The sequence below is a fragment of the Tauraco erythrolophus genome, chromosome 4, assembly GCF_009769465.1.
Source record: "Tauraco erythrolophus isolate bTauEry1 chromosome 4, bTauEry1.pri, whole genome shotgun sequence".
NCBI lineage: Eukaryota > Metazoa > Chordata > Aves > Musophagiformes > Musophagidae > Tauraco > Tauraco erythrolophus.
The window spans coordinates 50749524-50821612 of record NC_141468.1 but is presented as its reverse complement, the minus strand read 5'-3'; the positions used below and the strand labels follow the sequence as shown (position 1 = coordinate 50821612).

Sequence of the window (72089 nt, the reverse complement as noted above, 5' to 3'; positions counted from 1 at the left end):
TTTTGAATGGTAAGGTTGAAATTTACACATTTCCCAAGGTAATATTGGGGCAGACCTTCTGGTTAGCTAACTACTGTATCAAAAAATGCTATGTAAATGAACAAAAAACAATAAGATTTTTATTGTGACAAATAAGTTCAAAATGCTCAAAGTCCTCAGGGGTTTTCCTGCGTCTCTTGATAAAGGAACATGAAAACTTAGCACCAAAGCTAGGAGATGCAGGTTTCATTTTTCAATTTTGGTTTTTTTTCTTTTAGTGTGCTGGCTTTTAAACAGTTTGCCTGTAGGTGCTTTTAACCTTTTCCCCTGAAAAACTCTCCTCCAGAAACCTCCTGCAGTTTTTGTAAAAATTGACTATAAATCATTGTTAAAACGTCTGCAGTGGCTGTTTATGGGGCCAGAAGCCGACTTCATTGCCTAACAGCATGGGTTTTGTTGGAAACAGAACATGATGTGGAAGGGGTTATGTATTTGTTTTAAAACTCAAACTGTTCCTAACAAACTGGGCACTGTTCTGTCAAATTTTCCTCTGAATATTAACTTTGGGCCTGTACTAGGTCTTCTGTTGACTTAACCTAGGGTTTTATACACAAGATGTTTGTGAAACACTGTGTTAAATCTGTAAGGCCACATTTCTAAATCGTGAATGGTATACAGACACATCATTAATAGACATTGTCCAATACAGTGAATTTCTTGATGACATGAAAAAGAGAGAGAAGGAACAGAAACTCAAAGCAGCCGAAGTGCAGAATGACCTTCTTTCATCATTGTTGTAGTTGGTCTCAAAAACTTCGAGGACAGACTTGGCTAGATATCTGGTTGTTTTATTTGTTTGTTTTTTTTAATTTCTTCAACATACAAAATCACTTTCCAACTTCACCAACATTTTACAAGAGAAAAATATGTATTACATCAAAATTGAAAAAATTATCAACTGAGCTTTGGGGGATCAAAGTGAAAACTTCTCGGTTTCAGTGCATTGTGATCTCCTGTTCCAAGCCTTTTAAGTTGATGCAGGTGCTACTGTCTGGAATATATCCAGAGAGCCGGCTTTTGTGTGTGTAAATTGGGAATCACTTCTATGTCGGCTGTTATTTATCAATGGAAGAAACTGCTCTGACTAATGAGGAGCTATCCCTTTTAAAAGTTGCGTGACTTCCAGTGTTGATTTTAAGTTGTTCACTCCACTTCAGAAGCAACCACCTGGCTGGATACTGTATCCATTGTAATGGCCAAAACAATGCTCAGTAAGAGGTAGGGTAATCCTCTGTTTACATTTGCTGGAGAGGAGAGCCTGTGAAACTAAGGTACTATACAGAGTAAATAAATACAATTTCTAGTCTAAAAAAAGGTAGGATCATAGAATGGTTAGAGTTGGAAGGGACCTCAAAGATCATGTAGTTCCAACCCCCCTGCCATGGGCAGGGAAACTCTCCACTACACCAGATTGCCCAAAGCCTCATCCAACCTGGCCTTGAACACTTCCAGGGATGGCGCATCTACAACTATTCTGGGCAACCTGTTCCAGTGCCTCACCACCCTCAGAGTGAAAAATTCCTTCCTTATATCTAATCTAAATCTGCCCTCTTTCAGTTTAAATCCATTGCTCCTTGTCCTGTCACTGCATGCCCTCGTAAAAAGTCCCTCTCCAGCTTTCCTGTAGGCCTCCTTTAGGTACTGGAAGGCTGCTATGAGATCACCCCAGAGCCTTCTCTTCTCCAGGCTGAACAGCCCCAACTCTCTCAGCCTGTCTTCATAGCAGAGGTGTTCCAGCCCTTGGATCATCTTCGTGGCCCTCCTCTGGACTCACTCCAGCAGCTCCATGTCCTTCTTGTGTTGGGGACTCCAGAGCTGAACACAGTGTTCCAGGTGGGGTCTCACGAGAGCAGAGTAAAGGGGAAGAATCACCTTCCTCGACCTGCTGGCCACGCTCCTTTTGATGCAGCCCAGGACACGGTTGGCTCTCTGGGCTGCCAGTGCACATTGCCGGCTTATGTTGAGCTTCTCATCCACCAGCACTCCCAAGTCCTTTTCCTCAGGGCTGCTCTCAATCCATTCTCCACCCAGTGTGTACTTGTGCTTGGGATTGCCACGACCCACGTGCAGGACCTTGCACTTGGCTTTGTTGAACTTATGATGTTCTCACAGGCCCACCTCTCCAGCCTGTCAAGGTCCCTCTGGATAGCATCCCTTCCCTCCAGCGTGTCCACAACACCACACAGCTTGGTGTCATCTGCAAACTTGCTGAGGGTGCACTCGATCCCACTGTCCATGTTGCTGACAAAGATGTTAAATAGCACTGGCCCCCGTACTGACCCCTGAGGATCACCACTCGTCACTGTCTTCCACATAGCCATTGAACTGTTGACCACAACTCTTTGAGTGCAACCATCCAGACAATTCCTTATCCATCAAGTGGTCCATCCATCAAAACCATGTCTTTCCAGTTTAGAGACAAGGATGTTGTGTGGGACAGTATCAAATGCTTTAGATAAGTCCATGTAGGTGATGTCAGTTGCTCTTCCCCTATCCATCAGTGCTGTAACCTCATCATAGAAGGCCACCAAATTAGTCAGGCAGGATTTGCCCTTAGTGAAGCCATGTTAGCTGTCACCAATCACCTCCTGATTTCTATGTGCCTTAGCATAGTCACCTGGAGGATCTGCTCCATGATCTTGCTGGGCACAGAGGTGAGACTGACTGGCCTGTAGTTCCCTGGGTCTTCTTTTTTTCCCTTTTTAAAAATGGGGGCTATGTTTCCCCTTTTCCAGTCAGTGGGAACTTCACCAGACTGCCACAACTTCTGAAATATGATGGATAGTGGCTTAGCAACTTATCTGCCAGTTCCCTCAGGACCCACGGATGTACCTCATCAGGTCCCATGGACTTGTCTGCCTTCAGGTTCTTTACATGGTCTCAAACCTGATCTTCTCCTACAGTGGGTGGTTCTTCATTCTCCCAGTCCCTGCCGTTGCCTTCTGTGGCTTGAGCTGTGCAGCTCTTGCCAGTGAAGACTGACACAAAGAACTCGTGAACCTCAGCCTTCTCCATATCTTGGGTAGCCACGTGCCCCGTTTCCTTCCAGAGAGGGCCTACATTTTCCCTAGATCTCTTTTTGTCACTGACATATGTATAGAAGTTTTTCTTGTTGCCCTTGATGTCCCTGGCCAGATTTAACTCTATCAGGGCTTTAGCTTTCCTAACCTGATCTCTGGTTGCTCGGACCATTTCTCTGTATTCTTCTCAGGCTACTTGTCTTTGCTTCCACCCTCTGTGGGCCTTCTTTTGGTATCTGAGTTGGTCCAGGAGCTCCTTGTTCATCCATGCAGGCCTCCGGCTGTTCCTACCTGATTTTCTCTTTGTTGGGATGCACCGCTCCTGAGCTTGGAGGAGGTGATCCTTGAATATTAACCAGCTTTCTTGGGCCCCTCTTCCCTTCAGGGTTTCATCCCATTGTACTCTACCGAGGAGATCCCTGAAGAGGCCGACGTCTGCTCTCCTGAAATCCAGGGTAGTGAGCCTGCTGTGCACCCTCCTTGCATCCTTAAGAATCTTGAATTCCACCATTTCATGATCACTGCAGCCAAGGCTGTCCTTGAGCGTCACGTTCCCCACCAGCCCTTCTTTGTTGGTGATAACAAGGTCCAGCAAAGCACCTCTCCTCGGTTGGTTCTTCGACCACTTGGAGAAGAAAGTTATCATCCATGCATTCCATGGGTTGCCTATGCCCTGCTGTGTTGTCCTTCCAACAGATATCAGGGTGGTTGAAGTCCCCCATGAGGACCAGGGCTCGTGAATGTGAGGCAGCTCTTATCTGTCTGTAGAGGGCCTCATCCATCCAGTCCTCCTGGTCAGGTGGTCTGTAGCAGACCCCTACTACTATGTCCTCTTCCCTGCTCTCCCTTTAATCCTAACCCATAAACTTTCAGTTGGCACCTCATCCATCCCCAGGTGCAGCTCCATGCCCTGCAGCTGGTCTTTGACATAGAGGGCAACCCCTCCTCCTCTTTTCCCCTGCCTATCCTTCCTAAAGAACCTGTACCCTTCTATTCTGACACTCCAGTCATAGGATTCATCCCACCACGTCTCTGTGATGCCAATAAGATCATATCCCAACAGGCGCGCACACACTTCTAACTCCTCTTGCTTATTCCCCATGCTGTGCCCATTGGCATAAAGACATTTAAATTGGGCCCCAGATGAATCTGACTTCCTGGCTGGAGCAGCTGGAATTCTTTTCTTCTGTTCTTCAGGTACATCTTCAGGTAAGAGAAAGGGAATACTTCATTTATTTTCCATGAGTTTTGGGGGTTTGATGTTGCTTCTGTGTCATGGAACACTGGAAGTCAGATGGGCTTTTTAATTAGACATAATGAAGACTCAGATAGTAGGATCAGTCTCCATAAATACATGAAGAGAACAAACTGGCAAGATGAGAGTATAACTACATAAGCAGAGGAGCAGTGTTGCCATGAGAACACGTTGATATAAGCTGCGGTCAGTACACTTAAACTGGACAGTACGAGAAGGCTTTTAACCATCAGAACAGTGAAGATCTGGAAGAATTTTCCAACATTCACCTTGAATACTATCTTCTTTTTTGGGCCCCTCACGACACGAAAGACGTTGAGGTGCTGGAGCGTGTTCCAAGAAGAGCAGGGACGATGGTGAAGGGTCTAGAGAAAAAGTGCTGTGAGGAGCAGCTGAGGGGACCAGGGTTGAGACTGGAGAAAGGAGACTCAGGGGAGACCTGAACACACTCTACACCTACTTGAAAGGAGGTTGTAGCGAAATCAGTGTCAGTCTCTTCTCCCAAGTAGCAAGTGTGAGGACAATAGGAAATGGCCACAAGTTGCACCAGGGCAGGTTTCGATTAGAAAGGGTTGTCAAGCATTGGAACAGGCTGCCTCTGGAAGTGGTTGAGTCACCATCCCTGGAGGTAATTACAAGACATGTAAATGTGGTGCTTAGGGACATGATTTAGTAGTGGACTTGGTAGTGTTAGGTTTGCAGTTAGACGCAATGATCTTAAGGGTCTTTTCCAACCTAAATGATTCTGTGATTCTTCCCTCTACTCCCACTTTACTCTTCCACTCTTTGTATTTGGTTTTATCTAGTCCTATTACCAATGTAAGCTGTCTGTGGCATCAAAGGAGTGGGCTGTAACAGAACTGTTACCAGAAGTCTGCCTATCTGAAGTCCACAGGGACTTTGAAAACTGATACCTCTGTTGAATGGGGCAAATAAAGTCAGTTAAGAGATTTATGCTCCAGGAATACCATTTTTTTAATTACCTGTTGAGGAGGTAATTAAATCATATCCCTGTATATTGAAGTTCAGGTTACTGGTATCATTTGCCTTAGTAGCATATGATGCCAGAGCTTTTCTGGATGGACTGCAGAGTACCACATTTGCCTGATGTTGGTTGTGACATCTTCACAATGGCAGAGGGACTGAGGAAAACTGCTGGAGCTCAACTCCATCATCTTTCTCATGATGCAAACCATATCACTTATGCAACCTCTGTTTCTCACCTATCCTGAGTGCTTTTGTAGATTGCCCCTGTAGACAGTAGCTGTAAAAACTCAGGAGATTAATAGTCTCATGATATATAGCACAATATTGATGTGAAAAAATATCATCCTTCAGTGCTGTCAAAGTTTATACTGATGCTGGCATATCCGAGAGATCCAAACAGCATTCTTTAATCACATCTAAGCCTGTAATTGTAAGGATGTAATACGATTAAAGTAGGTGAGTGAAACACACTTAATCTCGACTGTACTGGCATCTAGTTTTAGTCTGTGTTCAGCAATTATCCTTTTGTAATGAGGTCTCATATTGAGCAGGTCAAAGAAATTGGTTCTGAATTTATATCCCTATAAAGATACAGGGCCTATCACAGATGTTATCAAAGAAATTCAGAGTTCAGAAACAGAAAGTATCTTTCTGAGTACGTCTTTGATTTAAGACCAAGTTGACCAGTCTGTGATTTATATTTCAGAAATTATCCTCTGCTTTTACAAGAAAATATAAAAGGATTTAAAAAAAATGCCTAAAAAACTTTTAATTTTGTATAAGAATATTTTTTTCCTGATTTGCTCTTTCCACAGGCTCAAGCATGAACTGAAACCTCTTCAGATTTATAATACAGTTTACTTTCTAGCAAAGTTTATATGCATGAAAGAATAAGAATACACTTAACCTGGTTTACTTCATACTATGAATGAAATACTAGGGAGGACAGAGACATTTTCATCATGCACATGAGTTTCGTCATATACCAAGTATCAGAATAGCTGATATTTTCACTGTTCTTGATTTTTTTTTTTTTTTTAATGTTATCAGTGTAATAGTTCTCCCAACCCAAATTCCCTGTACGTTGTAGCAGATGGTAAGAATTAAAGATCAAGTACAGAATTTCTGTAACAACTCTAATTCAATTTCCTTTACTGGTGCTTGAAGGTCTAAGATTAAAAAGGGTGGCTCTGTATACATTTTCATTTTAATTCAAAAGATTATTCAAGATAGTGGATTTTTTTTTTTTGCACAAACTTGGCAAACAAGCAACGCATCTGAAATAAATCTTTAAAAATAATCTTTAATTAAGTGTTTTACTTAAGAGAGTGTCTTTTCCCTGAGGAAGTCAGATCATTCACCTCCATATAGTGTGAGAATCTTGTCCTCCCTGCCAAGGTAATCTTGTATCTTACTTTGCCTTTTCCTTTCAACTAGCTAAAAATGCCTTTGGATTTATGCTAGAAAACTCTTTCGTAAATTCCCAGCAGGGGGAGGGGAAAAAGACAACTTCCTCTTTGGAGTTTCTGGGAGGTTTTGTTGAGTCAACTGAAGTCTGGTCTTCTGTTTATTTCTATTTTGATTGTGTAGCTGTTTCAGATCACAATGTCTTTGTTAACAGAACAAGTAAATATTGGTCTTTATCACCCTAAAGTGAGATATATAAATGTAAAATTTCAGTATCAATCTGGATGATTGTAGTGGAACTTTATAAGGAGGGGAAAAAATCTCTTGCCAGTACATGTGTCTTAAAAAGACTGTACTAAGTGCAGGACCTCTGAAGGTCCTCATAATCTCTGATTATGATTTAATAGGAAGACTTCTTTCAAAATGTATGTTGTGGGGTTTTTTATTTTATTTTTAACCTTTCTTCCAGTTGAAATGTTTTGGCCATAAAACTCCTAGTTCTTTGCAGAACTAGAATGCCACCTGATGGAAGATTATCAGTAAATATTTATTTGGACACTGTTAACACAAACTGCAGAGGGAACATCCATATATAATTACCTGTCTCTTGGTAACTTCATGTCCCAGTGTTTGGGAACTAAACAAACTGGCTGTCATCCAGGACAGATTTAGGATGCGTGGAAACTGCCTGAATACCTATTTGTCAAGTGAGATTAAAGAGTGGACAAGATTTATTATGGAACAGATAACATTTTTAAGAGACAAAGCTAACGTTTTTGGGACAAGCAGGTATTTTACATTGATATCCTTACAGGGATGGAAAAGAAATACATTAATTTCCACATTAAAAACACTGTTTTGTAGTTATAATTACAAAATAGCTGAATTACAAATTTGCAAGGCAAACTCTGTATCAATTTACACTTCCTCTTGCTTATCATGTTCCTGTTGGTTCCAGCAGAAACACACACGAAACACAGCAGGAGTTTGCTTGCACCTTATGGGTGCAACCGTAGCACGTTGGCTGGAGCAGCCTGCTGCTTCTGCATCTGTCGGAGAGCTGGAAGGAGTAGTGAATGATAGCAATTGGCCTGAGGTTGCATGAAATGAGATTGGCATATAGTCTAAGCAGCTTCCTACTTTTCCCAAGATCTGGATGGTGGGAAAGAATAGTGTGATTCATCATTTTCTCAGAACAGTAAGACCATATATCTTAAATTTGTCTGTCTCAGGAAAAAGATGTGCATAACTTGGCAGAACTAGAGAATGGTTTCTCCTTCCAAAGTAGTGAAGAAAAAGTAGCTCTGCATTATCATTTAACAAGTATGAAACTATTTTTATCCATTGACCTGAATAGAGTTGGTTTTGATTCGTTAACAGTGTACCTTAGAAGGGAAGAAGGTCTGTAAGCATCTGGAAACAGCAGTTGGCTTTTCTTTTCCACATGTGGCTGGTGGAGTCCAGCAAGTGCCACTTTGGCATTCTGCCACCAAATGGACATTTAGCTGAAGAATCCTGCTCTTGTCACTTGTCATTAGGCATTCCAGAAGTCCCTCATGGGAAAGCAAGTGAGTGTGCAAAGGCTGAGGGGGAGAGGTTTCATGGTTGGGAATATCACGGAAAGGCAAGTACAGAATGTCACAGAAAGATTAAACAGCTGTGAAAGCAGTTTGCCTGTTGAACTCATTTGAATATAGGGGGCAACAGCACCTTTCCCTGCTTATGTCTGGAACAATAACTCATTAATTTCCTTCCCCTTCACCCCACAAAATACCCTCATATTATGTATTTTAGATGTTAGATGCAGAACTGGGTAGAAGAGTATTTTGCATTTTGTAAATAACTGTTCAAATAATTCACATCTAAAGCACTCCAAAACTCACTCCGGAAAAGAGTGACCAGCATTTCTGTAGTCTGTGTTTATATCGGAATCCAAATAAATCGTTCTGATACTCCCTGATGAATTTTGTTTACTTTTATCATCATTCTCTCTACTACACATTGTTAAAAAAATGAAGAATAGTGTCAGTCACTAGAAAAGTATGCATCTGTTTTTGTAATCATAACAAAACATGTGGGGTGTGATCCAGAGATTTTTAGGTGTCTCACCCTGGCAGGGTGACTCACTGAGCTGGAGTTAGCCTCTGTTTTGTTCAATGAACTGCCAAAAGGTTATTCAAGAAAACTCACATGTTGACTGAGGAGCTTCCCAGAAGTCAGGGTGCCCAGATGGAGGAGCATGTGCAAGACGAGGATACACATAAACGTTCTGATGCCTGCGCAGTGAACATGTCTTTTTTTTTTTTGCTAGTGTATAATGCATAAATGTTCTGAAAAATAAGGGTCAAGAATAGCAGTGTACCCACATTTTGCCTCTTCTTCCCATCATAGCTGGGAACGTGCCTCCGGTGGTAATTAAGAGGTGAAGGTATCAGAGGGAAATAGATATCTGTGAGTTGGAATTACCTTGGTTAGAGGAAATTTAACCCAGGTCTGTCACTCGTTAGTGAGCACCCTAGTTGTGAGGCTATTATATTTGGTTAGACTAGTGCCAGTCTTTGGAAGGACAGTGATGGGTGTACACTGGACTTAATGCTTCCACTATGTGTTATTCAGGGATTGCAGTGTGTTTCCTTCAACTGCACCGAAGTCCTCTCCAGGGTTCCTGAGAGCGTGCAGGGACCTTTCCAGTTCCAAATGTGGTTGTTAAAATACTTCACTGCTTCCAGAACTAGGTGGTCGTGGGTGGGTGATGGGGATTTTTTCCGTACTTAACTCGCTTTTTGGGGGACTTGAGCAATATTTAGCATTTAAGCAGTACTGAGGCACAGCTGTTTAGAGTACTAAGTTAGTGCTGTCATTTGCACAGGTGAAGGCATTGCTGAATACCATGAAAATGGATTACGTTCTGTATAAACGCACTTCTTTAACTCTAAGATTTTTCCACACTGATGGCAAATTTTTTAATTGGTTAAAGACAATTCCTGCATGACTTTCATTATCTCCATCAGCTAAATAACTGAATAGACTAATAGACATATGAAATAATCATTGTGCTTTTATGCTTCTGGATGCTTTGTGGTTAAAACAAAAATTAAGGCAAGAAAGATCTCTTCTTGCTATTTTATTTTTTTCTGAATCTTCATACAAAAAGCATTTTAAGGAATAAATATGAACATTAAGTTAGCTATCCGTGACTGATCAACCAATGTTGTCTATGGCAGAAGTTCACTAGCTGTGCCTCTGCAAAGCAGCATGCATACACTGCCTGAGGAGCCAATATTGAGAGATGTTCCTACTCCAGCATTAGCAGAAGTGAAAAATAAATTTGGGAAGCCTGGCCAAGGATGAATATTGTTCCATATATTCAGCTAACCCTACTGCAGCCGTGGCTTGGTTGTGGTTAATTGGATGATTTGCTCAAGAAACTGGGCTGACAAATTCCATGGCTAACATGATTTGAAGGCAAGAAATTTTATAATGAATAACCCATTCATCTGTGTAGTTACTACCTCTTTTTGAGCTTAATGTTTTTTCGAGTTTTATTATTTGCTTTTTTAATTATTTCTCCCTACTTATGATTACAATTGTTATCGGAACAAACTGGATATTTGGAAGTGTCCAGACTTTCCAATGTTTGGCTTGTGTAGCAATGTGGTATTCCCCTTGCTGCTTTCCGCTTAAGAAATTAGCTGAACATTAACCAGCCTGTCTGAGTATCTTTGATGATAACATACTGTGAAAAAGAGGCCAAAGCACTCATTCAGCAGCCTTTGTCAACACTCCAATTGTAAATGAAGAACATAAATGAAAAAGTTGTTAATTTACAGCTGAAAGGATGGCCTTCAACGCATTGAATCGCTAGCTGAGCCTCTAAAATGCTGTTAACTGAAATTATAGATTGTGGCTTATAAGCAATAATAAAAATTATTTGCAGAATGATCGGAAGTGGGTATTTGAAATCTTTAATTTGAATTATCCTTTTCAATCTCATCACTATTTTTTCGCTTTCACGAAAGCAACTTAAATATTCAGTATTTAAGAGATTTCAGAATATAAAATCAATTGAAAAATTTTTGAGCTAAAAATAGTAAGAGGCCCTTTGGTAAACAGGTCTGTCTCCTGTCTGCCATATATTTTCAATTTAATGCTGGTAGATGATGTGTGATTAAATCCTGTGGCCAGCTTTGAAAATCTCATTTTAGCTTAGATGCATATGCTTAGTATAAGTGCAAAACTGGAATCTCTATTTATAAAGCTGTTGTTTAAACTTCCCTTTTGTTCCGTCCTTGATTTAATTCAGCCTATTCAAGTTTTGCTCAAACAGCAGGTTTGGTCATTAGTACATAACACAAAAATAGCATAGCTCTTTGATCTATACAGTCCCTACATACAATGTGCCTGTAGGCATGTGCAATATAAATATTTTGTAACTGCAAATAATTACAAGATTTTAGATAATAAGCATGTTGAAACTAGCAGTATTTTGCAGATTTTCAGTTCCTGTTGGATGACACAGGGAACAAATATGCAAGAAAAAATCTCAAGTCATCTCAAAATTTGCAAAGCATTTGTTTTCGGTAGCACTTATAAAAATTACTATGCTTTTAAATTCCATTATTTACATAGGAAAAAAGTGTATTATTGATTTGCATGATCATAAAATGTGTAGTGATTTTAAGATTCATGTCTGGTTGTCTTTAGATCCATAAGTATGAAAATGGACAAGATGAATCAGAGTTCTGGTTTTAATTAGAGTGTGCTGCTGCTTTTATATATTGGCATCACGGAGACATGGTGGGATGAATCCTATGACTGGAGTGTCAGAATAAAAGGGTACAGGTTCTTTAGGAAGGATAGGCAGGGGAAAAGAGGAGGAGGGGTTGCCCTCTATGTCAAAGACCAGCTGCAGGGCATGGAGCTGCACCTGGATGATGGATGAGGTCCCAACTGAGAGTTTATGGGTTAGGATTAAAGGGAGAGCAGGGACAGGGGACATAGTAGCGGGGGTCTGCTACAGACCACCTAACCTCTACGGACAGATAGGAGCTGCCTCACGTTCACTAGCCCTGGTCCTCATGGGGGACTTCAACCACCCTGATATCTGTTGGAAGGACAACACAGCAGGGCATAGGCAATCCATGGAATGCATGGATGATAACTTTCTTCTCCAAGTGGTCGAAGAACCAACCGAGGAGAGGTGCTTTGCTGGACCTTGTTCTCACCAACAAAGAAGGGCTGGTGGGGAACGTGACGCTCAAGGACAGCCTTGGCTGCAGTGATCATGAAATGGTGGAATTCAAGATTCTTAAGGATGCAAGGAGGGTGCACAGCAGGCTCACTACCCTGGATTTCAGGAGAGCAGACATCGGCCTCTTCAGGGATCTCCTCGGTAGAGTACAATGGGATGAAACCCTGAAGGGAAGAGGGGCCCAAGAAAGCTGGTTAATATTCAAGGATCACCTCCTCCAAGCTCAGAGCGGTGCATCCCAACAAAGAGAAAGTCAGGTAGGAACAGCCGGAGGCCTGCATGGATGAACAAGGAGCTCCTGGACCAACTCAGATACCAAAAGAAGGCCCACAGAGGGTGGAAGCAAGGACAAGTAGCCTGAGAAGAATACAGAGAAATGGTCCGAGCAACCAGAGATCAGGTTAGGAAAGCTAAAGCCCTGATAGAGTTAAATCTGGCCAGGCACATCAAGGACAACAAGAAAAACTTCTATACATATGTCAGTGACAAAAAGAGATCTAGGGAAAATGTAGGCCCTCTCTGGAAGGAAATGGGGCACCTGGCTACCCAAGATATGGAGAAGGCTGAGGTTCACAATGAGTTCTTTGCGTCAGTCTTCACTGGCAAGAGCTCCAGCTGCACAGCCCAAGTAATAAAAGGCAAAGTCAGGGACTGGGAGAATGAAGGACCACCCACTGTAGGAGAAGATCTGGTTCGAGACCATGTAAAGAACCTGAATGCGGACAAGTCCATGGGACCTGATGAGGTGCATCCGCGGGTCCTGAGGGAACTGGCAGATGAAGTTGCTAAGCCACTATCCATCATATGTCAGAAGTCGTGGCAGTCTGGTGAAGTTCCCTACTGACTGGAATAGGGGAAACATAGCCCCCATTTTTAAAAAGGGAAAAAAAGAAGACCCAGGGAACTACAGGCCAGTCAGTCTCACCTCTGTGCCCGGCAAGATCATGGAGCAGATCCTCCTGGCAACTATGCTAAGGCACATAGAAAATCAGGAGGTGATTGGTGACAGCCAACATGGCTTCACTAAGGGCAAATCCTGCCTGACTAATTTGGTGACCTTCTATGATGAGGTTACAGGATTGATGGATAGGGGAAGAGCAACTGACGTCATCTACCTGGACTTATCTAAAGCATTTGATACTGTCCCACATGACATCCTTGTCTCTAAACTGGAAAGACATGGTTTTGATGGATGGACCACTCGATGGATAAGGAATTGTCTGGATGGTTGCACTCAAAGAGTTGTGGTCAACGGTTCAATGGCCATGTGGAAGACAGTGACGAGTGGTGTTCCTCAGGGGTCAGTACAGGGGCCAGTGCTATTTAACATCTTTGTCAGCAACATGGACAGTGGGATCGAGTGCACCCTCAGCAAGTTTGCAGATGACACCAAGCTGTGTGGTGTTGTGGACACGCTGGAGGGAAGGAACGCCATCCAGAGGGACCTTGACAGGCTGGAGAGGTGGGCCTGTGAGAACCTCATGAAGTTCAACAGGGCCAAGTGCAAGGTCCTGCACATGGATCGGAGCAATCCCAAGAGTAAGTGCAGGCTGGACGGAGAATGAATTGAGAGCAGCCCTGAGGAGAAGGCCTTGGGGTGCTGGTTGAGGAGAAGCTCAACATGAGCCGGCAATGTGCGCTGGCAGCCCAGAAAGCCAACTGTATCCTGGGCTGCATCCAAAGAAGCGTGGCCAGCAGGTCGAGGGAGGTGATTCTGCCCCTTTACTCTGCTCTGGTGAGACCCCGCCTGGAATACTGCGTTTAGCTCTGGAGTCCGCAACACAAGAAGGGCATGGAGCTGCTGGAGTGAGTCCAGAGGAGGGCCGCGAAGATGACCTGAGGGCTGGAGCACCTCTGCTATGAAGACAGGCTGAGAGAGTTGGGTTTGTTCAGCCTGGAGAAGAGAAGGCTCCAGGGTGATCTCATAGCAGCCTTCCAGTACTTAAAGGGGGCCTACAGGAAAGCTGGAGAGTGACTTTTTTCAAGGGCATGTAGTGGTAAGACAAGGGACAATGGTTTTAAAATGAAAGTTGGGAGATTTAGATTAGATCTAAGGAAGAAATTTTTCACTCTGAGGGTGGTGAGGCACTGGAACAGGTTGCTCAGAGAAGTTGTAGATGCCCCATCCCTGGAAGTGTTCAAGGCCAGGTGGGATGAGGCTTTGAGTAACCTGGTGTAGTGGCGGTTGTCCCTGCTCATGGCAGGTGGGTTGGAACTAAATGATCTTTGAGGTCCCTTCCAACCCTAACCATTCTATGATTCTATATTACTCAGTTGAGCTGGCAAAAAAGTATTTCAAGTTAAAGAGTTGTGTTACTTTTTTGATTATTAGACTGTTAGGTTAAACATTGTCCAATGACAGTGACACAAGTCAGTGAGTAAGTCCCATCTTCCTTTAGATATTACTCAGTATTGAGGAACTCAGTAAAGAAATTAGCAATTTGTAGCGTGGATGCCATCTCCAAAGAACTCATCAGGGAAACATTCCTGAAGCCCAGTGAATGTAGCTGCTGGTGTACTGTTTAACTCTGAAGGTAGAACTACTTTTTTTTTTACTTCTTGAAAGCAGTATAGTTAGTCCATTTTGGAGCTGGTTGTCATTAATATCTTGCCTTTTTTATAACAGTTTTGTTTGAAAAATTGTAGTGGGGAAGTAGTCTGTTAACTTGAGGTCCCCTTTGGTTTCCTCTGTGATTCTGGAGTTTGTGTGAGGAGTGAGAGATGTGTCTTTGATCACTTAAAGGTCACTCTTAAACAACTTTGAGCTCTTGTACACTGCAAGGAGCTCTCAAAGTTCCTTTCAGAGACTAGCAGCATCCCTGTCACTCCTATATGCAAAAGACAGAAGCTGAGGTACAAACACACCGAGGTTGGCCAAATTACTGAAGAGGAGGAACGTTGGCAGAAACGGGTTCCTGTGTTCCAGGTCTCACTACCATTGGAAAGCAGGGAATAGACACAGGGTTGTTGTTTCTGGTGTCTTGAGTGTGGCTCTGAGCCTGACAGCTTCATTGCATCTTCCCAGAGCTTCACTTGTTCGTATATATATATAACTAGAAAGCTTTGTATATCATAAAATACAGAGGTTTTGTAAGACTTATTTTCAATTCTTCGTATAGGTAATTGTTCTCAATGATTATATGTACAAATAGTAAATGAAAAGTGTTTCTAAATGCTAGTTGTGTTGAAGCAAGAGACATTCTCAAAAGACATGCTGCATATTGAACGTGTGTTTTGCTTAGAATATTTCTGATTTCTTTGTGTGTAAGTCTAACCATCATCGTGATCCTGTGGTGTTGGAAGGTGCAGTTTAGGGAAAGCCAAGTACAGGCTCCACCAAAACGGGTAGTCCTGGCTTATCCCATCTGTAAGAGACCATTTCTGCTGTCTCAGTTATCTGGATCAGAAAGCTGGTTTGCCTGAAAAATAGCACAGGAAAACAGAAATGGAAGTTGTCTGCCTGGTACAGCTGGCTAAGCCATCTCCTCAGTACCAGTGCAAGAGGCAGGGGGAGGACGCTAGATTGTCGTTTTCAGCAGCAGCCCACACTGGTTTTGCCTAAATGAGTCAGGAAGCCGTATTCTAAGAAAGCAAATGACCAGTTTTACTTGAGATGTAAGATGCATATAAGATTTAAGAGATATAAAACAGAGAGAGATTTAATTGTCATTTAACAGCTCTAGGGAGAAGTGCCTGGCACTGTTCCGTCATGTTTATGTAGCTCCCAAGTGATCTTTATCATCGTGCTTTCTTTTTTACAACTGTGGTTTTCTCTCTCTGCTTTCCTAGAGAGCTTCATGTATGTTGTTTGATTTGCTTTGGTCTTAAATGGAAAGGTTGGGTAGCGTTTGAAGGCAAGGCTGGAGACGAGAGCTCTCTACCTGTCACAGAGAACAGACGGGCCCGAGATGTGTCCTAGTTCGTGCAAAAACAAATTCTGGTCTCGGTCCTGGCCTCGTGGAGGCTCAGGAGCCTGCACAGGCAAATTCCATACTTGCAGTAAATGTACACCATCACGGGCTCTTGCTGACAGCTTCAGTCAGCTGGCACAGGAAGCTTCACAACCCCAGGCAACTTCTGATCATCCATAGCTTAAGTGCTTTAACATTCTGGAAATAAAGATCTGCAGCTTAAACTTGGCACAGGGCGCTGTGAGAAACCAGCGAAGCACAAGGAAGAGCAGAAGGCGAGGAAGTTCAGGCAGTGTAGCCAAGCAGACACCTGGGTGCATGGCAGCTAGTTATCTGGTGCTTTTCTGGTGGAGCCTGGCGAGCCTGCCGGAGTGCATCGCACTGCTGCTCCGCGTAGGGTTTAGGAGGGGGACATAGTGCCAAAGCCAAGCTACCCCTCCTGAGAGGCCAGGGCACCTCACTAAGAGAAAATGTGTTGTGTTACTGCTTGAGATTTCAGTATTTGGGCAGAGTCCAATGCGGTTTTGCTTGCAGTTTGGGTACTCAGATGTAATGGCTGTGATTATGAACTTTCTTCTTTTATCTTGCGGTGGTCTGGTGTCATTTTGTTCCTTATCATCCACTATCACATTAGAGGCATAGGTTTATCAAATACCTTATCAGGTGAATGACAAGTATTTAGTTAGTTTTATGTTGATGAAGAAGAATATTATGAAGTTTGTCTCTTTTTCTTCTTTGGTATCTGAAAACTTTGCGGAAAACTCACCTAAGCAGTATCCTGTGCAAGTAATCTGATGGCTCAATACCAGGTTTTCCATTATTACTGTAAAGGTACTTGCTTCCAGGAAAGATCAATCAAGTGCATTTCTGTGGATTCCTGCCATGAAGATTATACTATAGTGATACGAGTATGTCCTCATGAAAGATGAAGAGTATTGCTACATCTAGGCTTCATATCTGAAAAACGTTACTACAATCTCTTTTTCACGTTTGGAGATTGCTTACTTGAGGTTTCTTGTTTCTTTTTTCTTTTACTGAATAGACTTGGATTATCACTTGCTTTTGTCTTCAACTACTCCTACTTAATCCTCTTGTCAAAGCCCAGAGTTCCTGCGGGAATCCAGTGACAGATGATGTGAATGACATTGCAAAACTGGTAAGTAGCTTTTATTGTAAATTATTCTTTATGTTAAGCAATAATCAGTGGCTCATGACACTTACATTTTTAAGCAAAATTAGCAAATCTATATTAGGACTAGGGTAATATATATATTAAAGAAAAAAATCTATCAACGTCTGTCACTTGATCAAAACCAAAACCTTTATTGCAGAGACTGGAGAATAGTTTCAGAGTTCACTGAAGAGATGTCCTTCTTGACCAAGCTGGAGTGTATGTACATATGTGTTTTCCTCCCTCCAAACTTCCATAAAAATTGTCAGGGAACAGATTGCTTCCCATGCAGATGAAAGATTATTGCCTTTGTTACTGGTTTGTGTGGAGCAGACTGGCAGCAAACACAACTGCAGTGAACCAGGAGTCTTTACCTTAGGTATGTGGGAAACTTATGCCATATGTAAAAGTAATATGATGTTAGATGTCATTGTAGCAATGAAGGCAATAACGATTGAACAGCTCTTACAGTCTTTAGGTGTGAGTGGGCTACACTCATTACATGTTTCTCTCTACTTACTGTACATAGAAGTTTAAGTCTGAAGGACTCACAGCTTCATATAAGAACTGAATTCATTTATGTACATTTTAACTGTTACTTAATTGAACACTGCATTAACCTGAAAAACTGCATCTCCTTGTGTGAAGTCAGTTGGTATTTAGCTCCACTAAAGTCAGTGATTATGCTAACTTGCAGTAGTGCAGGATCTAACACCGAAGGTAAGAAATAATATATACTGAATATTTAACAAGTATGCCTTCATCTACGTATTTTTCAGCTGAAAATTATGGCTTCATTATGGAAAAACGGTTGCAATACCAGCTTTAATATTATCAAACACTTCATTTGGAGTCCCTTGCATTTGCTGCCAGTGCAGTGTTCTTAACTTGTTTTCTTTTGGCATTATAATCTACATTGGCACACAGTGTAAATCTCTGGGGGTGCTCTATAGTCCTACTCAAACGCTTAGTGCTTCATGTTAGTCCCTTTAGGCAGAATTCTGAAGTATTGGCATGTTTATTCAATATAATATTTCATCTCTTGAAAGAGTATTAATCTTTGATTTAATCCTGTTGAAAACATAACAGAACAACAGAACTCCTGTGGGGGCAGGTGAAATTGTCTAGTACAGGATTAGCAATAACTTTTTGTCAGTTGTATATCCTCAGAACAAACGCTTTAACTTCCCCTGTAGTACAACTTGGACTTCAAGAATGTATAAATACAGATTACAAAAGTTTACATGCAGCTTGAGCAATCAAACTTTGCTTTTGAGATAAATAGTGAAAGAAACCTAATATCATAAAAATTAGATTAGTCTTTAATTTGACTGTGACTTTCCGTATCATGTTCCTACATCTTCCTCCAGACTAGTCTAACAACTGCAGTTCTTCTACATATCCCTGCAGCACTATGTTTCCATACCCCCACTATCCTCCACATCCCCTCTTAGCTCTCTACATGCGCCGTGGTTGCTAGTTCCCTCCTATGATCCCTAGACATGTTGCCTATCTGAGATAGCCTAGCTGTTTTGAGCTCTTGCTGGATTTATATCCCTTTTCACTTGGGCTGCTGACTTTGCAGGAAGGTCTTCATGTGGCAACTGTTCTGATGTATGCGCTCCTTGTCCAGGAAGAAAACTTCAGTCCAGCTTGCACTGCGCTTCTGCTGCTGCCAAGCTTGGACAGAGCAGGGTAGGGCTGAGCTCCTCCAGCCACTCCTCAATGTGGATGCTGAACAGTCCTTCTCCTGACTTATGCCTTTACCCTTCAGATCTCTCTACCAAATGCAAAATTGGGGTGAAGTTGGCTAACAAGTTTAAAGATATTTTGGTTTGGAGAAATAACAGAGAGATGCAGAAAATACAAAGCCCAGATACCTGGATTCTCTTTGTTTTGAGTTGTGCTTCTGAGAATGTTTTGAGAAAAGTCTGTATCCCTGTTCTGTTTGTGTTAATATATGCATAGATTTTTCATAGAATCATAGAATGGTTAGGGTTGGAAGGGACCTCAAAGATCACCTAGTTCCAACTCCCCTGCCATGAGCAGGGACACCCTCCACTACACCAGGTTGCCCAAAGCCTCATCCAACCTGGCCTTGAACACTTCCAGGGATGGGGCATCTACAACTTCTCTGAGCAACCTGTTCCAGTGCCTCACCACCCTCAATGTAAAAAATTTCTTCCTTATATCTAATCTAAATCTGTCCTCTTTCAGTGTAAATCCATTGTCCCTTGTCTTATCACTACATGCCCTTGTAAAAAGTCCCTCTCCAGCTTTCCTGTAGGCCCCCTTTAAGCACTGGAAGACTGCTATAAGGTCACCCCGGAGCCTTCTCTTCTCCAGGCTGAACAAACCCAACTCTCTCAGCCTGTCTTCACAAGAGAGATGCTCCAGCCCTCTGATCATCTTTGTGGCCCTCCTCTGGACTCGCTCCAGCAGCTCCATGTCCTTCTTGTGTTGGGGACTCCAGAGTTGAATGCAGTATTCCAGGTGGGATCTCACAAGAGCAGAGTAGAGGGGCAGAATCGCCTCCCTCGACCTGCTGGCCACACTTCTTTGGATGCAGCCCAGGATACGGTTGGCTTTCTGGGCTGCAAGTGCACATTCATGTGGAAATAATTGCTATAAAGCCACTTGAGAATTGAAACGATAACATGGAAATAAGTTTAGTATCTTAAATTAGAACTCTTGGTTTCAGTTAAACTGACTGTCTTAAAAGTTGGTTATTCTCTTTTGAACTGCTGCACCATGACTATTTGACATGGAGAACAAAATGAAAAAACCTATATATAATAAGATTTAAAGTACTTTAAAAAAAATTATCATTAGCTGACAGTTTGCTGTTAGAAGAGAGTTTGCTGTTATTCACAAAGACATTCACTGACAGATGAGAAGGGAGAAATTCACAGATCATACTGATTGATCGCATTTTTTTGGCTAAAAGTATGATGGTTTTTGCGCTATGTGAATGTTGTGGTTTAACTTCAGCCAGCAACTAAGCACTATGCAGCCACTTACTCACTCTCCCCCCACAGCGAGGTATGGGAGAAAATCAGAGAAAAATGGTAAGAAAACTCCTTGGTTGAGATAAGAACAGTTTAATTAATGAAATAAAATGTAATAATAATAATAATAATAGTAATAAATTGTAATGAAAAGGAAAACAACAATAAAAAGAGATAAAACCCAAGAAAAGCAAACGATGCGGCCGCTTACCACACGCCAACCGACACAGCCAGTCTCCAAGCCGTGATCACCACCCCCAGCGAACTCCCCCTAGCTTATATACTGAGCATGATGTCTTATAGTATGGAATATCCCTTTGGCCAGTTTGGGCCAGCCGTCTTGGCTGTGTCCCCTCCCAGCTCCTCCAGAAGAAGCTGGGAGGGCAGGGGCAGTATGTGAAGCTGAAAAAGTTCTTGGCCTAATGTAAGCATTGCTTGGCAACAACTAAAACATCAATGTGTTATCAACATTATTCTCAGCACAAATCCAAAACATAGCCTTACATTAGCTACCATGAAGAAAATTAACTCTATCCCAGCCAAAACCAGCACAATGGAGTATATCCTTAGTACATATAGAATCATAGAATGGTTTGGGTTGGAAGGGACCTCAAAGATCATGTAGTTCCAACCCCCCTGCCATGGGCAGAGAAATCCTCCACTACACCAGGTTGCCCAAAGCCTCATCCAACCTGGCCTTGAACACCTCCAGGGATGGGGCATCCACAGCTTCTCTGGGCAACCTGTTCCAGTGCCTCACCACCCTCAATGTAAAGAATTTCTTTCTTATATCTAACCTAAATCTGCCCTCTTTAGTTTAAATCCATTGCCCCTTGTCCTATCACTACACGCCCTTGTAAAATGTCCCTCTCCAGCTTTCCTATAGGCCCCCTTTAGGTACTGGAAGGCTGCAATAAGATCACCCCGGAACCTTCTCTTCTCCAGGCTGAACAGCCCCAACTCTCTCAGCCTGTCTTCATAGCAGAGGTGCTCCAGCCCTCGAATCATCTTTGTGGCCCTCCTCTGGACTCACTCCAGCAGCTCCATGTCCTTCTTGTGTTAGAGACTCCAGAGCTGAATGCAGTATTCTAGGTTTGGTCTCACGAGAGCTGAGTAGAGGGGCAGAATCACTTCCCTCGACCTGCTGGCCACACTCCTTTTGATACAGCCCAGGATATGTTTGGCTTTCTGGGCTGCCAGCGCACATTGCCGGCTCATGTTGAGCTTCTCATCCACCAGCACTCCCAAGTCCTTTTCCTCAGGGCTGCTCTCAACCCATTCTCCGCCCAGCCTGTACTTGTGCTTGGGATTGCCCCGACCCACGTGCAGGACCTTGCACTTGGCCTTGTTGAACTTCGTGAGGTTCTCACAGGCCCACCTCTCCAGCCATATAATATGGACTCCAACATGATATTGCTTAAAAATCTAGTTCAGGCAGAACCGACTCTTTTAAACTCCTGTAAATGTTTTTGTACCACTTCTCCTTTTTGGAACAAAATATACTAACTGAATTTAGAAATAGTATTCTGATGACTTACATCTTCAAAATTAGACATAGCACCCATAGGTGATTGGGTTCTTTATTGATCCTATTGTCCTTTAAAAGTCTCATTTCACCACTCTTCCACAGTTTGTGCCTATAGAACACAGTGTCTTTAATAAACATGCTCCCCTTTCACACTGAGAATAAATTGTAGCCCTGAGGATTTCAGAGAAACTAATGTTATGTGTACAGTTATTGTCCATAGTTATTGTGATGTTATTTTCCAAAAGCTCTGTTGCACTTGCTGAGAGTGGTATGACGGTTGTTTCCAAAGGTTTTATTCTTGGCTACACAGTCATGTTCTTTAAACCCTTTTGTCCACAGTCATGAGTATAGTCCTATATCTGTGCATGATAAACTTGTCATTCAGCAGTAATACACAAGTTGTATCATTTAGCTTAGGGTATTGACTTGTCTTCCTCCTATCTCATCACAAATGCTCAGCCATCAGATGGGATTCAGTATGGCCTGAATCCTCCTCTGAGGTGTATTATGATCCCTTCATCTCCCCAAAATGTTATTCTTCCCTGGGCCTTTTCTGCTCATTATAAAGATACGTCACCATCTCTCCCCAGACATTCAGGTGTATAACAAAGGTGTCCATTTTGGCTCTTGCCACTTCACAGACCCTTGTAAGTCCACTTTTAAAACCTCTGTTGTTTTCCTGTCGTTACAGGAAGAAATTTTTTTGTAGCTCACTGTCCATGCAAATTCACTTTTCTTCCAAATTCTTGGTGGATAAAAATCCAATCTACTGAAAAGTCTTCTTCTGACTTCAACTTCTATCATTTTGCCCTTCTCTCTCTTAATTTGCTACTCTGACCCTCTACCTTCTACTTATTTCCTTCAAGCTGTTTCTTCTTTTTTTCATTATCAATGGCAAGCTTCTTGGTTTTGTCTTCAAAGGCACTAACTGTTAACACTGTCTGTGATGTCTTAACACATGCTGAGTTTGCCCTCTTGTTCTAGCTTCTCATTATTTCCATGGTATCTGTTACACTGCTCGTAGCTGCAGGAAGAATGCTCCTTGATGAACTCCAGGCAGATTCTCATCCTCTTTATATCTCATGCTAAAATTCTTTGCAGCATGAATCCATGAATTTCCTGCTTTGTTCTTCCTTGCCTCTACTGCAATTCACCTGCAGCCAGTGAAAATGTACCACAGTTCCCTACCAAACTCTTTTGCCTGTAGCTTGATCCAACCTAGTCTTCATTTATTTGGTTCTGGGCTTCTTGTTCCAAGTACTGTAAAACCCCTATATCACTGGTATGCATGGCTGCGGCTGTGTTCTGCTCGACAGTATTTCATTCTAGGAATATGAGAAGAACTTGCCTCAGTTAATGCTTTCTATGAATATAGACCAGGGATGTCTACTAAGCCTAAGCTGTTGGAGAATAAATAAGGCACGCTGTGCAGTGCCTGAAAATGTGGGTCATTTGCCTAATCAACTTTGTCTTGAGTAATAAATTGAGGACAGGTGTACAGTGTAACTTGTTTTCGGTGATGTTAATCTGGATTTTCACTAGCATCATACTAGACTCATACCAGAAGCTGGAATCGGAAAGAAGGAGCAGGTTCAATAGCGATAAGGTTTCTGAGCATTAATCAACCTAAGACCAAACCAGACTGGTATCTGTTCATACAAAAATGACTTATTTTCTGGAAGATTAAATTTATTCAAATCTTTTTATAATATAATTTTGTCATATGAAGAAAGTGTCCTAAGTAAAATGATTTTAAGAAGCGAAGAACAATTGAACAATCATTTTTTGTTTGTTGTTTAATAGTGAGAACTTTAAAACAGTGTTATTTCATACCTATAGAGAATGAAATTATTTACATTCCGCATGACTAATCACTTGCTTCTTTTTTAATGAAGATGTCTGGAAGGAAACACATTACTTGATGAGACAATGTTTCATATTACAAAACTATAATTGCAGCACCTGTCAATAAAGCCTGTCTCCATTGTTCTTATCACCTCAGTAAGTTGGCAGAAAGCTGCATTGCTGTAATTGTGACTCTGATTTTGCATAAGAATTAGGAATCTGTTTTATATATGCTTGTTAAATATGAATATCAACCCTACATATAAGTAGAATTTTCACTGAGCTGTGTAGTATATGTAGAATGTACCTACATATTTTGGTTTCATCCATTAACAAAATCTAAGATATTCACCTCTTCTTCCACAATCTACTTCTCTAAAGCAGTTTTTTTCTTTTGAATGTTAGAAGCTCAAACAATAGTCAGCATTTGCAGACTAGGTTGCTTGTTCGAGACATGCTGTTTCAAACATTTTGCCTTCACATTGCATCTTAGCTGTAAATGTATACTTTACACTCTCTGCAACATTTGATATTTATTTTTAAATGGATCTAACTCTCCTGAGAGAAGAGGTTGTAAAAAATGATCCAGCGTTTTTATCCTGCAAATAATCTGCCACTATGGCTGTAAGAAGTGTGAACAGAAATCATTAGCATGTTGTCTTAAGCCAGATGATGAGGATTTTATTAACTGCTTCATTAGCAAATGAGATGGACAGAAAGTGGAAGCTCCTGCGGGAAAAGAAAAGCAAAGGATGCAAAGAAGGGAGATGCAGAGGTATTCAAGAATAGGAAAAGGGGAATGACAGAGAGAAATGGGAAATAGAAATAATAGTCAAAAGGAAAGTATGTTTTTCTTATCATTATGCCTCAGAGTAAAAAAGAAATCACTAACAATGATAAAGGGTAATTTTTACTTTATTAACTTACTTTATATTTGAGCTGTGTGTAAAAACAAACAAACAAACAAACAAAAAGATATCTATGCTTGTCTCCATAAAATTTTCAGAACAGTCACAATAAAGAGAATTTTCAAGAGAAGTAGCCCTCATTTCAAAGCACTTAACTGCACAGATAAAGCATCTCTCATGTTCTGCCGTTGCGATGAAAGAGTAGTTTATGGAACCCAAATTGTTTTTACAATATCCTTTTTCCATCTCCCCATCTGTGTGACCATGAGCATATTTTAAAAGTATATTTAGGTTATGCAATGTTAACAGTGCTGTATTAAATATTTAGAACTCTGTATGTCAAAAGGAATCTTACATTCCCAATTTGAGATTTTGCTACAACTGGGAATATAGCACTTAAATGTTGGTTTTATATGGATTTAAAGATATAAGTCTATATTCCTTGTTCTTTACCTCTTCTCAGAGCCTAATAGGATTTTTACAGCACACATCCACTCAATCACAGAAACTTTTTGTGGCATTTAAACTGCAATGCAGAGTTCTTTTAGTTCTGTGCCTTACTTTCCAAGATTATTAGTAGACATTCTCTATAATCATCAAAACTGTTACGCTTGTCTAAACCAAGGTAAGTCATGCAGGCAGGTGTTTTGTTGCCCTCAAATTTGTCACTTTACTTAAGGAGTTGAGTACAGAAACCAAAAAAGCCATTCCAGGACTTGGGGAGTTTCAAGGGACAGTCCCTTTCCATCCTCCTTTGCTCAGGCAGCTCAAAAACCTCGTCCTCTGCTCCTTGTTGAGAGCCACAGCAGTCAGGCATCCCACAAAGAGTGGGTATGAAGAGTCCTTTCATTCCTTTCAGGATGATTTCAGCAGTTGAAATTCAACTGGTTGGTTTTGGATCACAGTCTTGGTGGTTAACCTTCAAGAAAATTTCAAGATTCATATCAGGAAAGCAAGAGAGTACAAAATGCACAGATTTAGTACAAACTTACACTTCACTCTTACATCAGGGGCTCTACCGGATTTTCTGTGTGTGAGCTGGGAAGTCCAACTGGGACACAAATATAACTCCCTCACTTTGACTGAGTTCCATCATTTACCATCAGCAGAGCATCTGGCATGTGGAGTTTAATCAATAAAACTTTAACAAGTTGCTTCATCTTGAGGCAGGGCATATATTTTGTGTTTGACACCCTTCCCCCTAGTGATCTCCATTTTTAGTAGTAAATTCAAAAATATCTTTTCTGATTCACAGTCTGTCAAGGAGAAAAATATCTGAGGCTGAGCTGTGTTCTCCAACTTTGTCTGAGAAGCTGCGAGAGCTCTTGGGCAGTTACTTTTTTTTTTTTTTTTCAAAAAAACTGTGCATGAAATGTGCTTGACAGGCTCTGATGCCAGTGAAGTAGATTGTATACATAATGCATATCAATTCTTGTAGTGTTCATTGATTTAGAACAAATTTAATCTTCCAGTGACCTTTCTTAAAGAACGGTGCTTCTGCTGACATTGCTGAGTATTGAATCCCTCTAGAGTGAGTATGGGAAACTTTGTACATGCAGTACCATCTTCGCGATCTCTGCTGCTTGAAGTGCTGCTAATCCTACCTCTCTAGGCACGCAAAGGAAGCTGGAAAAGAAACTGGATTACCTATAAATGTGTCATGATGTCAGGATGTTTTTAAAGGAAGGAAAAATATACAAAAAATTATGTATGAGGATTTAGAAAACATCAGATACTCTAAAGAAAGAACAAATGTATTGCAATATTCTTCCTATTTATAGTATCTTGAATCAACTTCCCAAAATGCCAGGTAAATAGGAATTGATGTAGAGAATTTTAGTGGCACTTTTGCAGCTGGTGCTTTGGGAACGCATAGATATAAAAATAAAAAAGAAAATTGATTTGTGGAAAGGAATTTACCAAGATCTTTTGTAAAAAACTTAGATTTTAAAGTTGTAGGAAGAAGCAAGATGTCATTGAACTGAAAGATTGTGGCTCAGCCCACGATGTAAATAAAAAAGTGTTTGGAATTCACTAGTGACTGACTGTGCCTAAGTATTGTCCTTGATCATTTCTAGAACCATAACATTTTGAAATTGCTGTTTTAATTTTTAATTGAAACTAAATTTTAATTAACAAATAGAACATTCTGTTGTGTCAAACAAAATACTACCTAAAAACAGCACAGTAAAAAAAATAATCCCTGTGCCAGTTGCTATAGCAGCAGAATCAAAAGCAGCCATGACAGAATGATCTTTAACCTGAAGATGGAGAAATGCTTAGCCGAACAAAGTGTAGATTCTGGTTCACCAAAGGAATTGCGTATGTGCTTATTGTCTTTTGACTAAATGGATTTCAAACTAGGATGAGAAATACCTATTGAGTCTCTCACTGTTACAAAAGAAAACAGATTTGCTGTATCACTAAGCATCATAGTATTGGTAAACCTTTTGAAAAAAGTACTTCAAGAGACTGTGGATCGTAGCAGCATCTCCCTCTTCGTCTCCCCACTCAGCACATTCACCTGATGATTAACCACGTCTCATGGTAGTGTGGGATCCCATCTGTGGCAAATTGCATTGTATAATGCAGTGAGAACCCTTCTTCCACTTCTTGTCCTTGCTTCAGCACACCTAGTACTCACCCACATCTGCAAAGCCGTGCTCAGCTTACGTGTGCAGAAGCTCTCCTTTGCCCCAGGACATTGCTATGATACAATAATATTGCTTATCATTAGTAAGAGGCACAGCTTCAAAGTTAAAGTTGTGCTCAAGTGTTTTCCTGACCTGGTCCAGAACTAAGCACAAGGCAGGCAAGTATTTCCTTAGCTGCAGATGCTTGCTGAGGTTGGAAATTACGTGAAGAAAAAAAAATTAGAGACTACTGGGTCCTCTACTGTTCGGAGTGGTTGGGGTTACATAGAAATTGTCGCATAAACACTTCAAGATCTGGCATTAAAAGGTGAAAATGTAGTGGAGTTTCTGCAGTGATTAATAACCTTAGATCTCTTCTCCTCACCCATTACTGACTTTAATTCTGTTGGGAAGTGGTAGCATTGAACATCATAAGATCAGATCTAGGAATGTTACAGAGGTGTGGAAAGATACTTCACTTATGAGCAAACAAGAGTCAGTAGCAGTTCCACAGGAGACTGAGTATGTAAGCTTTTGCACCTGGTAGGTTACTGAAAATTTATGGTGAATATTTGATAGATTTTGCTGAATACAGCGATGGAAATTCTTACTTTGTGTAGTCAGTAATAACATTTTTATTATCTGTTTATTGTAGGTCGGAAATCTCCCAAATGATTATATGATAACCCTTAAATATGTCCCGAAGATGGATAGTCTGGTATGTACAACGACTTCATGTTAATACAATAAAATAGCCCACTGGAACCAGTGATGACTGTAACTTTTTTGTACCTAGTCCTATGGCTTATTAAATTAAGGTTAAGCAATGGTTATTTCACTTTTCATATGCTTCTGAAGTATTCATTTAAAAGAAATGCAAAAAGATTCCTGCAGTCACTTAAAACCTTTTTAATTACAGGGATCTTAGAAAAATGTTTCTTCATATAAAATTTTTTAACCTCTCCTCTGGAAAAAGTGAAACTACAGTATTATTTCATCGTGTCAATTGATAGTTGTTGCTTTCTTAAAGAAGTAGTTTCTTTCTAATTGTACTTTGGAATATACTGTGTAGAATGTCCTTCTCATTTTAGCCAGTGGAAAGGCCATTGAAGCACAACAAATACTGAGTAGCCAATAAAGAGAACCCTAAGTTCAGCATATGATAGCGTCAGTAACTAAACAGATGGGTAGAAAGTGAGGACATTATTTCATTCAAACATGCTTTATATTATTCTTTCTATATAATCTCATAGTTAATACATGGTGATATTTTTAAATAAGCTTCATCCACCTTCTTTAAAATTTTAAAATATTTGTATTAAAAGCTTCCTCATGTTATCTTCCTGCTTATTCTGCTAAATATTTTCAAGGTTTTCCCTTCATTTAAAAAAAAAAAACTATTTTTAGAGTGATGCATTGAAAACGCTCTGTTGGTTGTTGCATACACTGCAAGAAAAAAGAGAGGACGAAACAAGGTGAAAGAAATTACGCTGAAAGCTATTCTGACTATACTGTTTTAAGGAGTGGAAAAAAGTAAGAAAAGGACTAGTTTGTCACTTAAACTGAACAATATCATGCCTGTCTTAAGAATGAATTGTTGTACATATACATCGTTAGTTGGAAATCATCTGGTAGATGTAAGAAGCTGGTTTTGCATCTGTACAAAGTTTTCATTATGAAAATCCAATTTGTGTGTGATACACATATAAAAATGCATAGTATCCTACAACATTGCAGCAAATCTAGCAATACTCCCTGCTGATATTGGAGAACGATGCCAGAAGCAACATTCTCTCAGTCCTGAATAACAAGATGATGATTGGAGGAAAAGGAGGCTGTGGGGTACTGAAGAGCCCTGAGCTGTGAGGTTATGAGGTATTAATGGCAGATCTAGCAGTATTCTTATGAGTTTTGTTGGAAGCTTGAGGCTTTTACTAAAACTGAGTGCTTTAGAAAACCCAGTTTAAACTTGATTCCTTAGACAGAAAAAATCTGCAGAACAAATGTTATGGAAGTCAAGTACTATAGAATATAATTAAAACTAATGGAAAAAATTCAATTTCTGAACACACAGAAAAAGGAAGCAAGACTGGCCGCCACCATCTCCTGGCTGTGGTGCTTTTAGAAATTTGGTTATTTTGGTGCCTGATGTGATGAGATTCACGTCTGCGGAGGACAGCCATAGACCGAGGGCTGCTCCCCAGCCTCTGGGATGCGCGTGGCAGCTGATGTGCGAAAGCAGGGCTGAATTGAGGCTGTTCCCTCTGCTGCACTCCTGGGGAGGCTGGTGTTGCGGATGAAGGCGGCCTGGGAGCCTGCTTGAGCGATGAGTCCTGGTCATTCTCACTGCTTAACTCTTACCTTGCTCCACGGTTCGGTTTTGGCTGCCAGTACGCTGTTTCTTTTCTATAGTTTAAATGCCGTGTCATCTTGCTGCATCATATCTGGAAACTTAGATCCAGTTTATGTTTATGACAAGCAGCCAAGAATTAAATAGGAGGAAGAGAAGTTCAGAGCTGGGATTTCCATATTCCCTTTGCTCATAGGCCACTTTCAGTCACAGTGATGGAAGGTGCAGCTCTTGGCCACATGCCTTCAAAGGAGGAAGTGTTCAGTGGTATTCGCATCCCACTTTGCCAAATTCCTCTCTGGAGATTTCAGGTTGTGTTAAGACATACCATAGCAAAGGCTGATAGGTTTTGCTCTGGGTTCTGCAAGGTCCCTGAACGCTGAGAAACCCACAGCTTTGCGTAAGGTGAATGCCCTTTGTTCAGCTCTGAAAGGACTGAAACTGCGCTCTGCAATTTTTTTTTTTTCCAATAGATTTCAATCTTCGGTGCGTGCATGAAGTGGGAAATGTAGCCAAGGCAGCAAGTCTCAAATGTAGATGACTAAAGGTAGAAAGGCAGGGTGAATGCAAAGCAGATGGGAAGCCAGTGTAGTGCATGTAACAGGAACAGACTGACCCGATCCATTAAACTGAAGGGTTGTTGCATTATGCACTAGCTCAAGGCATCCGAGTGACTTTAAAAGTAGTTTCGCATGGAGAGAGCTGTGTAGTCGAACCTGGAGGTTAAAAGGCAAAGATGAAAGCAGCAGGGTCTGAACTCGGAAGAGGAGATAAACTTGAAGCTATTAGATAGACGTGGAAAGAAAAAGCTACCTGGCAGTACAAGAGAAGTCAGGTGTGCAGTTGTCCTAAAATGTAAATCTTGGTCTGAGTTTACACAAGAAAGCAGAGTTAAACCTCCATTTCTCCTTGCAAACGTCACATTTCTGGATTTCAGCAGTTTCATCCCTGTGTTTGGTAGGTATTGAAATAGCAAGCGATTGCACAGCTTGATATTACTGAAAAGAAAAACTGAAGCTCTCGTGAAATACAGCTTTGTAGGTCAGAACGGTTCAGAGGAGACTCCCACACACATGCTAAACCGTGGGAGCAACAAAACAGATTCCCTACTGGAATCGCCAAATGCTCACTAGGAGAAGCGGAGAGCTTTTGCTAGTCCCTGCCAGAGGAGAACGCACACCCACGAAACCTCAGAGGAAAAGAGTTTCCAGGTTTGCAGTTCAGGGAAGCACAGAAGTTCTGTGTCCTACGCCAAAGCAGAGGAAAATGCGTTGTCTGTCTCATGAGGGCAATGGGACATGGCACAACGCATGGTGCTTAAACAGAGTATGTTTCAACAAGCTTTCTCCGATTTATTCATTTCTGCCTCTTCCGTTCTTGTGCTTGAAGGAAAAAGGGGAAGCAGAGAATCAAGCCAAACACCGTCCATTTCACGGATTTTTTTAAGTCATTGTTGAGATAGTTACAGAAGGTGATAATACTGTCTTGCCATTTGTTATCAGTGTGTGATAGAGTTGTACACAGAAGTGAAAAGTCAGATGGGGCTGAACAACGTATTTTCATTCAGTTCTCTAAGCCTGGAAGCCTAATAGTCTGGCTAGTCTTTCAAAGCGTGAAGTGTGTTTTTCCTCATCAAAAACATGTACACATCAAGACGGAACAACACCTGTGTCACCAAGAAGGTCATTTGTTGCCAAGTGGTTATATCAGTAGTAGTGGATGAATTTTTTTGAATAAAAAATCTGTATGCAGGTTTATTGCAGAGATTGAGTAAATGAGATTAAGTTTAGGAGCGGATACGTTGCCAAACATTTACTATGCATTGCAGAAAGTGGAGTGGATGGATTCAGTGGATGCTGGACACTGGGCAGCAACTGGAAACTGGTTTAGTGATACTGAGAGTACTATGGGGTTGCTGGGACAAGACCTTCATAGCTGGCAGGCTTTAATGATCCTGAGTCATTTTCAATTGTTGAAAAAATAGCTTCATACATGGAATAAATTCCCATAACATTTACCGTTAAAATTCAGCGTTTATTGGGAAGGGATTTCCAGGTACATGTTGTGTTGGGACTAGAGCACTACCTGTGTTTTTGCTGATCATATTTATTTAGGGTTTTTCTGAGCTGAGTGACTTTTTCTTTACTTGACTAATCTAAGTAAATCTAAGTAAAAGAAGCTGATTACTCCCTATAAGGCAGCAAGGTGAATGACCAGGCTTCAGTCACATGAACAGCTGTACAAGCTTTATCTGCAAACGAATTGCGTAGATGTCAGTAAAGATTTGAACTCTATTGCAGTGGTACAGATGTGGCAGATACAGCAACAGGCTGTGCAGAACCCTTTTGGTGAAAACTCAGGGAAAGAAAGATTTTAGATCTAGAAACTCTTCTCAGGAATGGCATTTAGTGAAAAAGCTGAAGAGAAGGAGTTAACTGAGCTAACTAGTTTAAAGGTGGAGAAAAGCACAGCTGGATTTAATGGAAAACATACACCAAAACCTTCCTCAGAAGAGACTTAAATCAGGGATCTTTGGGGTTAACTGAGTCATGTATGGTAACAATAATAAAATGAAAACTAAAATTGGTTTAAAGAAAGTCTGGAGAAGATTGTTAAAGCAGTAGTTATTTGAAAAAAAATATATAGGTTAATGAAAACATGGAAGAGGGTTCATAGTAGCATGTCCCAAGGCTTAAATTCTTGACAAACTGATGCTTAGTATTCATTAAGAGATGGCATTTAACAGACAACCATAAATATGTCTGTATTAGCGAGAATAAAAATTTTACCGAAAGGACTGAAGAGAAAGTTGGCCACACTAAGTAAGACAAATTTTAATTTAGACTTTCAAGATAATTATACTGTTCTTTTCAATTTAAATTTACTTTTGCACACTGAGGTGCTTAACCAGTTTTTGCAAAAGTCTGACATTTAATCTGCCTCTCTGTTTCTCTTTTTATTCCCTGACAGCCTAATCACTGTTGGTTGCATTTGATGGTGCCTGAATTTTCAAGGAGTCTACATAATCTTCTCCAGAAGTTTTCAGATATTTCGGATATGTCCGATGTTTTAAGCAACTATTCAATCATCAATAATCTCACAAGGATAATTAATGACCTTATGGCATGTCTAGCTTTTGATAAAAATAAGGTAATCTAATACAGAGTTTTTACTTTTATGCTGGATATTTTTGTTTGAACTTTCTGTTGCACAGTACTCAGTAAAAGTTTAAAGACGTCCAAAGCTCCATTAGATTTGTTCTCATTTCTAGTCCTGTACATCTGAAATCCTGCTTTGTTTAGAAATGCACTCAGTATGCCGTGCTAATGTTGGCTAGTTATCTCCTCTTTCAAAGGAACATGTCTTACAAGGAATTACAGTATATACAATGACCTGTATACAGTTATTTAAGTAGTCAAAAATGTAACTGTCATTCTTAAGATAATTAATTCATTCTGGTCTGTTTGAAACTAGCAGAAATCTTCCTTGTGCATCCATCTTAAGTTACTCATTTTGCTAGTAATCCTAATGTAAATTTAAAGATTATGTGGTTGAAGCTATTAATATACTCTTAATATTTATCACAGTGTGTGAGACTCTGAAAGCTTCACTATGATTTAATGAACTTTTTTATACAAAGACACAGCAAAGACTAGAGGATATCGGCCCATTTCCATGGATGCCGACAGCAGCTGGAAGGATTCCAGGAGTCTCACTCAAGAGGTGTCTGATTCTCTTGGGTGAAAATAATGGGGGAAAATTGACTTTCTAATCCCTTACCCAGCTCTAACCAGTCTATCAGTAATTAAAAATAAGTTCTGTAGTCAAAGGTTTTGTCTCACAGAACAAAATGGCCAAAATCCATCATGTTCTTTTGGGCAAGGATTTCATCTTCCATATACGCTTATTTTTGTCAAGTCAGTCCTTAGCTGTTGTAATTGCACCTTTTTAACACCCAGAATGAATCAAATGGACTGAAGTATTTAGACATTCCCTACCTTTCCATTTCAAACTTAATTCTGTCCAATCTTCTGTGTATATCTCTTTTTTTTTTCTTTTTTTTTTTTTCTCCTCCCTATTCTTGGCCTGATGAGTCAAGGCACTCAGCTGGGATGTGGTTGGGGAAGAGGAATTTTGTTGTATAGAATGAAAAAGTAAATAACCTGTAATTCAGAGAAACAACTAGCCATTGATTTCCTCTGAGAAGAATTATCTTAGGCCTAGTACTGTCAGCATTAAACATAAAATAATTTTGGACCCAAAACTAGGAAGTTTTCCTTAGTACATATTTAACCCATGTTCTTACCACTGTCCTCCTTGGGAGTATGGAGTAACCCCAGGCCAAATTCAACTTGCTGGCATATGAAACAGTTGTTGTCCAAGCCAAAGTCAGGTGAAAAGAACAAAAAAAGGAGATAACCATCAATGATCTTAACATGGACTTCAGTCTTGTTTAGTCTGGCATAACACACTTGTCTGTTAGACCTCAGAGTGATTTGACTTCCTTGTTTATAGTCGTACTCTTATTTTTAGATATGTTATCAGGGATCTCAGCCTGCTTCTGTGCAGTAGTGTATCCCAGCTATTGTATTCTATTCCTTGTACTCTTATGACAATAGCTATGATTGTGTTGTGTTCCTGTGCTCTGATTAAAAGGGTCATGTAGAACACTGCAAAGTAATGAGAAATCAAGGTAGTTATTTTTAATGAGGGAAATAAAAAAAGAAGGCTCTTTATTTTCAGCATAGGATGACCAACTGCCTTACATTCCTTGGCAGTTTTACAACACTGGATTAATAATTTATTTCTATTTGCAAAGCTTATTTGAAATCCTTAGATCAGAGGCCTTGTGTGTTTTTATGAAGATTGTGTACAGCAAATTTGGTCTTCTGTAGGTTAAAAACAAACTATTTTGTGTCATCTTTGGATATTTTTATCGTCTGTTGAGGTGCTGAAATGAACATCTCTCTTGACCTTCTTTCAAGCTAAATTCTATACTTTACCCTAGGATTTTGTAAAAGAAAATGGTCACCTTTATGAAGAAGGTCGCTTTGTTCCTGAGGACTTTTTTAGGCACTTTAATAGTACCATTGAGGTCTACAAGGAGTTTGCAGACACGTTGGATAAGAATGATTGCATTCTGCCTTCGACAGTAGAAACACCAGAGAATGGTAAGATGGCTCTCATCTGGGGGAACAGAATCTAAGTAGATATAAATGGGTGATTTTCATTTGATTTCAGAGGTGCTAAGGATCTGATACTGTATCTCCATGTCTCCTTTTTAATGCCAGTTAAAATTACTACCAATACTGAAGCTTATATTTCTGTTCTAAGTTGAGTTCTGTCTGGCAGTAAAACTAGTGCCATCGTTTCTAGTGACATCATTCCTTAATGTAATCCAAATAACCTCACAATACTCTGCTCTGTTTCTTTTCATCCCAAATATATCCTGGGTCATCTTTTTACATTGTTCTTCTTCTTATCTTCTATTAATGCTCTATTTAATTTTTATAAGGCAGTAAAGGAGCCTAAGATTGCACTACCGAAAGGATAGGAAGCTAGGACAAGTTGTAAATTGTAGTAGCCTCGAGTCACCTCTGTATTCATCCCACCCCTACTGAAAAGGGCCATGTTTACTTTATTTAAAAAAATCTAACGAGCTCAAGTCAGGCTCCTGCATTTCATTCTCATCCTTCCAGTAAATGGAGGTTTTATATTCTCTTTTTCTTCTATTCTCTCTAGTGGTAGTTATTAGCTTTTTAATTAGGGCAACGTATCCAGTTGCACAGTTACACCAGTAGTAACTAAAAGTATACCAGTGCCATAACCTAAGAACTTGTTTAAAGCAATTGCTTTTCCAGAATAGCTATTCAGCAGCAGCTCAGTGTGTAGCCACATGTGCCTCTTAATAAGACTGCCTTTTTTGACTTAATCCACTGTAAACAGCCCCGTAGCCAGATTTTTAAAACAGCCGTATAGCCACATCAGAGTAGCCCTATAGCCCATCATCTTATACAGAGGGAACTGTATTTTAAGTTACGTAATGCTGACACAATCATTTTCTATTTAGATTCCGGAGTCGCTGTCACAAAAACATTTTTGTTTCCTCCTGTTGCTGCCAGCTCCCTTAGGAATGACAGCATTGGCAGTAACACTAGCAGTAACAGTAAGTACAAGTGATTGAATTAATATATGTGTCTCCATTTTGTTCTGGTAGCTGGTTGTTCTGAGAGCTCAGAGGAAAAGAATGTCATTAATTGTGCAAATTAATGGAAAGTTACTTGTGCCTGATGGTATACCATGTGTTTCTCAGCTGTCATACTGAAACGCAATGAACTTATCTAATCAAAATTTAGAGATGCTATCAAGTTACAATGATGTGACAGCTCTCTACAACTTGGAGAGGGCAAGTCTCTTCGTTTTGGCTGTCATGAGGTCTCACTAGTCATATGGCCTCAGTAAACTTGGCTATTGTAGACACCTCATTTTCACTCTCAGAAAAGGAAGTTGCTCCAAATGAACAGAATAGCTGTCCTGAATTGGTCCTAGGGCACTCATGTGGATAAAGAGGTTGCCTGTACATTGCATTTTGAGAGTATTGTCAATCCCAAGCTTGACAACAAACCTGAAGACAGTCCCTGTGTTTACTTTCTGTAGTCACAGTAGGGCCAGCTCCACAGTCAGTGTGCTTTTGGTTGAGGTCGGGGACAAAGTTGCTACACTTTTGGCAGGCTGTAATCTTCTCTCTGGCATGGCCATCTTCGTGTTTGTTGTCTGTCTTGGTCAGTGTATTGCATGACTGGTCACTGACAAGTAAGAGATCCCAGAATTGGTGCTGTAAGAGCTTAAACACTACCCATCAGGAGGTCAGAAGGGGTACAGGAACCTGAGTGAAGAGAAACAATGAAGTTTCAGAGACTTTTAGTGGCATCATGTACAACAGGATGAATACCCTCTAGAGCTTTCCATGTGAACAAAAGAAGGGGGTCTTCCTGAGGTTCCTGAAATGGTGATTAAAACTTAACCATGTTGTTTCCCTTGTTCCTATTTCCTCCTTTCACTTCACTAGCATCCATGTTATCTAAACATGTGATGAAGAAGTGTGTGGCTGGTACTTCTTGTGCTTAAGAAAACATGGGCAAGGCAGCCTGAGGTAGCCTGGTGAGCACAACAGTAGCTCCTGACGGTGGGACAGATACTTCTAAGGTTGGGTATCTTCTCACGCTCCTTCTCTTGGGAATGTGTAATCTAGTTATTTTCTGGGTTTTTATCACCATGCATGCTACCTTGTTGTGGTTTAGGCTGCTCCAGCAACTAAACTCCACACAGCTGCTTGCTCACTCCTCCCCTTAGTGAAGTGGAGAGGAGAAAAATGTAATAAAAGGACTGAGGGTTGAGACAAGAATAGAGGGAGCACCCACCAACCATGGTCCTGGGCAAAAGCAACTCGGCTTGGGAACAAGACAACTAAATTTATTAACAGTTACTTGAGAGCATGAAGAGAAACAAAGCCAGATCTTAAAACAACACCTTTCTCCCCCTTTCATTTTCTTCCCGGCTCTACCTCCTTCCCCAGCAGTGCAGGGGGACAGGGAACAAGAGAGTGCGGGTCAGTTCATCCCATGTTGTTACTGACGCTCCTTTTCTTAAAGGAGGAGGAGTCCTTACACCCTTTTTTCCCTTGCTCCAGTGGATCCCCTACTCACAAGGAAAATCCACAGACTTCTCCAGCATGAGTCCTACCTGCAGGACGCAATCCTTCCCCATCGGATTGCTCCAGTGCAGACTTTTACCACAGTCACAGATTCTTAGGGAGTTGTTGCCACTCGCTCCGGCATGGGTCGTCACACGGACTCTAGATGCGTCTCTACCTTGTCGTGCGTCCCCTGCTCCACGACCGTCCTCAGGCTCAGGCATCTCTTCTCCAGCGTGGGCTTCTCCACGGGCTGTGAGTGGGTCTCTGCTCCACTGAGGCCATTCCTGGCTGCAGGGGTCCACCTGCCATCTCGCCACCGATTGCAGGGGAAACTCAGCTCCAGCACACCTCGTCCTGTTCCATCTTCACTGACCTGGTGTCTGTGTGGCCGTTTGTCTCAGATCTCAGTCCTCTCTGGGTGAACTCAGCCCAGCGGCACCCTGGGAGCAGGGCGCTCCCCGAGTTCCCCAGCCGGCTCGCCACCGCCATCCTCAGTGGGTGGCGTCGGCCCTGCGCGGGCAGCTGCTTGGCCGGGAGCTGGGGAGCGGGGGCAGTGCCCTCTTCCCTTCCCTCCTCACTCCCGGGCAAAGCACCTTTTCCGGTTCCTTTGTCCCAACTTAAATAGGGCAATTGACAGAGGCACTGATTGGCTCAACCCCGAGGGGGATGGGAGTCGGATCTGGTGGCCAGAGATGGGTTCTAAAACCAGGGAAATCACAGGGAGCAAATACCCTCTCCTGCCACCAGCACCCCTTCACACAAACCCAGCACATACCTCTCAGTTGGCCTACAGCCGCTGTCAGATTTGAAGCCCTTCCTGATTGCTTTCTAGTTAAGAGAGGGTCTTAAGTCATCATTCCCCAAAACCATCTGAGTAGAAGACTGAAACAAAAACTACCTTTGACTCCTGGCTGCCAGCCTGCCACTCTGGAGAAGAGAAGTCTCACTGCCATAAATTCCTCACCAAGAGGTCACAGAGCTGGCTGCAAATAACCTGAGGAGGCCAGGGACAATTGAGGCAGCAGGAGGGGCTACAGAGCGCATTCCTGTCTCTCTCAGGTCTGAACATGGGATAATTTTTGCTGTTGCTGCTAGAGGAAGAATATTCAGCTGCAGCCTGAAGCCATGGGAATGGATCAAGGAGCCAAAAGAAAGACTGAGAGATTACAGGAGTAGTTGACATGAAAGGAGTTTGACCCAGCACAGTGTCGGGAGGGATGCTGGGCAGCGCAGCAAAGTGTGGCACCTGTGCTGTACTGTGGAGGAGAGCACAGGAGCAGGTTTGTTAATCTCGTTTTATAGCGGGAACTGATAATCCAGCAGGAAAACAGCCTAATTAAAATAATGCAGTAAGTCAAAGAAATTGCTTGGCTGGCCATATGCTGTACAGGTGTGTTTTAGCTGATTATCATTCTCTTAAGCAATTTATTGGAAAATTGGATAGCAGTTAACAGCCTTATGTAGAAATGACATGAGGACTGCATGTCTGGGGGCAGTTTGAACTCGTAATCAGATTAAATTACATTAACTTGGACATTGAATGCTGACTAGTTACACTTGAGTTATTTGGAGTATTTTGAGGGGAGAGACCGGTGGCGTGTTTATTGGCATCTCTTACTCCCTGAAAATGGTCTTCAAGACTGATTTTATTTTTTCTTGCCTATATTGCTGAGTAAATTTTCTTTTTCTAGTTAACTCCTACCTTCTTGGAAGGAACAACAGTGAATAACCCTTATTACTTCTCCTGTGAAGACTCCCCAGTCCAGGGGATCCTATCTGGTGGCTTCAGTACAGTTGTTAGAACAGCACCACTAGATTCAAATTTCAAAAAGGAAAATATTTAGAGAAGAGGGGAAACCTGAAAAAACATCTCCAGACACAAACTACTGTATTTTTTTTTTTAATGACCCTCTTTAATTTTAAACGGTTTTAAATTGACCTATTTAAAATTTATTAATTTTAGTTTCTAGACCATTTAGAAGCATTCATTGTTTGCAAAAGAACCCCTCCAGATTAATAACAAATTTTGAATCTATTTATAGTCTGTATAGTCAGATTACTTGAACTGCTCTTAATTCTAAATTCAGCTTAGACAAACCTGAAGTGCATCATCTAATAAAATAATTTGTGAAATAATTATATAGAAATTGTATATAATATAAATTAACTAAATTACTTTTTTTTCATGTTGTTGCTACATTTGTTGAAAGACTTATATTTCATGGTTTCTTTGTTATTACACAATGATAAAATTAAACCACTATTATAGAGTAGAACCTTAACTAAATCTATGCCAAAAGCCTTACCCCAGCTAAGTGTAAAATGGAACAATTATCCCATTCTAATTTTTCTTGAATGGCAATAGTGCTGTTTTCATGCTTGTAATATTAAATGTGGATCTGTGGCATGTTTCCACTCCACCTTTTCCACCATGAAATTCTCAAACACCACCACCCCCAATTTATTTAGGCTGGCTTGTTTTCTTCTCTTTGTGTTACATGACTATAATCCAATTTAAATTCTAATTAACTGTTTAAGTCTCAGTGTCATTGATATTTCTCTGGATCATTGTATCATGCATAGTCTAGGGAATTGAGCTGAGATGGTTCCTATGTGAAGAACAATGTCAGAATAAGAATTCTTAAGTCCTGATCTCTTCGTTCAGTGGTTGAAACAAACAATAAATACTATTTTTTATTAGTATTTTTTTCTCCTTGTCAGATGGATCTCATGTTACTTTGGTTAAAGCTTGAACTTACTAACTGTTACTAACACTTCTCACTCAATTTACTTCCATGGTATTATTTATATTTTCATGGAAGGTTCAGTGTTGCTTTCTTCCATTTTTGCCTGTAATTTCTTCACAGTAATTTAGCTTTATTATTCAGTACTGAACAACTCAAAGAACATGTAAACACAGAGATCTCTGTTTTCAGGAAGAAGATCTACTTTTATAATTAAGCAAAGAATACCATAGTTTAATTCAGTAATTGCACAGCAATTTGAAAATGGTCACCCATGGTGTTTCCTTCTGTGCCTTTGTTCCAACTTTATAGTTAATGGAAAACCCTAATGAACAGGTGAGAGCTGCTCTGCAGTTTTATAGATAAGATCTTGTGGTAATTGTGTTGGAGCTGAGCAGAGGTAAACTGAAAATTCCTTTCAGACATGTATGGCAAAAAATGGAGCCAATGCTTTGAATTATAATTGCTTGCTAAACCGACATACATGGCTCAAGGTGGAGAGAAGTTCCATAACTTCATTGTGTAACTGAGTGGCTTTTAATGGAAATATAATTTTGTTCACATCTTAATATCCCAATGTCCATGAAGACTTTACATAAATCTACATCAGATGAGCTCGCTTCCTAAGGGTTTCTCCTCTCCCAGAAGGAGCAGAGTGAGAGCTCTGAGAGGTGCTGGCCTGCTTCCACTCCCCTTTTGCACCTTGCTGGATAGAGTGAATAATTTTATTGTAAGTGAAGAATACACTAACTGCAAAGCCAGCAGTTGCCTTGACGTTGCCAATGGAGTTCACACAGTTACTGATGATACACCTGGTTCCTCCTATTACCTCTCCTACTCTGCCTTTGCAACTACTGTGAGTGAGAATCTTTCTGTGTAGAGCTCTGAAGTTTCTAACAGAGGAAAAGATCCCTATGGAAGGAACAAAAAACTATTGGCAGGCAGCTCGCTTTCCTTATCTCCCTTTCCTTCATTAGGACGCAGATCCCTGGGAGGTTCTTCAGACTGAAAAGTATCCAACCTGTTCTGTTTTATGTGTTACTATAAATAAAAGGCACATGAAGAAACCTGCCATGACTCATTTCATTCTTTCCAGGTCTTTCAGGAGACTTTTTTCTGAACTTGAAAGTGAAATTAAATAATCAGTTGTTGTTTGCTTTTTAACGTAGTTATGGGTTACCTAACTTTCAAATTAAGGAGGCAGAGTTACTGAATGCCTTCTTTGCCTCAGTCTATGCTGCTGGAGGCTATCCTGATGAGCCCTGGAACCCTGAGGCTCCTGAGGAAGTCAGGATAGAGGAGGAGTCTATCCTGGTTGATGAGGACTTCGTTAGGGACCGGTTAAGCAACCTGACCATCCATAAATCCATGGGTCCTGATGGGATGCACCCGTGGGTGCTGAGGGAGGTGGTGGATGTCATTGCCAGATGACTCGCCATTATCTTTGCCAAATCGTGGGGAATGGCAGAGGTGCCTGAGGACTGGAGGAAAGCAAATGTCACTCCGGTCTTCAAAAAGGGCAAGAAGGAAGACCCAGGTAACTGTAGACCAGTCAGCCTCACCTCCATCCTGGGAAAGATAATAGAACAACTTATCCTTGGTGCTGTCTCTAGGCATATCAAGGATAAGAGGGTCATTAGGGGCAGTCAACATGGCTTCACTAAGGGGAAATCGTGCTTGACAAACCTGATAGCCTTTTATGAGGACATCATCCAGCGGGTGGATGATGGTAGAGCAGTGGATGTGGTCTGTCTTGACTTCAGTAAAGCATTTGACACAGTCTCCCACGGCATCCTCACAGCTAAACTGAGGAAGCGTGGGCTGGATGATCGGGTAGTGAGGTGGATTGTGAACTGGCTGAAGGATAGAAGCCAGAGAGTAATGGTCAATGGGACAGAGTCCAGTTGGAGGCCTGTATCCAGTGGAGTCCCTCAAGGGTCGGTACTGGGACATGTATTGTTCAACATATTCATCAATGATTTGGATGAGGGAATAGAGTGCATGGTCAGCAAGTTTGCTGATGACACTAAACTGGGAAGAGTGGCTGACACACCTGAAGGCTGTGCTGCCATTCAGAGAGACCTGGACAGGCTGGAGAGTTGGGCAGGGAGAAATTTAATGAAATACAACAAGGGCAAGTGTAGAGTCTTGCATCTGGGTAAGAACAACCCCATGTACCAGTACAAGTTTGGGGGACTGAACTGTTGGGGAACAGCACAGGGGAAAGGGACCTGGGGGTCCTGGTGGACAGCAGGATGACCATGAGCCAGCAATGTGCCCTTGTGGCCAAAAAGGCCAATGGCATCCCAGGGTGTATTAGAAGGGGTATGGTTAGTAGGTCGAGAGAGGTTCTCCTCCCCCTCTACTCTGCCCTGGTGAGGCCACATCTGGAATATTGTGTCCAGTTCTGGGCCCCTCAGTTCAAGAAGGACAGGGAACTGCTTGAGAGAGTCCAGCGTAGGGCCACAAAGATGATTAAGGGTGTGGAGATCTCCCTTATGAGGAAAGGCTGAGGGAGCTGGGTCTCTTTAGCTCAGGAGACTGAGGGGGGGACCTCATTAATGTTTATAAATATGTAAAGGGTGACTGTCATGAGGATGGAGCCAGGCTCTTCTCAGTGGCATCCAATGATAGGACAAGGGGAAATGGATATAAGCTGGAACATAGGAGGTTTCACTTTAACATGAGGAAGAATTTCTTCCCAGTAAGGGTAACAGAACACTGGAACAGGCTGCCCAGAGAGGTTGTGGAGTCTCCTTCTCTGGAGATGTTCGAAACCTGCCTGGACGTGTTCTTGTGTGATCTGATCTAGGTGGTCCTGCTCCGGCAGGGGGATTGGACTCGATGATCCTTTGAGGTCCCTTCCAATACCTAACATTCTGTGATTCATACACTATCAAGTTATGAAAAAAAATCTGATGCTATCTTTAAAGGGTAGGCTGGGGAGAGTGTCACAATTTGACTGTATTTAGGCTCTGTCCCTGGTTGCAGATCCTCACACGAAAAGCTAATTATGAATTCCTTTCAGTTTTCATAGACGCTGAAGAAAGCATCTGCATTGGAGATGCCTTCTCAGAAAACAGTTTTTACCACTTTTAGCTATCTCGTTGTAAAGGGAGCTTCTCCGTTGTCTAAGACTTTCTGAAGTTTGTGAAAAATAATGGTAAAAATGTAGATTCTAGACTATCACTGATCGCCCTGCATACAGAACATTTCTTTAGAAGGTCATGTAAAAATCAGCATACTTGCCATGACATGCTGCCCAGCATTGCAGAGTAGGCAGAGGATTTTAGAGCTTATACATTCTACCATAACATGTTATCAAATAAATTATGCTCTATGTGACCTGAAGAGTTTTTCCTTTGATTTTTATTTCACTTTTAATTTTTTTCTGAAGTATGCAGGGCAGATTCCAGAAAACATGACCATCCCCATAGGATTTACATAATTCAGTTGTATAACTCAGTGGCGTCTCACTGGGAAGAATGGCTAATGGTATTAGGCAAATCAGTGTTGCATTTTTCTTGACTAGAGCACAAGAGCAATATAGGAATTTTCTTCTGAGAATACAATTCAGATAAAGTAATGACAGGATTTTTTTTTTTTTTTTTTTTTTTGAGATGTTCAGACTGGCTTTACTCCACTGGAGTTTGTCCAGATTTCTTGAAGGTCAGTTCTGCGAGCAAACCTCCTCTATGCCTAATCTGGGACAGACAGTTTGAGAAAAAATATACCGCTCTATTTAATTTCTGCTCTTGGTTTTAATGTCTGAGCAGTCAGAGGCAGACTAATCGATAGCCTCTCTTTTTCAGCTGATGTTCTCCTCCGTAGAACTTTGTCTGCTATCTTTCCCTTCTCCTCTGTAGACAGATTTCTTTCATGGTAAGCTAGCATCGGTTCTGCTTGGCCCATGTTTCCTTTCAGTGTGCCGAGTCTGCTGGATATAAGTAAAATTCAAGCTCATATAGTCAGAACCTAGAGTTTGTAAACAGTGTATGAGAGACAGAGATACATGTAGTATATCGGTGTATCAGATACAGACTTTTTCTTTTCTTACTTTGTAGTTCTGTCTACCATGGCTCCAGAAAACACAGCTGAATTTCAGAGATAAAAAGGACGTTTGTGTAAAAGCTTGCAAAATGACAACCAGAAAATCTCAGAGAGTTGAAAATGAGTTGCTAGTTCATTATGAGAATGCTCCTTTCTAAACTAAAGTGTTTTCTTAGAGACTGTTTAATAACCTACTAAATGCACATTGTTTGACTCAGTGTATCACACCGTATGTGCTTAGACGTTTGCAGTTTGCATGTCACAGAAATTTCTAGTGCTACCAGTACGTTTTCATTTCTGTATCTAATCACCTACGCTTTTCCAGTTCTTACAGTTTGGTTCTTTTCCTGTAATCTGACAGTACACCCACCATTCGAGCCGCAGACACCGAGTCTTGAAATGAACTGAAACTGGGTGGATAGTGTCTAAACTAGCAGTCTCCCATGGCTCACTTTGCATTTCAGAAGGTGGATCCCAGGGTGACTCTGTAGGATTTTTCACATCCTGCTCTTGAGAGCCACATTTTAGTCTCAACATGCATACAGCTCCCTGTGAGAGCCATGGCATTGCTTGTGTATGTGAAAGACTAGGATTGGGGCTCTTCCGTAAAAAATGTAGAAAGCTCTCAAGAAATGGTTACAACAAAATAACACACAGCTAGATTTCAAGGTACAAGGGTTTGATCCTAGTGAAATTAGCGAGACCTTTCCAGACAGGCATTAGAAGTGAAGTCATGCTTATTTTGTTAAATTAACCTTCCTCGAGAAGCCTCATCTTGGTCGTTCATTAGCGGCAAGGCAAAGTGTCTATCTGCAGTCAGTGGGATGTGTCTTACGGAACTTAAGCAAGTACATGAAGTGACAGATATATTCTCTTCCAAAGAATTACTTTGTTTTACACAATAGGACCTTTAAAAATTGATAAACTCAGAATTTTGAAGTGCAGGAAGGAGAAAATGCTCTACAAATGACAAAACTGTTGAAACTATTCCACACAGCTGTTTCAGAAATGGAATGACCATCCTTGTGGTCAAAAATGTCCTGTGAGACTTTGTATGAAGTGCACCTCATGTACACAGCACTTTGAAGTATCTGTTCTGCTAAGACGCCATTTTGTAGGTGATGCATAAAAGTGCTCTTGCTAATAGTGTTGCCCTGAAGATAGTTTTCTGCTATAAATCTGTCTTCACTAACGAGAACATCTGTAATTACAGAAGAGGCACTTGGCTTCATTAGCAGCTCCAGCCTGCAAGGGATCAGCATAGCACTGACATCATTGCTGTCTCTTTTTATTGGCTTTGTTTTGGGAGCCATATACTGGAAGGTAAGAAATACTACATTTAATTGTTTACATAATGATACTACATTTCTTAGCTATGAGGAGGCGGGAAGAACAGAACCATTCTGCATTTGAAAGCAAGAGCCATCTCCTTTGATCTTCACTGAACTGTGTGACATGCGAATGTAAATCTATGTTGTCAAATTCTTGAATTCCACCAGCAAAGTGCAAGTCCTGTCTTATCAGCATGATAGCTGTCTAATTGGAAATTAAAAGCATGGATTCCCTCAATTTCTTGGTTCTATTATATCATCAGAGGAGGATTCTTTTTCTTTTACCCCTTGTGCCTCTGTCTAAAATACAAAAGCTTTGATAGTAAAATTATACCAGTAGCAGATGTATGTTAGAGGACAAGATTTGGCCTACATTTTGTGCAAGATAACTTTGATAAATATTGAAGATTTGAAGCAAACTGAAACATACAATTGTTTAGGGAGTTGTTAAAGAAAGCTTTAGAATATTTATATTTAATGCATTTTCTTCCTAGAAAACACATCCCAAATCTAGACCAGAAAGTGATGAAACTACACAGTGTCATGACTGTCAAGAGGAAAATGAGATAAGGTATATTATTTCACTTTATATACATATATACAAATGTAAGTTTAGCTTTGAGAGCTAATTCATGAAGATTTCTCTCTAGCTCTAAGACAATCACAAAAAAAACCCCCACAAGGTCTTGCTGTAGCAGCAAAATATGCATTTTAGGTGTGCCCTTTAAAGGAGCTTCCAGTTTAAATGTAAAAATTGATAAGAAGGAGATTTCTGCATACAAAACTTTATTAAAGGGATATCACCTTTACTTTGTCTGTCCATACTTCCACTGTGAGAAAGGATTTCTGAGACCTACAGGGGAAGCAACAAAAAATTTTGTTGAATTTTGTTATTTGCTGTGTAGTGTAAAGCTGGGTTGATATTAAGTAAATAAATGGAAAACAATGTCTCCCTGGCTGTGTTCCTAAATCCTTCTAAATAATTTTACATTAACATTTTTTTCGGTTCTTTCACTTTTTTACATTCTTCAGAGTATGTGTATGTAAGCATCTATGTTTTCTGGGTTTTTTTAATGTTCATAGAAAGTTAATGAGAACTCATTCACATCTTAATAACTTCCCAAGGTCATCCTGAAATGATTCACAGCTCTATTCATACTTAAACACTGCTTTATCTGATTTGTAAGCAGAAAAAATTCTATGTAACTCAGTCAGTCAGATATACCTTAGAAATAACAGCTGAAGACATTAAAAGTTTCTTGGACATGACTTGGGTAAAGAAGTCTGTGAAATTCAGAAAAGGACTTAGGGATATTTTAAGTTAGAATAGTTTATGCTCAAGTGTTTTGAGAGGTTTTTTTTACCCTCATATTTCAGGGTGTTTAGTCAAATTTTAACTATGAGAGATTGAGGGAAAGATCTGATGCAGGTGGCAGATGGACACATCTTATCCTGTGTGCTTCTCGCACTGTGTGAAATGCCTGGTGCTGCCCGCTGCCGAAGGCAGAAATAGGTGAAGTTCTGATCTAGCAGTTTTGTCACAGGAGCTGAAATTTTCAGTGTTTAAAGTTTCTAGAATAATAACATTCTTAAAACATTTTTTTTTGTGTGTACAGTACATAGAATGGAAGACTGTGTATTTACTAAGTATATTAGTTGCTACAAATAACTCAACCTGCACCTCATAATAGGTGTTAAAACTTGTGAAATGTAATATGCATCATCCTTTTAACTTAACTTTGTGGGAAGTATAAAACATTGCTTTATAGGAAGAAAAGAGGAAAGAGGAAACAATTAGTTAAATGCAGGAGATGACCTTAACAGGACATTTAAACAGGTTACATTCTCCATCACACATCTTCTTAAATATATAGCATATATTTTTTTCTCCCTCCTCCCTGAGAAATTTGTAATATTCATCTATAACTAGGAAGACCTAATAGCAAACATAAATTCTAATACTTTATAAAGGATTAAAATCTAAAATCTAATAAAGGATTCCCTTTTATTATACATAAATATTTTTATTGTAACTAACTGATAAATCCTTCCATTCTGTTTCCTTGAAACACTAGGATCGTAGTAATAAAGTATCATTTTTTTTTCAGTATGTTGCAGCAAAAAGAAAAGGAACATCTACAAGTGTAGCTGTTGCTTTTTCTCCCTCAACACTGTTACTGTTTCGAGTACTGGTAAGTTGTTAGGTTTGAGTCTTACTATAGGCTTAATAACTTCTGGCTGTTGAAATAGAAAGTGATTCAGAGTCCATTTTGGGGAAAAAAAAAATAAAAATAAAACTTGTTATCTGTAGGCTTCATTTGTACCTAAGATCTTTAGCAGCTAGTGTAATTAATCCCATATCATTAATTTAGGCATTGGACTTTTAACCTGAATATTACAAAATGAAATATGCCAGAATTCCAAAATGAAGGACAGCTACTTCTCCTTTTTGGCGTGAGAGCCAACATGGAGAAGTCTTCAGCTGTTGTCCTACAGCTATTTCAAAGCAGTGCGACCTAAAAACCACAGTCCTTAACCTGGCAGGTGAGTGTAGGAGAACAGGCCAAGTAGAGCTGCTTTTCTATTAATTGTTGTTTACTCAGCACAGTTTGCAGTCTCCGTAGCCTTATCAGATACAGATTCTTGCTTTAGCAGGTAAGAGTGAGTGGCAAAGACAAGCGAGCTGCCTCAGTCCCAGTTGTCCTCTGCAGAACAGTGGACGTCTCTGGCAAGGGGCTTCTTACCACAGGAGTTGTACCGTACTTAACCCACGGCATTCCTGGAAGGAGTCTGGAAGATTCAGGCAACACTGAATGCTTCATTTTATCGCGTGGGTGGAAAGAGCAGCGTAAGAGTATAACAGACAATTCAGAATTTACAGTTTATCCTGTAGCAGTCACTCTCAGGTGTATTCCAGAGTGTTCATTGTGATCTAGTTAGCTACAACTTGAGAGGTTTCCAGCCTCCTTAACTGCTTTGTACTAACATCTGCTCACTGAGAAGGGAAATCATCGCTGCATTGGACAAGTCACTTGATTTTTCAGAAGATGTAAACTCGGGGAATTTTGCTGTCAGAGATCACTAGATACCGAAATGCACAAACATAATTCTGTAAAACCATGAGAATAGTCTCATCACTATAGACATGACACCAGGACATCAATGAGCTTTTTCCAGCGAGTGTGCTCTTGGACCAGGAAAGTACACCTTATAACAGTAATTTTTGTTTCAGAATAAAGGAATGTCTATGCAAGTGTTGTTGAATTTATATGTTTCCAAAACTACAAGAAAGAAATGTCTGTGAAAAGCTCTACTGTTTAGTAATACAGAAGGACTCCACAGCAAAATTATAATCTCCGTTTTTCTCTTCAGGCAGGTAACAGTTCCATGTTCGCTTCATAAATGAAGCAGCTTTAAGCACGTTCGTATTCCTTCTGGAGTGACAGACTGAGTCTGCATCTGTTGTTGCTGCCCATGACTCCATAGACCTGATATAGAAATGAGGACAATTTGTGTTTGTTACTGTGAAACCAACACTGAATTGAACAACGACAAGAAGAGTGTGCACTTAGCAGGACTGTATCTCATGTGAATATCTACCTTGTGTGGCATTTGGTGATTTTTAATTGCATTAGTGCTTGCACCTGACTCTGGCAAACAAAGTACATCCCGAACAAAAAGCATCTTTCAAATGCCTCCAACTATGTGTAATCATTGAAAGTCATAAATACCTTTGCATCCTTAATTTAAGTTCTGTGTCCTCTACCTTACCTTGATGTCTTCAGATGGAGTTCTCTGAACTGATAGAAAATGCAGAAATGGATACAGATAACATGCTCTTCAATATTGTATATAAGACTTGAAAGCAAAGTCATGCTGTGGACCCATGTTCTAGCCTTTTACTTATAAGGACCTGTGTTTATGCCTGGCAAAGGTCGTGTGTACGGCAACATGTGGTCTCTGTCAGGTGTCAGGTGGCTGCTTGCCCACCCCAGAAAGCCTCAAGAATTCCTCAGCATTGGTGGTCTCTGTTCAGGAGAAGCAAATTCTGGATGAAGACAAAGTAAACAGGAGGTGAATGTACCTTGTGGAGCTTTGAAGCATTAAGAGTAACTTCTGGGTATGTGAACACTGGTGAAATTTCCAGACATGCCAAGGGAAGGGAAAGTAAAGAGTCTGAATTGCGTTCAAACATCAGAATAAAGACAAACCCATGAAACGCATTTTAATTGCTGAAGATGCATGCCGTTGATACCTTGTCTTCAAATGTATAGCATAGAAAATCTGAAAGATCCTGAGAGTATATTTAGCTTTTACTTACATCAGCTGTAATTAATGTTTGCATTGTGTTTTAAATAATTAGTAAGCTTTAATATCTTGTCATATGCCACTCTTAATTCTCTCAAAACAAAAGAGAAAGGCTTTATTTCCCACTTGTCTTCTGCATCTATTGCTGTTATTGCATCCATGGAATCTGTACAGGATTGATGTACAGACATGCATTTTCAAGTAAATCCTAATAATATCGTGGTAAAAGTTACAAGTGTAGTTGTGCATCTTTTTTCCTGGCTCTTTCCAGATAATAGGTATGAATTATTTATCTGTATTAGGGGTTTGTACTTCAGAAGGTAAAGGCAGCTCACTTCAGATGACAAACTGTCATCTATCATCAAACTGACCAGGTCAGCAAGAGTTTTAGTTTCAGTAACTTGAAACTTAAAAAAACAAAACAAACAAAACACCACCCTTTTAATGTTTTGCATAAATTTGGAGTTCTCATTAAAGTATAACATTATTTAATTTTTTAAGAATTCTTGTGGCAATTTTAATCATCTGCTGAATTTTCTGAGAATGGTGCATGAAAAGAATATGACATACATATAATATATACGTACGTGCGTGTGTGTGTGTTGTTCGTAAAACTGATTCATCTTTCATACATAACAAAAGAAAAAAACCTCAAAACCTTACTATGTTTGCTGATAGAGCTTAGGAGTTCATATAGCCACTCTGCCTGGAATTTTGACCCTACTGAGATCAATGTCAAAATTTCTCGTGAATTCACTGATACAAGGATTTGATCATGTGAGACTATTTTTTATTTATACTGAGGCCTTTTTGCACTTCCTGGGCACCAGAAAAGGGTCCTCAAGTCCTGCTCAGCTGATATAAATTAGCATAGTTCCATTAATGTTAACAGAGCTTTAGAGTTTGCATCATCTGAGGAACTTCTCTTAGACTAGATCAAAAGAAGCTTAATGTGAGAATTAGACCTTTGTTTTTTATTCAGAAGATGCTGGAGCACTCACCACTTAATAAGAAATAATCAAGGTTGCTCATCACTTCTAAAAAGCAAGTGCATTGCAAATTTTAGCTCTGCAAAAATCAACAGAATTCCCCATCTGCAGCTCAGTCTCATTTGACATTGTGTAGTTTTTTTACTCACAAGGCCCTCAGACTTTGTGTTTCAAGCTTATTTAAGAGTCACGCTGAAATAAATGTCAGAATGACCTAACTGATGGGAAATTTTCACCTTACTGGTGATGCAGAGAGTAACTGCGTATTGATTTTGACAGAGCGGAAAAGTATCCACAGTAAATGGAAGCAATTATCCTTATGCATTTTACAAAACCCTTAAATACTTTATGTTGCTACACAATACTTTCTCAAACCAACCTTATGCATTTGGAGTTTTACAGTATTTTTCTTAGCTTTGGTTAAACAAAAATCTAGTATTTATTAATGTTCTTTGTTCATAAGAATGTTATTTTTTACTAAATGCTAGTTTTTTCCAGAAAATTGAATGCACGATAACGTTGCACATTGGTGTGCCCCAAATTATAGTTTGACATTCAAAATGCATGATGTTTTAGGCTCCTTAGTCTAGTGTTCAATAGTAAGAAAATAGCAATTTTAAATTGAAACGTATGCTAAATCCAGATAGACTCCTGCAAAGTGTTCACCTTCCAACACTAACATCTTAAAATGGTATCTAAGTCACTTTCAAATAATGTCAGATACTTTAATCTTTTCTGCAGAGCAAGGCAAATTGAAACTACATGAGAACAGAAATATACAGAGAGAGAATTCATGTATTAACCTTCCGATTTCACATCACAAACATTGTTCTTTGAATATGCACCAAAGTAGTGTGACACATGGAGCAGCAGAACTGTTGTTGGAGCTCACGGTTTTCCTGTTCTTTTGAGAGATCTGAACAAAACATGAGGTGTTCTCAATTATTTTGCAAAGTAGAAGAATCTTCTAGACATTTGTGGATACAGCGGATGGCGTGGTACTTGGAAACATGCTTGTGAAATTATTTGAAAATTTTTGTGCCCAGTTTGTCTGCCCACTGAGGAGGCTCTTACTTCAGATGTAGTGAAATTTTGAAAGGTTACTGACTTGTGAGATATCTTTGAAATCAATAGAAATCGAGTAAGTTACTGTTCAGTGGCAGTAATGATGGCAGAAATAGTCTCTTAATTGCTTCTTTATCCAGTTGTAAGCTATTAAACTTCTGAACAGTTACAGTTTTGCAGTCTTCTTTTTGGGTAGACAACCACCCATTCATTAACACAGTTAGAAAATGAATGCCCTTTCTCTAAAACTGAAATTGGGGAAAAGCGAGTGTTGTATTTTTAATATGAAAGTCCCAAATTTGGTTTTCAGATATCTGTGGTTTTGTGAGAAACTAACATTTTTAGGTTTCCTTTGGAGTAGTTGAACTTTGCATGCAATTAATGGTGGCCTTGCGAGAGCAAAAAGCAGATAGTGAGTCACTCAGTGTGCTACTTTAGGTGTGTGTTTACTTGAATAAATTGGTGGTACTTATTTCATCACAAGGTCGTTTTATCTGTAAGCTTATAAAATGTGCTATACCATGCAGTATGTGTACAACCTGCACATTTTTTAGATTCTGATCTTCACCAGCTCTGTTTTCTCTGTTGCTCTCTCTTTGTAATACGCTGAAGCTGTTCAGTACACACAATACAACTATTAAGTTGAAAAGCTAACCATATATATAAAATACAGATATTTTGAGTTAGATTTACATTTATGGATTATCCAACATTCTTCAGTTCAGGAATCTGATTCAACTGTCTGTTCAATGCAGATCTATAGTAATGGTGGCATGTTGATATTATGTTATCAAATTGATGGAACGCGGAAACTTCAGACTCTTTAGTGATAGACACAGATGTTTGCTGGTTGTATCATGGGCAGATTCATTTATTTCAATGTAAATGTCAGCGCAGTCTTGCATAGTTACGTTCTGACTGAAGGTAATCAACAGAGTTTATAAAATGTGATGTGTATGTATATATGTGTCCTCTTAAAGATAGATGTTTTCCCTGATCCTTTTTTATACCGGTTCAGATTTGGAATTTACATTATATACATATACTTTATTGTTCTAAATAAAGATATTATGCACTGCCAAATAATTAGTATATTGCTTTGTGTCAGTCCTGTTTAAGACCTTTTTTTAAGTCCTATAATCTGGAAGAATTTTCTGCCGGAATATATCCTCTAGATGCAGACTTCTTCATAATACATTTAGTCTTTTAATCATGTATTTTGAAGTCTTGTGCCACCAAAGTATACGTCTTCATTATCAGCCTTCAGTGCTGATCCATAGTGTATCTATGATTATGAAAATTATTCTAATTTCAGAATTAAAAGTTTCTTGTAGCTCCTTAATGAACTTAAATTTGTTTGTGCCCTGCTTTAGGCAGTTTTTCACATCCCATTCTTGCTATCAGTCACATATGGGGATTTTGATTTAATTTACCACTATAAAGTCTGAATGTTGTTGATGCACTTCTTTTGCAGTAAGTGGCATTTACCAACTCAAAAATTCATTGCAAATAACAGGGGTTTTCTGCTGAAACCAGAGCTTATCCCGTAAGGATGGCATTCAGGCATTCAGCCATACTGTGGCTTTTCAGTATGAAGCCCAGGACGGGGAATAAGTTTGGGAGGAAAATCTGAGCTGCTCAGGGAGCTCTGGCACCTCTCTTCTCCTGAGAGTGAATGAAAGGATGCCAGCCTAAGAAGAGAGAGTCCTGCTGAGGCTTTCAACCTACCTCAGAGAGAGGTAAGGAACCTTGGAAGAAAGAGAAGCGAAGCTGCAGTAGGCAGATGTAGGGAGTTTACAAATAGGAGCGAGGTACAGACAGGACCGATGAGAAGGAGTGGAGAGCAGGGTTAATGGGCTGGGAGACAGGGGAAGAGGATTTGGAGATGGCAGAATTTAAGACACGGACACAAATGAGAGCTGTCGCGGTTGGACACAGCAAGAAATGAAGGGCTGATGGGCTTGAAGGTGGCCGTGGAGCAGTGGGATTCTGCACGGATGGTGTAGCAGAAGTCATGTCCTGAGCAGCAGCACTGGTGGCTCAGGTGGATCAGAGAAATGATGGCACTCGATTCAGCTAGGGCTAGGTGAGCACCATGTAGCTGCAGAGGATGGAGATGAGCGTACTTTGTGTGGACAGAAGCATTAATGTAACAAAAAAGAGTCAGACTTGGCAGCAAGGTACCTGGAAATGAGATGTGAGAGCTCTTAGCCAACAAAACAGCTCTCACTGAAGTCAGGAGCTGGTAATCATAACATACATAGATGGAGTAAAGGGTGAAGGTCTGGGAAAACAGATGTAACTGTCCAGCCAAAGAGACACGTCCATAATGGTTTTGGTAGTCTGATTTATGATTTTTGGTGATATACGTAATGCTGACTAACGACTCATCACCACCACCACCACCACAACGGAACTCTGGAGGCTTAAATGTGCTAAAGGATCAAGAGAAATATTTACCCTCAGTTTTCCAATTTCAGTGTCTCCAAAACAATGAATATGAACACCTTGTTCAGTGGAAGAAAAAAAGGCAATATTTGTCCAAGGAACGGAGAGCGTTTATAACGGCATTTTCCTACTGCTGTCAAGCAGAAAAACAGTGCTTATTATAATAAAATGCTATTTCTTGATAGCAATACATTTGAACAGCTTAACACTTCTGTGAAATGACGGTATTTTAGATCAGCTGGATGTGGATATGCCCACTCCACATTACACTCCAGCGGAATTTTATTCCATGTTAACAAATGTGGGTTACTAAACGTATTTTTGCCCAAAGTTTCTGAATGGTAATACGCAAGATGTTTTCAGTTTTAATGAGATGGGTTGTTTCATGATTTCACACTACATTAACAACATATAGAACCACTTCCTCACTACTCTTCCTGTAACTGTTGATGATAATTTTTCTTTCAAATTTTTCTAAAAGGGATTGAGTTTCCCAATAACTACACAAGCTTGTGCTAACACAATCAAGTTTTTTGTTGTTATCTACTTAAAGGGAATTATTATGTCTTGGTATGTAGTAGAAAATAAGTCTAAATTAAAGCAGACTACCAGAATTATGAAGAGTGAGGGAATGGAATTTTAGCATTCTTTTTCCTCTGCCATATCCTGAGAAAAGTTATTTCAACACGTAGCAGGAAAAATCCCAAATGCGATTAACGTTTCCCTGACTTGTGGCCTTGTCTGCAAGCAGGAGCTGAAAATACAGATTAGGCTTTTTCCAGGCAGACGTGAGCCTTGGGCTTCTGGCCAGTCACAAAATACAGGGACAATTTTCATTCTTTTTTGGCAAAGAAGATATTTTCATGGAAAAATATTCTGCTGAGATCACAAAAGCTTCTTTGTTTGTCACCAGTTCTGCTGTGCAAGATAATAGCATGATAGTAAAATTGGCCCAATTAGAGTAAAGAAGCTGCAGAGCGGAATGTATAGCTTTTGTCAGTTTAAGTGACTACCCCAAGTGACAAAATGTCATCTTAAAAATTTCACCTTGTCATCTCCTGCATTGTGATTGATGATTATTAGGACCCTACAGGTTATTTAATCTGTCATGTTCTTAAAGTTAAATATTTTAGACCTTCCTTTTTCACAGCAATGCTGTCATCGTTAACAAAACACAGAACAGCCTTCACCTTTAGAAACGACAAAATGGGGATGTGTCTCAAAACCAATTAATAGCATCGGTGAAGGCAGAGACATAGCATCTAAATCTTTTGAATCACATCCCCTAGATTAATGCAATGAGTTCTTTGGGGCAATTACTCCTTTGCCAGAAGTTGAGAAGAATGTATTCCATCAACATGGCTGTACTGCTCAGCACTTTGTTGTTCAGTCTTGTGTCATACTCTTCCAGAGGAATCCAATTGCCTCAGTCAGTAAGCACTGTGTTTGTTTTCTTGATTTTTTTTTTTAAATGCTTCAACCTTTGGATCAAACAAAGAGTTGTGCAAATGAACGATGCTGTTATGTCTATAAGTACTCACTACATTTCAAATAGAATCACTGATACACAGCAAAGTTTTAAGCAGGCGTACTAACATACAGGTAATGTAGTGTGCGGGATGGGGGCTGCTGGGGTCAGGAGGTGGAGAAGAAAGCAATGTTTGGATTTAGCAAACTTTACAGGTAACTATCATGAACAGCAATCATACACCCTGAAGGAATGGCTACATGTTACAGAATCTTGACAAATCCAACTCTCGTTGAGAGTGAGCCTCAGGATTGCCACATCTCCTGCACTGATCAAAGGGCTTACAGGGTGCCCCACCCTGTGCTGCGCTCCCCAGCCATCGGCAGCTCAGCACCATCACTCTTCCCGCTCCGTGTCTGCATGTGCCAGAACCACACGCACCTACCACGCCCCGGGGGGGCACCTAAAATGAGTCCATCTATATTTCCATATAGGCCACCAAGATTATTTCATTGAGAGTCAAAATCTGGCTCTGGGTTGCATGACTCAAAAAGGTCTTCTTCATTTCAACCTTGACCATAACTGGAAACTCCCCAAAGCCCCAGGTTTCCTCTCTTATGTACATACACCTTTGTGTCCTGTTGCTATCCAGTCCCTCCCTTCAGCCCCTAGCCCAACTCCCCATGCTCTCCTGTTGAGTCATACTCTGCGATTAAAGCCTCATGTATTCCAGTTGCGCTTAGCAGCCCTACCATTAGCAGTTTTTATGTAAGCAGTAAACATTTGAATTAGTATTTAGGAAACAAATACTTCAAATTGTTTATCAAAAGACTGGGCTTCTGCAATTGTCCCAGATGGCTGAATCTCAAAAGTTGCTGTATTTGTAAGTTGGATGAAGGGTCAGGTCACCAAGACCACCAGATGTGGACAAAATACAGCTATAACTGGGGTACTGCTAGTGTGAGTGCGAAGTGTACAGCATAGCTATATGCATGCAGGCTGCAAGCACAGAAACTCCCTGAGAATTTTTCCTCAGAGCTAAAAAAAGGGCATGCTAAAAATATCTGCTCATCACATTTAAGATAGCAACAGCTGGTCAAGTTAATAAGATGTTTGTTTGTGCGATTGTTCCTCGTAGGGTTCCTGTTGATAAAACTACCCCAACAGACCAATTGAAGTCTAACTTCTCCTTCTAGTGAACCTCTTGTTGATCTTGCTCAGACAAATTACATCCTGAGCTCATTTTACTGAGTTTCGTCTTGCTGCATGCCCACCACCTCCTGCGACCCTTGCCTTTCCAAACACGAGTCGACTCAAGCCCAGGGCTCTTCCCACCCCCAATTCCATGTCCTTTATTAAACCTTGCTGTGTTGACCAAGGCTGAGGAGCAGCACATCTTTCCTGACCTGAGACACACAGTGCACCCAGCCCCTCCCACACCTTCTTATGGCTGTCCAGTAGCCAGGCTTGCATCCTCTGACCTGTCAGACAACAAGAGGGAAGCGTATGGCCTTGGAGGACAGTGTCCACTGCCTCATCACCCCACACCAGCAGCGCTGCTCCACAGGCTGCAGGAAGCCGTGCTGTGCCTGTCTTTAGCTTCTCTCTGCCCTGATCCCAGGAGCAGTGCACCATATTTTGCACAGCAACCCAAATTCAAAGGGAGAGGAGAGCATGGCCTTGCTCCCAGCCTGGCCAGCAGGCAGTCGAGAAGCCCTTTATTTCATTTTCCCTCCTTCCTAGGCAAACGCTTTAGCCGTTAAGCTGTTGAGTAACAGGAGTAATATCCATCGTTCTCCTTGCGTGCAGTGATGTGAAGGCGGATGCCTGATCTCCTGTATTACCAAAAAAGAAGCAAAAAAATAAAAAAGCAACATTTCTAAAGCAAATGGTAAAGATAAGCAACCATGCAGGAAGTAAGTATGACTGAACGTGGCCTGAGATTTTTTGTTAAATTTCCTGATAGTTTTGTAAATATCATGTCTAAATATCATGACAGTGGCTTAATAATATACTGCAAAATTTGACTTTTCTACATTTTTAAGATTAGAAAAATGAAATAACTCTGAGAAACCATAGCAAAAAGTTAAATAGCCTTCATAAAAATGTTTTAAATTATACTAAATCTGCCTAGCTCTGTATATAGTGACAGTGAGCAACCCAAAAAAAGTTAAGAAAGTAATATCAAAGAAATAAGTCGTGTCGTACAGCAGCTCTGCACTCAAGAGATTAGGTTTTGGAGGTTTACAGGTCATTTACTTTTCAGAAAAACTTATTTCCAAGTCCTGAAATTCTGTAACTTCTTTGGGAGGCCAGAATAAGCATAAAAGAAGAGGAGAATGTAGCAAATTATTAATTCATATTAACCAGTTAATTATATGAAACTCTTGCATGCAAACCATAGAATTTCACACAGGGATTCCTGAATTTAGTCTGCCAATTTATGATGGATCTCATACAGTGCATATATCCATTCAATCTGAACTGAAAGAGATATGATAGCAAATTTACTATGCACAAAATTATTAACTGTCATTATGTAAAAAATTAATTTTATTTCCACATCGAAGTTTTCTGTGTGGTTCTATAAAGTGATAACAGCACTTTAATAAGGGCAAAGTTCAACTGCAGTAGACAGAGGCAGCCATCATATGATTTTAGCAATTAAATAAAGCATTTGAAATATCAGAACATGATATCTACTTGATAAGATATTACTCTTCTTAGGAATGTAAAACTCTGCTCAAGGAGGAAGCAGCAAAACAAGAAAACACAAGGTTTTTTCTTTGAAAAGTCTAAGATATCCTTTCTGTTCACAACCATTTTTATGACCTTAAATACTTCTCTGCTCTATCAGTAAGGTATGTAACTTGCTTTCAAAGCCACCGAAAACAGTTCTGAACTGAACGTTATTTGTGACTGATTCTTCATTAATTGTTTCCAGTCTTATTACAAGTTTCTTTCTGTTTCAACACATGTTTTGGATCTTAGCGCTTCTGGAAAACAACCAAAGCTACAGCTCTAGTAAAAAATTGTCTGTAGAGAAGCCTCTAGAGGTTGCGTGTGTGTTACAGTTTCCCACCATTTATCATAGCTCCTCTGCCTGAGGTTACTGCTTTCAGAGCAAAGCTGGCAATACAGTAAGTATTTCTTGCCCATTTTGACACGAAATCTACCAGGCCAACTTCAAACACTTTAAAAAACACTATAATTTCATAAATGAAGTTGAAGTAGGTAATACAGCACTGCAAGCTGTATTCTGCCAGCTCTGGAGGGGAAGACAACATCCAGCAAAGAACTGCTAATGGACACCTGAAAATGTAAAAAAATCACATCATAGTCGATGGCAATCATCTGACTGCAGTCTGCTACTAAAAATAAGCAAACAAACATGCCAACAAAGTGAGCTGCCAAATCACCCATCCAGAAAACAAGTGTATTGACTAAGCATAGCGACACAAAAGTCGACACTTGGTCGTAGCACACGATCTTCAGAAACAACAAAGCACCAGCTCCAGTTTTGCAGTTATTCCCTAGAAACTACATTTACGACAATCAGGAAAAGACAACCCTCCCTGCTTGCCTAATTTCCAGTTATAAGAGGCCCACATTGTTCATTCCAGGCAGTGTTTCTCAATGACGGCCGGGACTTCAGAGCACCAGTGGGGCAAAAATAACCAAATCCACCTGCTGTTACAGCTGAAAACAGATAGAGAAGAGAAAGGAGCTTAAAAAATTCTTTTTCTAAAACATTACTTCTCTGAATTCAAAAAAAAGCTTTTGAGCCACTTGGTTTGTTTGCTGCAAGTATTGATGTGCAGAATTCATTTCCAACTGTAACCTTGAGGATAAAGATTCAAGTTTTTCCCTAGAAAATGCACAAGTTACATTTTACCCTTCTATTGGGAATATTTACTTTACCGTGTACAAAATTGATTAGTGTTTACAAATATTTTCCATTTAGAGTTCAGCCAAGCATAGTATCTACATTGTTTATTCCAAGGACTACAGTACTTTTTCTTTTTTCTTCACAGTCTTTTGCAATCTTTTTCTGTTAAACTTAAGCCACTTCTGGTTGTTTCTCTCTTCAACTCCTGTTTGATCTTTTCTGCTTGCCTCTAAGAATAACAAACAATAATATTTTGTCAAATGGAAGCTTTAAAAAATACTAAAGCACTTTCAGCAAAAACACTGTTAGCCAATTTTTTGAAAGACCTAGTAGTTAATCTTATGTGAATCTAACTCAGGTTTAGCATGTTAAGATGGATCTAGATAAACCTCATTACATTAAGTAAGTAGCATAACAAATACACAAAAGATTAATAAACCTCATAGTAATAGAAGACAGGGATTTCGGCTTGTGAGACATCACCTGTTTTCTTCCCTCTAAATACAACTATCTGTAAGTTCTCCTCTCTCATGTGTCTAGAAATATGAACTAAAATGTTTTATCAGAAGTTCCTACTATGTTGTAAAGCTTTAAAATTGATCAGTTTCTTACTTTGGTATCTTAGGAAAACAGATTAGAAAAGCCCATCCTCCTGTCCAGTACAGAGTCAGCAGTATCTTTGTCAGTCCTGAAGCAGGTCATTTTTACCTGCCAGTAATAGAGAGTCCATGGTCTCCCTGGGTCTACTCAACTGAACATCAATCTTTACTCTTCAAATAATGTCCGTTATTATCTCACTTAAAGCTCCTTTTCTGCACTATGTTACTTATTTCCCTAAAGAACGGAGAACAGACTACCCGTTTCAGAAGCCTTCTGTACATTTGAAGTTTATTGAGTCTTTTCCAGATTAAACAACCATGATTACTTCAAACCTTCTTCACAGGCCGTGTTTCCAGCAAGCTCCACTTGCTGCTGTCCTCTGGACTCTCCAACTTATTCAAATACATCCAGAAGGTGTTGTTAATAAATTAGCAGTACATTCTTGAAGTGGCTTCATTTGAAATAGGATTAAAATATTTATTACTTCTCTGGACTGAATCAGTAGATGCCAAAACACTAGAACAGAATGCCTCAAAGATTTTACCTTTCTCAGATACAACATAGATATGAGTTAGCTCCTGTTGCTTATATATTTTCAAGGTCAGAGTAGTTTCTGTGAACTTTATCATCTTTTGAAGAACACAGCAGCAGGTGTTACAGTTTATTTTTGCGATTTAAATTACTTTTATCTAAAATATTGAAACATTTTTGTCTTCAAGCTGGCAGTGGTCCAGAATAAAACAAGTGGGGATCTTTGCAAATGAGAAAATACTAAATTAACAGTTAACAAGTGAGTTCAGCCATACAGTGGCTTCAGTTAACAAAATTAGTTTGTATATTGAGAAGCTCTCTATTTTGAATGTGTTATGATGAAATTAGACGTAGTCATTCTAGATTTGGTTTTCAGCTGGGAAGTGACCCTCAGCAGCCATACTGCAGCTTCTCCAAACATTGAATAGTTGCTGTGCTACTGAAGTTATCTGTTAAGAACCCATTATATACATTGAACAGAAATGTCTACAAGATGTTTTCCTTAGACTTTCCGAAAAATGTGTGTGACTTTAAAATATTAGCGTTTTTCAGATAGTATGGCATTTCCCTAAAGAAGGACATTCCAGCTCTGTCTCTGAAGAAAGATAAAAGTTTGCCTACATGGGAGTTGTTCCAGAATAGTTACTTCTGATTAAATACGCGAGTGGTCCTTCTAAATCTGAGCTAATACTGTCTGCATCCAAATAAGTTAATTCATTTCGAAAAGGGATTAAGTTAATTTGATACATTTCCAGTCAGGATGTCCAACACCATGTACAAATTAACTGCATAATGAAGATAAGGAGGAAAGGGTTTCATTTAATTTTAATTACATTTTAATGCTTTAATTTAAACCTTGATTTGATATAAATTAATTTTGGTGATAAACAAATCACCAATGCAACCACATTTCTGGTGCAATATAAATGCCAGCAATGGAAAAGTGTTAAAACTCATTAGAAAAGTAGATTGTACAAAGCTGGAAAATGTACATTATCTGGGAATTAATTATTCATGTAACTTTTTAATGTATTTGATTATTACAGGACTTTCTCAAAATATTAGTATATATTGTTCCACTTCCTTCAATAAATGTACATTATATAAGTTACATAGCAATTGTGTCTCTAAGTATCTGTTCATTTAAGTAAAAATGCTGTCAACTTTTGGGTTTCAGTCATTACAGCCATTCTAAGTTACCAAGTTTTATATTTTTGGGCAAAAAATCTAAACAATAAAGAGCTCCCTGAGTCATATTGGAATGAGATCAGAAGGCACTGGCATTTCAGCAGCAGACAACTGCAGTGAAACCTATGTTTTTTGAGACATAGGCTTTACACTCAGTTTCTCTCTTGCTTAGATGAAGAGTCACTCATTATCAAATCATAGCATCAGAGTCTAGCACCCTTTGGAGCACTAGCTTATCCAAAGTATATTAAAACTGTCTATAAAAACGTGGCTTGCATTACCAATGGACATGCATATAATAAGGTTTGCTTTTCAGATAAAATCTCTCTAGCCAATTCTGTGTTACAGGTCAAAAGCACAACAAATAAATATCTTTCTGAGCAGAATGTGAATCAAATCCAAGTATCATTACATATTTGAAAGATCTCCTTTTCTCTGAGAAGCCACTTAAGTTCAAGGGGAGGATGTGATATTTCAGACTATTTTGTATTTGCTTATCTGACACCAGGCACCAGAAGCTGATTTGAGACACAGGTGGGAGTGGTGTGGCAACGGAAGACTCAGCAGACAGGCTGGTGACCTCTCTAGCTGTATGAAGTTCTCCACTGCCAGTTGCAAGGGTTAGGCACCACACTTTTCCCTCAGAGATAATGGAAAAGTGCTGCCCAGCCCAGACACTGAGCAGGTCTGCAATTTCCTCTTTCCTATGACTTCTTCTCAAGAACCTGGATGTTCTCTAGTTTTTCCCCATAGACCCACCCATGTTTGCCAGGAAAGGTTAGGAAACAAGAAAACTCATCAGATGAGAACTCGTGAAGCGCAGACTACCCTAGCACAGATCAGCACCTTCACTGTGCTGACCTGCCTGTGAGGGTCTCATGTAAGGGCATCCCCAGTGGTGACGTATTTGCCCTTCTGCGTGGTGGGGACATTATTGGAGGAACACTTCATCCTTCTCACCACTGCGTTAAGCCCAGCTTTCTCTGAATTAATTTGCAACCTACTCTATCTGTCTTTTTAATCTCACCTAGCTAGGAGCTGCTATCTGTAACAGTGACACGAGAACAATACTATATGTAAATAACTTCCAAAGTGGAGGTAGTCATTAATGCAGACAGTTCTGAAGGCAAGTGAAATGGCATTTGGCAGCAAGGACCATTAATGAGACTGTTTCTTAGGATTATAGTCTGATTCAGAATGTACCTTTCTGAATTCTTTGTTTTTCATTTTTTTTCCCCAGGAATAGAATCCCCCAAACTGTAGGGTTTTCTGCTATTGCAGCAGAGATTATTCGGGAAGCTGTTGTTAGCTCCAACGCAGAGGGGAGATACAGAGCAAGCAAGTTCAGGACTGAATGACAACACAGGAAGGAAGGCAGTGGTTGGTGTCCATCATCAGTCTATAGTCTGTAGGTTTCAAGCTTAAACCTATATCCATAGCCGCATGTACATAGCTCCCATCGTTCAAAATTCTGATAGCATTAGGTAAGTAAGTGCCAGCTTGCCCTTTGTGAGTGGCCTGCTCCCTTCTTCCTGCCCTGGCACACACTCAGACACACAAGCACAGTAGAGCACACTGGCACATATTTCATCCGAACATGCACAGCCCCATAAAACATTCTTGTGCAGATGCCAGCTTCCAATGGCTGGACACAACGCACTGGTCTCAATTGAAGGCAAGAGAAAGCAGAGCTAAGTGTCTCATGTAAAGAGTTTTAGGGGAGGATGAAAGAACAAGTTCTCCATTGTTGGCAGAGACACTGCAGAGTGCTTGGGGAATGTGGATTAATTTGCTTTTGATTTCTTTCCTATAGCACATTATGAAAGCTGAAAGATTAACAGGGAAGCAAGTGAACATGTATTTTCTCAGGTTATCACACCACACGCAAAAAAACCTGGAGCCAGTAGCTGACCCATAAAATACTTGAAAAAAGTATCTCAATCCCCAAAGTGAGAGAATTGTCTGGTGCATGCTCCCTTATCCATGATTAAACCAGAGTGTCAAATAAAAACCGTAGGATAAGAATGCAGGTGGAACGGATGCCTGGAGATTGTCTAGTCTAGTGCTTGTCAACATTTAGTAGCTCTTTCTCCAAAGTGGTAGAAGGTATTATAACCTTTCAGAGAAGGTTAGAGTACTTTTTGTTGTGGGAAGTGGGAGTTTTAAGTGTAGCACCTGAGTTACATAGACAGGATAAACACAAGAGGAAGCCACACCCAAATTATGTGAAAAAGCGCAAATGAAAAACACAGTGGAGAAAGGAAGTTGGAAATGGCATGAGATGTAGGGAAAAAAATACAGAACACTCACACTTTCTGAAGGGTGTCATACCCATACTATGTTTTTTCTTTAGGACGAGTTGCTCTCTGTCTCATACCATGTGGCCCTGTGCCCTTCAATAATGTGGGGTAATGAAATACACTCAGTAATTACATTCTCCAGCTTATTAGAAAATTTGTTGGACTGTGATGCACTAAATAAATACCTTTGCTTCAACTTTCAGAAGAATGGTTGAGAGGCTCAGAGCCAATGCACAATCTGCTTTACCCTGAAGTCAGTTTTCTGTGTGGTTTGAGTTCTTGCTTTTGCATAGGCACCGAGACATAAACCAGTTTTCTGTAATTTAGCAGGGAGACTGAGAAAAGAAAGGGCTCTTTTAAGAGAGTGAGTTAATGTGGTGTTGTGGCAATGTGTTATGCAATGTGTATGACCAGTGAGTGAATGAATCAGAAACCTGAGTCTGGAGAGCTTGCACTTTTTCCAGATACTATCTTAATTTTCCCAAGGCGCAAACATTCTTTTCTGGTCCATCACAGTGTAGAAAGCATAGAAAATTTTAACTCTGTATCCTTACAACAAAAATATACGTTCTGCCTCACTCCAAAACTCTCATATACTATGCTTTCAGTGTTTGAGTTCAATCTCTGTGGAACTCAGTTTCCATTTCTTATTAGTTATTGGACAATGAATAAAAAACACCACAAAAACACATGAAAATTTAAAACAAATACTATGATAGATGATGTGTAATAAAAAGGCTGAGCTAAGTGAAATTGTTTACTGGTTTCCAAGTAGCAGGAAAGACTAAAATTGCCTGGGCTGAATGATCCCTAATGAAGAAAAAATGACAAAATGCATAGATTAAGTGATGTGGAATTTTTTTAGAATAATCACTAGAAAATTCTCTTTTCTATACCAGTAATTACATATGTTCTATATAAAAGTGAATGTCCTGCCTCCTCAGTGGAAGCTATCGGAGTTTCCAATATTCAAAGAGAGTGTCTATAGAAAGCCACTTTAGGATAGCCACCACAGAAGAGCTGGTAGCAAAGTTCATATTCTGATCAATTTTGCTATGTTACACAAGATTCACAGTAGTATTTCTAAGTCTATATTTATTTACAACATCTTGTTTTGCAGAAGGGAGCAAACAGCTGCAATATGACACAAGTCTTGAACCAAAAGGAACAAGCCAGTGAATTTCCCAGCCACATGTCATCAGGCTCAACAAAAGATCAACTAAGCTCTTCTGAATATTAAAACAACAACTAATTTGGAAGGAAATACCAGAGCACTGAGATGTTTGTTAGACACTAACACTCAGATGAGGATTTTCATAAGTCTCCATTTAGTTTGATATTCCATCATGACTGCACAACGAGCTCAGAATAAAATGGGCCGCAGATAAAAAGGGCTACTGTTCAAGCATCTAATCATGAGCTTTTTCCAAATTTAATCTAGGAGTCAGTATAGGGGTTACGGTATCAGCACCAGCTGTGGGTTTCTGAGAGGGTAAAGTGGCAGATGGAGTTAAAACATGACACTAGGAAGAAGGAAAGAATCCAGAACTATTTCAGCAAGAAGCTTACTCAAGTGGCATACCTGTGTGTTTCTAAGCAAGAAAAATACTTGCTTGTCTTTTTATTTCTCTGGTTAGGCAAGCAAGACACTGTGTTTGCATTGTGAATGAAGGTTTTACTAAAAACATAACTGTTTCATGTAATAAAATTTTGGTCCTAATTGAAAAAAGTAGAAGGGCCTTATTTTGGGCTTTAATAATGTAAATATATTTTAAAAACTTTAACTTGTTATTAGTATCAAAGTTTCAGCAAAAATCTCAGGTGCAATGTTATTTCATAAAAGATTTAATTAACCTATTTTATTTTGTACCACAATGAACTAGAAGCACATTTACAGATAGAGTTTATCTGTAGATACAGACATAGGAAATTACAAATATCTAGATTAAAAGGTGATTGAACTTGCCACATCCTAACTGCCAAACTTGATTGCAAGACCTATCCTTTATATACTTAAAACCCCACTTAGTTACTGAGCATCAAACACACCCACTGAAGACCACAAATAGCAGTCATCTCCATAACTTCTGAAAAGCAGACTCTGACACAAAGTAGAGGTCAAGGATTTTGAGCTGTGTACCTTAACTCCTCCTATTCACATTTCGATGTATTTGTAAGCATGCAAGTAATTTGTCACTTAAAGTTTGAAACATTACAGGCAAGAAGTGCATTTTGATTGAAATAAAAAAATATGTACAGATCACCTATTGCTAGAAGCTACAACAAACACTGAAGAAGGGCAAACTCTAAATCTACTTTAATAGATGAGATAGGTTGTAGACCTGGGAATCTACAAATTGGCCATCTACTTAGTGAGGTAACACCCAAGTATCAAGAGAAAATCAAGGTCTTTCTGTAATCCTGCCCTATCTTCTGCCTTCACTAAGCTTACAGGATCAAAAGTACATTTCAGGGCAGCTTAACAGTTAGCAGACTTCAAACAGAGATAAATATCCATTCAGTTGATGTTCAGGCTCTCATTGATCTCAGTGAAAGCTGGAAGAAAATGGAACCTTTCCATGGCAACCAGGTCATAGGAGTGGGTAGAGGAGAGCCGGCACAGCTCTCGGCTGGTGGGGACACCAAACAGTGTCACAGTGCGCCCCAGGCTCCCAGCATCGCTCCTTCCACAACCAATAATGAAGGATTCTTAGAAAGTTTCTGGCAGGCTTTCAGTGACTATCCTCTGCCCTCTCTTCTAGGGTGGTGTGCCCAGCCTTCACTCTTCATCCCTAACTCCTACCGGCCCCTAACTACAGAGTCCTGCATGTCTCAACCCCTTCCCTTCCCTCGTCTCCTTTGCTCATCCCCACCAAGCTGTTCAATATTCAATGTCTCTATTATGTCTTTCCACTTAACTCTTTCTAGCTCCAAGAAAGCTTCTCCTCCCCACAGTGGAGGAGCAGCCAGGTCAGTAAGCAGAAGGGTTCTAGGAGGACCCAGTAAGTCCCAGAAGCAGAAGCACAAGGGCTGTTCTCAGGCAGGGGTGAGCACGAGGAGCTGGGAACGAGGAGGAGGGCTGGATGAGGCCGGAGACAGCCTCCATCTGCTCTCACAGGCTGCTAGGTCCACTCAGCTGCTTGCAGGCGTACAGCTTCAGCCTAGGGAGATGCTGGTATGAGGTCCAAGTGTAGATTTTTACAAGACTTCCTATAGACTGTAGGAGGTGTGTGACATCAACAGGTCAGCAGGAAAAAAAAAAAATAAAAAGAGTCATGATAGGCTAGGTGGAAGAGGAATACCCAGGTCCTTTAACGGAGACACATAGCCTTCTGTTCAAAATCAAACCAAACTTTTTTGCGATGGAATTTAAATTGGATTAAGATATGGTGTTAATGCAAATGATGACAATTGTTTGTAGGATACTGTTTGTGTACAGAGTTACTCAGTTATTTATAAACTTTGTATGTATATGTTAAATCTACATCCTCCCAGTGGAGAAATACTACAAAATATTTTTTTAAAAAATGACAAAGACAAAAAACCCACTCAATAGTATTTATTGTTCATAAATCTTGATGTCAGAGACTGATTTCACATTTTTTTGTTATTCTGACTGATGGCCTTTTCTCATATCTGAGACTGACAGTATTACTGTCATCTCTATTTCCTCCCTACTGTCCCTCCCTAGGAAACTTGCTCTTTTTCTCTCGGCAAACTTTAGTTCTCGGACCTGAGGGACCAAATGCTTCTAATTATGACAGAAAATTCTCCATCTATTTTCATCTTCTTATTTTTTTGTTCCTTCTTGAAAAAACGTATCAGATCTGCTTCCTTCCATATGGAACATTTCTGAAGTACTGTAAGGAACAGCCAACAGTAGCCACTTCAGATATATTTAGCTTGGTAACTCTTTTTTCCCTTGCTCAATTCCAAGATTAGGTATGTTAACACAATAAAAGTATTTTTATTTATAAAACTGTGATTTTACCAGTTCTCATAATTAGATCATTTTTTAAATGAACAAAATTGTTCTATGAATCCATAATGTGTTAAACTGACAACTACAGATAGAGTGTATAAATATCTTACTCAGTAAGAGAGAGGAAGCCAGCAAATGACTAAGGAATTACTACTACACTGTTCCCACCCTCCGGTTCCCACCCCTCTCAGAAAAACCTTTAAGAACTTCTCTTGAGTGAATGAAGCTGTATAAACTTAGACTAGAGTGCATGCAGACTAAAAATAACTAGATCTCAAATAGAAGTAGCTTTTTATTCAAGCATTACTTGCTAACAAATTAGATCAGATCGTTTTCATCAGAAGGAGAATAAGGGTTGTGTTGAAGATTCTAATTTTTGCAAGGTCTTATCTGATTTAAAAAAAAAGTCTCCATATTACACTAATCAAAAATGACACCCTCTTTTATTAAATGAAACTTACCATTGAAACGTACAGAAATAACGTTTCATGTGAACTCAGCCTATGAAGTTAGCAGTGTTTCACTCATTGCTTGAGTAATTCTGCACTTGAAATGTGAAACGTACTTCCTCTTAAAATACATTGGCTATTATTTTGAGGATGCCAGATGGAAATAATTCCCTCATAATCTTAGGAAAACTCAGAACTCTCATCAGGTATTCACATACACATTGAGTTAAATCTAAGAAATAGACATCCATGGAAGTTTTATAAGATTAAATTTCACATCAGTGGTACTGACAGAGAGAAAAAGAGAGAGAACAGGCTGGCCCAAATCCATTTCATTAGTGCCTGGGGAAGGGAGTATTATATGCAATTATTCACCTTAGCCTAAGGGATGTGTTTCACTGAACAAAATTGTCTCTCTCATGCCTTTATTTAGTTCAGTCAGAACTTTTCCTCCTTTTTCTGTTTGTCTGTCTCTCTCTTTTGTGTGAGAGCAGGAGACTAACAAAATTTGTAGAAAAACATGGGATTCTTTTGAGAATTTTCTCCTTTGCCTCAAGTAATCCAGCCATGCTTAATACAAAGTTTGAGCTAATCAGAGGTAGGGTGGTCATAAAAATTAGTCATCCTAGATTCAGTCTTCAAAGATCTACATTTGTGTTTGAGGCATAGAGGTTGTTCTCCATTGCAGCAACTGGCTTCTGTAACCTGTGACTTGGACATTTTGAGCTGTGCACATATAGTGTGCACATAGCCCCAACACGTATCAGCTGAAACTCTGAAGCTGCCCTTGAGACGGCACTCAACTTTTTAAGGAGTAGATTTTACCAAGAGCACACGTTATTCTACTAGATTTTAACTGCGCTTATGCTGCCAGTGACATTGTCTCCTGGGAGCATTCCCTGAAGTCCAGGCCAAGTTGTGCAGCATGCGTCACGTTCTAACTGCAGATGGTGATGCTCTTCGAAGCACAATGAATAACACTTGGCCCAAAGCCCTCCTCTGAATGCCCTGTGAATATCACGTGGTACCCATACATGCAACATGTATCATTTTATTGTGGTTTTTGTGTTGAAAGTACCTAAAATAACACAGAGAGTGCTGCAGAACGCAACGGGATGTTAGGGTATGGATAGTAGACATTGCAAATGTTAAGGTATGGAGTAAAGGCATGGAGAGTTAGCTGAGGACTCCAGACCTGCTGGGGCAGTGCAGAGCAGAGAGAGACTCAGATCTTGTCCAGGGCAACTTTGAGAAATCATTACCGGAGCAAAATGCTTCCGGAGTTATGTCACAGAAGGAGAACTGACTAGTTTGTTCAAAAAAAGAATTTAGGTAACATATTTATTTTGTGCTAAAGAAGATGAGACCTGAGGAGAAACCGGAGTGAAGTTACTGTCAGCTTGTCTTCCCTGATGGCTGTCTTCTTATTCTGAGCTGGAGGTAACGTTCAAATTCCCAAGAGGATTTGTGAACCTGTCAGTCACTTTGCCAAAACCTGGCATTGTGTAACACAGTCTGCATCATCTGTCATAATTCCTTTTTATGTTTCTGGTTTTAACATCATATTTATATATAAAAAACAAACTTTGCAGAAAGACTTCTGCTGTCTACTGTTTTGCTTTACTTGAGGGAACTTTTCATAAAGAGTAGTCTTCTGAGATTGCCCAAAGAGAATGCAAAAAAGTTTTCCCTTTAAATAGGAAAACTGTTTGTAATGAATAATTATTGAGCACAACTGGATAATGGAAAAGGTGGGGTTTCCAGCTCAATTTAGTCTTATTTAAGCTATGGTTTTTACTCCTTATTAAGGGAGTAAAAACTATCCAAAAGGATTTTGGCAAAAAGAGGAAGAAAAAAGTCACCATCATCCATACCACAGCCTGGCTCAGTAACTTCAGAAGGCATATGTGGGTGAGCCAAGGGCTCCCAAGCCAGCTGGCTTTCAGGCCAGCACTGACATTATTTATGGCTTGAGTCCCTAAATCATACTCCTGGACTACATTTCTTATCTCAATTCTTGCATAAAGCAGGGATGATGCTGCACCCAGGCCCCTGAAATCCTCTAAATATCCTTTGATCTCAGCTTAGTTCTTCTTGTAAATGCTGAGATTGTCAGTGTTTGAGGCTGGGCAGAATCTTTCCTATTAGCACGAGCCCTTAGAACATGTGGTAAAAGGCACACAACACCGGCTTCTGCTCAGTCTCCAGAGCTCTCAGCTGGGTAAATCATGGGTCTCTGACCCATGCCCAACCTCTGCCAAGATCTGTGCCTACTCCACAGGAATGAACTGGCATTTGTGACTAGAGGATCAGCCTTGCCTCTCTTTGAGCCATGTTTTCTGCCATTGTTTTCCACAGCATAGGCTGTGCTTTTGATGCCTTTTTAATAAGCTGGCATTTCTCCTAGTGCAGGCAATCCTTCTCAACAAGCAGCTGTAAGTCTTTCTAGGTTTCATAGCTGCATGGGCTCCAGTGGTGGTGGGTTTATGTATTTATTTTTAAAGTGAATAAAGAAAAACACATAAAGAATCTGATCTGTGAAAAAAATGGCAATATTTTTTCTCTGTCTTTCTTCTTCTGCATGATTTTCTAGTAAATGAGACAACTCACATTTTGAAAGACCTTTTGCATATATCCTGAAATAACCTAAAAACTTCAGAAAACAAATTTCTTCTCATCAGCCCTAATAATCCCAACCAGAAGTTAGTGAAAGACATGAGGTGGAGGATCTTTTTCAAAGTTCCTTTTTCTTCCATCCACATCTATCTAATACACAATCTCTCAGTCTACTTTAGCAAGTACTTGTAAACTGATTCAAAATCCTGACATGAAAAACTCTTCTGCAAGACAAAACGTGATTAGTTTTGAAAGATGTGTTTTTAAGTGGGCATTTTGAATTAGAACTGCTTTACTAAAGAAGATAGATACTAAAAGAAATGCTAGACAGCCATTCAAGAAGATTTTTAAAGGAACAGAGGTTGTTGGCCTCTTCACAATTAATTGGGGCAGTGTTGTATCATTTCTCCTTGGAGAAAGAGATCTCATTTTTGGCTATGCTGCAACCGCCTGCAATAAGTTTTTTATTCATGTACATTACTCGTAATACATAGAGATTAAACAACAGAATTACAATGATACTTGTTTCTTTAAAAAGAAAGGAAGAGACTTATTTGTCGTGGTTTTTTTTTTTTGTCTGCTGGACAATACAATGGTGGGAGCCAGTTTATTACAACTTTTCCCACAGTCTTGCCCTTGGGAATAGCTCTCTATAAAATCCCGTTCTTGTGGCCCTACAGAAATAGAACGTAGTGCCTTTTTTAACTTGAAAATTGTTACACCAGGCACCCTACTGCAAACGAGCTAGAACAAAGCTGTGTCCTGTAGTATGATGCTAATTTCTCTGAATACGTCCATATGCTTTCATAACAGAATATTTAGAGAAAGTAGGACAGCCACAAACTATATAAATACAGAGTAAGTAGATGTGGCATTGTCAGCATTTTTTAATGTGCTAAATGGAAGTGAATTTTAAAATGTAAGCAGCCATTTTAACTTGGCCTTTCTGATAAGGTCTGTCACAATCATCCTAGCTGAGACATAGAATACCTATCCTTCACCTGTAATGTTTAATATAATGCAAAAAGAAAGAAAATATTTATATAGCATCACAAAAAAATCCATCAACATACTGGCACGAAGTGTATACAATCTCCAGAGCAGTCTGCAAAGAACACAAAA

General features: G+C 40.0%; 1 protein-coding gene across 1 annotated transcript; it reads left to right on the top strand.

Annotated features, from left to right (window-relative positions):
- The first annotated feature begins 12512 nt into the window (after positions 1-12512).
- KITLG (KIT ligand) lies at positions 12513-47282 on the top strand. The gene is made up of 9 exons (XM_086610381.1): positions 12513-12527; positions 16913-17026; positions 27619-27681; positions 32284-32463; positions 34322-34484; positions 35384-35479; positions 45017-45126; positions 45629-45705; positions 47243-47282. Exons 1-9 carry the CDS (start codon positions 12513-12515, stop codon positions 47280-47282), a joined length of 858 nt encoding a protein of 285 aa, XP_086466507.1.
- Positions 47283-72089: the final 24807 nt, after the last annotated feature.

Bases quoted from the DNA above. Each gene is read 5' to 3' on its own strand.
- KITLG (XM_086610381.1), top strand. The intron at 32,464-34,321 runs GTAATCTAATAC...ACTTTACCCTAG, and splicing joins TAGCTTTTGATAAAAATAAG to GATTTTGTAAAAGAAAATGG. The intron at 35,480-45,016 runs GTAAGTACAAGT...CTGTAATTACAG, and splicing joins CAGTAACACTAGCAGTAACA to AAGAGGCACTTGGCTTCATT.